The sequence below is a fragment of the Malania oleifera genome, chromosome 1 (assembly GCF_029873635.1).
Source record: "Malania oleifera isolate guangnan ecotype guangnan chromosome 1, ASM2987363v1, whole genome shotgun sequence".
NCBI classification, from domain to species: domain Eukaryota; kingdom Viridiplantae; phylum Streptophyta; class Magnoliopsida; order Santalales; family Ximeniaceae; genus Malania; species Malania oleifera.
Window position 1 is genome coordinate 5,967,257 of NC_080417.1, and position 72,089 is coordinate 6,039,345.

Consider the following 72,089-nt stretch of genomic DNA (forward strand, 5'->3'; position numbering starts at 1 on the left):
CAGTGCTTCCTGCAAGCTCGTCTAGAATTGAGAAGTAAACCTTGGGTCTATCTGACACAATGGACACCAGTACCCCGTGCATTCTAACTATCTCATGCACGTACATATCTGCTAGCCTACTCAAAGGGTAACTAACCTTCATCGGTAAAAAGTGAGCAGATTTCATCAACCTGTCCATGATCACCCAGATAGCATTTTGTCCGTGAAGTGCTGACAGCAATCTGGCCACAAAATCCATGGAAATATGCTCCCATTTTCATTCCGGAATAGCTAAGGGTTGTAATGGCCCTGCCAGCCTCTGATGTTCAACTTTCACCTACTGACACGTCAGACACTGCTCCATGAACTAAGTAATCTGCCTTTTCATACCACTCCACCAGAAGGTCTTGTGCAAATTCCGATACATCTTCGTACTACCCAGATGTACCATATACAACGAATGATGCGCTTCCTTTAGAATCATCCTTTTGATTTCATCATCGTTTGGAACACATAACTTGGTCCCAAATCTCAACACACCTCCCTCAGAGATGTTGAATTCCATAGCCAATCCCTGATGTACCTTCTCCACAACCTTTACTAACTCCACATCACTGGCCTACGCGGCTTTAATATGCTCAAATAAAGTCGGCTGGATCACCAAGCTAGAAATGAAAGCCTGATGATCACTAAACACTAACTCTATACCCAAGCTCTCCAGATCCCATCTAATGTGATGCTGAGTTACCACTGCAGATACAGCCGCATGTTCCAACTTCCAACTCAACGCATCGACTATCACATTAGCTTTCCCTAGGTGATAACTGATGGTGCAATTGTAGTCCTTAATCAGCTCAAGCCATCGTCTCTGCCTCGTGTTCAGCTCCTTCTATGTGAAAAAGTGCCTGAGGCTTTTGTGATCATTGAAAATCTCACATTGCACACCATACAAGTAGTTTCGTCAGATCTTTATTGCATATACAACGGCAGTTAACTCCAAATCATGCGTAGGGTAATTTTTCTTATATTCTTTCAGTTGCCAAGAAGCATACGCTACTATTTTACCCTACTACATAAGCACACATCCCAAACCTTTCAGAGACGCGTCGTTATAGATCACAAAACTACCATCCCCAGACGGAATGGTCAAAACTGGAGCACTAACCAATCGGTGCTTCAACTCTTGAAAACACTGCTTGTAATCACTGGTCCATTCAAACTTCACCCCCTTTCTGGTCAATCGAGTTAGAGGCCCAGACAACTTAGAGAATCCTTCTACGAACCGACGATAATAACCCGTCAGTCCCAGAAAACTTCAAACCTCCTGCACACTCGTCAACCTCACCCAGTCGACCACAGCTTCGATCTTGCTAGGATCAACTAAGATACCCCCACTCGATACCATATGGCCTAAGAATGCAACCTAATTCAACCAAAACTCATACTTCTTCAGCTTAGTATATAGCTTTTTCTCCCACATAATTTGTAATACTAACCTCGGATGGTTTTCATACTCTTCCAAACTCCTCGAGTATACCAAAATATCATCAATAAACACCACTACAGACTAGTCCATGTACTTATGGAAAACCCTATTCATCATATCCATGAACACTGCTAGAGCATTCGTCAACCCAAAAGGCATAACTAAGAACTCGTAGTGGTCATATCTAGTTCGAAAAGTAGTCTTCGCAACATCTTCAGATCGAACCCTCACCTGAAGATATCTTGACCGTAGATCGATCTTTGAAAAAGACCTGTGTTCCCTACAACTGATCAAAGAGATCATCTATACGAGGTAAAGGGTATCGATTCTTCACAGTCACCTTATTAATCTCACGGTAATCAATGCACATAGGCATCGACCCGTCCTTCTTCTTCACAAACAATACTAGAGCTCTCCAGGGCAAAACACTAGGTCGAATGAATCCCCTGTCCAGTAATTCCTACAACTACTCCTTCAACTTCTGAAGTTCCACTGGAGCCATTTGGTACGGAGCTTTAGATATCGGTGCCTTTCCAGGCAACAAATCTATCGCGAACTCCACCTCACGATCCAGAGGTAAATCGGGTAAATCTTCTGGAAACACATCCGGGAACTCGCTCACTACCAAAATATCCTTAAGCCTTAACTTGTCCTGCGACGGTTCCCTCACACAAGCTAGGTACCCCTGACATCCGTCCAATAGTAACCTCCTTGCCTATAGTACCAACAGAACCTGTGGCATCGAACGCACACACAATCCCCCAAATTCACACTATTGCTCCCTAGAAGCTTTGAACACTACCACCTTCTTACGACAATTGATCACAGCATAACTGGAGAATAACCAATCCATCCCCAATATGATACCAAATCCCGACATATCGTAAACCACAAGATTCGCTGGTAGCAACTTCCCCTGAATTACCACTGGGCAGTCTCTCAACATCCACCTACAGAATGATACATTCCTAGACGGTGTAGTTACACACAATCCTTCCTCCATGACTTGGGTCCCCACCCCACACAGTTTCACAAAATTAATAGATATAAAGGAGTGGGTCGCACCCGAATCAAATAAAATCACAACTTTATTTAAAAGCAACATCATAGTACCTGTCACCACATTCCCCGCATGCTTAGCATCCGCTGGAGTAAGCGAGTATACCCTTGTTGGAGCTGTGTTTGCCTGATATGTTCCCCGAGATACCTGATTACTTCCATGATTCTAACTCAAAGAAGGAGTACCCCTCTTTGGTGCGTGACAATCTCGAGTCATGTGACCTGACTAGACACAGTTGTAGCAGTTACCCCCAAATGGCAGGCATGCACCATCATGCCACTTATGGCACCTGATACAACGATCATGTGACTGGCTCATTGATTACACGTCAAAAATGCGTAATTGAGCATCTTAACCCGGGCTTTATGGTTTATATTTTTAATTAAATGTCTAAAATTATCCAATATTTTAATAAAGTGCCAAAATCATCATTCTTGAACTTTATTACACTATTTATGAAGTTTTGGTAATTTTTTGTCGCAGGAAAATTCCCGGGAACCAAAACCGACACCTTTTTGTATTTTGTACATAACTTTTCCTTCCGAGCTCCGATTGAGACGATTCAAATTTTTCAGAAAGAAAAAAGGATTATCTACAACTTTTGTGTTTTGAGTTTTGTGAGATACGGGCTCCATAAGAGTCAGATTTGTGATGAACAGAGAATGAAAAAAATGAAAAAAAATATAGCAATTCGGGTCAACTCCAATTGGGTCAAGTTGCCGGATCGGGTCTCCTATCCGGGTCTAGGGCTTTCCCCCCTATCCTTAAATTCCCTTCTCTTCCTCCCCCTGCGCAGGCAGCCCATGAGGGCTCTCCCTCTTCCTTCTCTTCTTCCTTTCTCTTCTTTCTTTTATTTCCTTCATGTTTTTGTTCTTCTTCTTTTTCAATCTTTCCTTCTCTCTGCATCTAAATTATTCCTTTCCTTCACCTTATCTTCCTCTACTTTTATTCTTTCTCTAACCTCTCTGTTTTTCAGCCTCTCTCTCACTCAGCTTCCTCTTCCCTCTGCAACTCCCCGCAGCAGCCGAGTCCCTCCACTGCAGCTGCTCTGGACAGCCACCGCAGCATCAGCCTAAACTAGTCAACACCAGCAACCCTCTGCTTCAACCATGCACACACCAGCATCGGCTCTGTTCCAGGACTCCAGCCCAACACCACATCTTCCTGCAGACATAGCAGCAGCCTCCATGAGCACAGCAGCTCCAGCAGAGGACCGCAACCTCCTACACAATCACAACGACCCAAGCACATTAACCCACTGCCATACCTGCTGCCAGCAACCCATCTCTCTCTCTCTCTCTCTTCTCTCTTATTTTCTTTTCTTTCTTTTATTTTCAAAATTGCAACTGAATATTTCTTTTCTTTTTATTTAGTTATTTATTAGAGTATTTGAAAAACTTGTTTGAATGAGTGTTAAATAATTTTAATTTGTTTTAGTGAAGTTTAATTTTTATTTGTTTATGTTTCTCTTAATTAATGTTACCATTAGATTTGAAGAATTTAATTTAGTTTCTTTTATTTAATTATCGTTCGGTTTAGTTAGGGTCGGTTTTGTTTAAGTTCGTGTTTTACCGTATTCCATTATTGTTTGAATGTTCTTTTTTTTTTAAGTTTATGGTTGTATTTAAATTGTGATTGAGGTTCAAGTTCGTGTTAAAGGTTCAATTTTTATTGTATGCATTTGTGTCCGATTGAGTTTCCATTATGTGTTTTAATTCCATGATTAATGTTACCATTTTTAATGAGCACGTGTTTCGATGTTTCCTTAGGTAGATTAGAGTTTCTATTCCTACGTACTCTTTAAATTGAAGCATGCTAGTTTTAGGACTTTAATTTAAGTTTTTGTTTAACTCTCCAAAATCTTGAAAACCCGAATCTGAACTGAATTCAGTGCAATTTAATTTCGATTGGACGAACGTAAATTTTGAGATTAAATGCATTCCCTGAGGAGACGATCTAGCCCTTGGGCTTAATATTACACGACATAACTCCTATACTTGGGATAGCTTCCGAACTGCTCATTTTTCAAGTGAGTCACTCATCTGAGAACCCTGATGCTCGGTATTCTGGTGATAACCCGAGTCCCTATTCCTCTTCTTTCATGATCCTTGATGAGATCTAGATTGAGAACTAGAAGGTACTAGCCTCTTCTTCAGCTCCTAATCCACCTCATCCTCTCGAATGCCGATTTCGATCACAGTGGCCTTATCCACCAAAACTGAGAATTCACAGATTTGAAGCATCCCCACTAATCTGCGGATGTCCTTCCTTAGGCCCTTCTCAAACCTTCGAATCTTCTCGTACTCGTTCGAGATCAAACACGGCGCAAACTAGGATAACTCTATATACCGAGCAGCATACCCTTACATCATCATACTTCCCTAAGTCGGAGTAGAAAACCCATCCGCCTTAACATACGTGTGGAAGCTAGGAAGTATCTGTCAAAGAACACCTCCTTGAAATGACTCCACATCATCTCCATAGGACCGACTCTCTGCTTCTCCAACAGGCTCACCACAGTCCACCATTGCCCTGCCTCTCCAAACAGCTGGAAGGTAGCATAGAGGACTCTCTGCCTATCTGTGCAGTGTAGGACCTCCAAGATCCTCTCAATCTTCTCAACCCAGTCCTCTTCTATCATCAGATCAAGTCCTCCTGAAAACGTCAAAGGATGCATGCATATGAACCTCTCAATTGTGCATCCTGCAGCAGTAAGAGAGCATTTGTGTCTCCTGACACTCCGTCCAATCTCCCGCATAACCTACCTCATCAACCCCTGAGGCATAGAAGGAGACTCATCACTCGTCGTATCCTCGGAGCCACTTCCCAGGTTGTTATCCTTGGGCTCCATTTTGGAAAACACAATAGGAATCTATTAATACCCCTATAACACATACATTTAAGACCATTATCTATCACTAATCATGTTAACTACCACCTCACGGGTCCAGGTATGTCCCATCACATCGACACAAAAATCATCAATGATTTGCCATGATTTTACTGAAATCGTCATTCTAAGAAAAAACATGGAACACCGCCGACGAGTCCCTATCTAGCAACAAAACAACCCTCGACCTACTCTACCCATTTCCAACATCCTATACTCCGGTATGTACACACAACTACGCCTAACCAAGTCTACAAGACCTAAGAACCTGGTTACCTCTGATACCAAGCTGTCACGCCCCGAACCTAGAAATGGGACCCAGGGGTGATTTAGTAACCTAACCTGTCCTTGTATCATACAAAATCCATGACACAGCACCATGATTGAGGGTCTGACCCCATGGGATTCCCAAGCACCCTATACACATCCATATACAAACCATATACACAACGGAAAAAGGTCATTCTACTCATACATGTCTAGTACCATACCAGAATCTATACAAAAGAAACTAGGATCCATCATATAACATAAACCCAGGTGTTAGCCAAAACCACAAAAGAAAACCAAGTCCAATCCTAGTACTTACCCATGTACCTCCTGCAGTACACTGACCACTACGCTCCCACACCAAGACGCTAGTTCTAGTTACTTGAAGAACCTGTAAAATATGTACGTATTGCAGGGGTGAAACACCTCTCAGTAAGGAAGAATCAGGTTATATCGATGTGTGGCATATGAATGTTATCATGACATACTAATGTACATAGTTCAACAGTAAAAACAGTTTAAACCAGTTCCAGTATTTTCATAAAACAAGCAATACAATCTGGTGTCGTCACACCCTTCAGCTCGAAACCGGACTGTCTGGTGGTATTTCACATCCTTCGGTAAAAATCGGTGATCTGGTGATATCTCACACCCTTCGACAAACACCGGTAGTCTAATGATATTTCACACCCTTCGGCAAACGCCGGTGCCCCCAGTAACCTGGCATAGCATCAACCCACAACGTTGAACCGGTGCAGATCTAGTGTTTACACACCCTTCGGCAAAAGTCGGCCGATCTAGCAGTATTGCGCGCTCTTTGGCAAAAGCCGAATTTCAAAACGGAACCCCGTTACTATTTCACCAAAACATAACTCATGCATGCTCATATAAACAAACAATTCCACACCCATTTGGTAATAAAAAATCATGATTTTTCAAACATATATAGTTTAAACAAGTCAAGGTACGACTATCCCTATAATACAATATATATCACAATATATTTACGGTTTCCAAAAAAACCAAGGATGCAACCCGTCGCCCCCTTTTTCCCAAAACTGTAACATGAAAAATCCATAATTTTTACCCATTAGATTTCCCCAAATGAGTAATCAAAACACACACAGGACCGCGAACCACAGTTCTACTGAGTCAGATTTTAAAAATAACTAACATAAACTGAATCCCCTTACCTTTCCCCAAATGACAAATCTCAAACTCTACGGCCCCTAATCAGCGAACCGAGTTCCTAAAACCTATAAACCATAGTATAGAATATGCTCACAACCTTGTTCTCTACAGAACTATCAAAACATAATTGAAAACCAAGCCTTACCTCGATTTTGAGCCAAAACCCAAAAATGTTTGAAATGAAGATTTGATTTGTAGATCTTGTAGAGAATCCTTCCCTGATCCTCGTGGTAACATCGGGTCATTGATTCTCACAACGTACAACGAAGAAATCTAGAGAGAGAGAGAGTATGGTGAGTTTCTAGAGAGATAGAGAGAGAATTTTAGATTGCTTAGCTTGGAAGAAAAGGAAATGGATATTTATAGCCCTTTGACTTGGCCGCCCTCATCGACGAGATGGCATCTTCGTCGACGAGGCACTAAAGATAATTCATCGATGAGACGGTGGCCTCATCGATGAACCTGAGATTCCCGATTTTCTGAAACCTCTCGGCTTCTCCTCGTCGACGAGCCTCTGCATTTCATTGCTGAGTAACAAAAGGCCTTCGTCAAGGAACTCTAGCTTCTTTGACGAAGCTTGCTCAATTACCATATTACCCTTTTCTTCATTAATTTAACCATATATCACGGTCCGAGTTCTTACATTTGTCTCCCGCTCGGGGGACAAGGGCCTACCCTTCTTCAAGGCGCTAAGGAAGAAAGGAGGATTTGAATGGGGAAAGGAGCATAATAGAGCCTTTAAACAACTCAAATAGTATCTTGGCTCCCCTGTTACTAACAAAGGCAAAGGCAGGAGAAGACCTCTACCTGTACATAGCTTCGACTCTAAATGCGGTCAATTCAGTCCTTCTCCGAGAAGAAGGTAGGCAGTATAGACCCATATACTACACCGGCAAAGTGCTAAGCGGAGCTGATAAGAATTACAGTATAGCAGAAAAGGCGTCCTTTTCCATCATTTGTGCAGCACGAAAGTTGAGGCCCTACTTCCAAGCACACAAGGTAATTGTGTTAATAAACCTACCATTGAGGCAAATCCTTTAGCGGCTAGAGAGTTCAGGAAGGATGATGAAGCGGTCAATTGAGTTGGGTGAGTTCAACATACAGTACCTACCAAGGCCTGCCGTCGTGTACTAGTTGACTTCACAGCCAAACGTTCCCCCGAGGCAAATCGAAGGTATGGACGCAACACGTTGATAGGTTATCTAATGTAGCCGAAGGAGGAGTGGCGTTTATCCTCACGACACTGGATGGTACAGAGACCCTATATGCACTAAAGCTGGAGTTCTCAGCAACAAACAATAATGCTGAGCATGAAGCTCTGCTAGCAGGGCTACACCTGGCGAAGGCACTGGGAGTAGCACAAATTAAGGTATCGAGTGATTCCTAGTTAGTGGTGGAGCGGGTGCAAGAAGAATTTGAAGCTAAGGATCAAAAAATGAAAAATTATCTAGCTAAGACCCAAGAATACACTAAAGCATTCGCTCATTTCGATATAGAGCGAGTGCTAAGGGCCGAGAACCCGAAGGCTAATGTATTAGCAGGATTAGCCTCAACCACGGACCCATAATGGAAGGATGCTATTTAATTGGAGTGAGTGAGAAAACCCTCATATAAGGAGGGCAATGTTAACTTGTTGACATCTGAAGTCAACTAGGGGGAATGGAGAGCGCCTCTGATGTGATACATCTGCGACGGATCCTTACCAGAGGACAAGAAGGAATCTCTAAAGGTGAGGAGGAAGGCGGCAAGGTGCACACTCATAGACAAATAGTTGTATAGGCGGTCCTTAATGATGTCATACCTGCATTGCCTGAGTGATGAAGAAGGAGAATACGTACTAAGGGAGATCCACAAAAGGGTATGCGAAAATCATCTAGCCAGTAGAGATCTAACTCATAAGGCCTTACGGTAAGGATTCTACTGGCCCATGATGAGAAAGGACACGGTCGAGTTCGTCAAACAGTGTGACAGGTGCCAGTGGTGCGCAGGAATACCACACGTGCCATCCAATCTCCTCTCCCCTCTAACCAGTCTTTGCCCTTTCGCTCAGTGGGGACTAGATATCTTGGGCCCACTACCTTAAGTGATCGAGCAAAGAAAATTTCTGTTGGTGGCAATTGATTACTTCACAAAGTGAGTAGAGGTCGAAGCCTTAGCTCATATAACCAAGCGGAACATCACACGATTCGTGTGGATGTCAGTGGTTTGCCGATTCGGAATCCCATGGGCCATAGTCACAGACCATGGGAGAGAGTTCAATAATGAGCGCTTCAAGAAATTCTACTCCGACCTGTCCATTAAACTCTTGTTTGCATCAGTATCACATCCCCAAAGTAATGGTCAGGTGGAAAACATGAATCAAACGATATCGCACAGTTTAAGGACACGACTCGAGCCTGCACAAGGCAGGTGGGTTGAAGAGCTCCCCTCTAAAATTTAGGCGTACCACACTACCCAACGAGTAGCGACAAGGGAAACCCCATTTATGCTTACATTTGGAGTAGAATTTGTTATTCCTGCTGAAGTGGAGATCCCCTCTTAGCGAAGGCAATACTTTGATGAGCAAGACAACAATGAAGAGCTCAAGGTAGAGATAGACCTCCTAGAGGAGAGGCAAGAGCAAGCGCGTGTGAGAATCGCAGCATACCTGTAACGCCCTAACTTGGGTCTGCCAAGGAGCACTACGTCTCTCCTCCTCGACCTAGACCAGACAACTGGGGGTCGGGCCTTATCAGATTAATGACTGGCCCCACAGACCAACATATGTCTTTTTTAGTGTGTTTTTTCCTCACTCACACACTTCCTGAGAAAACTTCCAAGAAGGTCACCCATCCCAAGATTACTCCAAGCCAAGCACGCTTAACCATGGAGTTCTTATGGGAAGGCTCCCGAAAAGAAAGGTGCACCTTGTTGATATGGGTAGTAATATCAATCCATTTTACGTCTTTCTTCCACATGGTATCACATTCTCCCCCGCTTACAGAACGCAACGTCCTCACTACAAACCCACATTTCAGAACTCAGGCGATGTGAATCTCATCACACTTGCGGCTAGGTAATTGCTCTGATACCATTTTGTAACACCCCAACCTGGGTCTGCTAGGGAGCCCTATGTCTCTTCTCCTCCACCTAGACAAGAAAACTGGGGGGCGGGCCTTATCGGATTAATGACTAGCCCCACATACCAACACGTGTCCTTTTCAGTGTGTTTTTTCCTCACTCACACACTTCCTGAGAAAACTTTCCAAAAGGTCACCCATCCCAAGATTACTCTAAGCCAAGCACGCTTAACCATGGAGTACTTATGGGAAGGCTCCCGAAAAGAAAGGTGCACCTTATTGATATGGGTAGTAATATCAATTCATTTCAAGTCTTTCTTCCACAGGGTATCACAATACCAGCAAAATGTGGCAAAGTACTACAATAAGGGCGTAAGAGTGGGAACGTTCCACCCCGGAGATTTGGTCCTCAGGAAGGCGTGAACCAGCCCAGCAGAACCAGGGCTAAACAAGCTAAATCCGAACTGGGAGGGGCCATACCAAGTTATAGCGAAAATAAAGCTGGGAACATACAAATTAGAGGACGTAGAGGGAAAGGAGATAAAAAATACATGAAACTCTGATATGTTGAAAAAATATTACTCTTAAGTTTTTCATTTCACTAAATGTTGTACAACGAAATAGTAAGTCTCAAATACAAAAGTTATACCACCAATAAACTCAAAAGTGCATTACATCATATTGAATAAAACTACGAAGATGGACTATTCAGTAGATCATTTGGCTTTGCTTCCCTCTGTAACGTCCTCTTCCTCCGCCTCATCCTCCTCGTCCATCTCGTCTATGGACTCGAGACTCTCATGGTCGTACCCATGTGAACACACACCATCTAAAGGAAGGTCAGGGTGCATGGTCCTAACCTGCTCCCAACACCTCCTGAAACCTACACGATAAGTCTTGACGGTGTTCATGACGAACTGTGATGAATCCTTATACTCCCTCACTGTAGATCTGGCAGCATCAGCAGCAACAAGAACCTCCTTCCTTTGGATCCTTTGAATTTCTTCCTAAAGGGCCCGCTCGCAGAGCTCGGCCTCATAGAGATCATTCTCGGCAATAATGTACTTTTCTCAAACATCCTAGATCTACCGGTACATCTCGGTAACCTTTTCTTCTTGGGCCAAGGTCATAGTCGCCAGCTAAGAACAAACAAAAGGGAAGAACATGTTAAAAATTCTAAGGAGAAAGGGGGGAGACAGATAGGTACAGTAAAAAAGCATGAGTTTCAAAGATACCTGGTACGTGGTATGTCTGATCTTTGCGAAAAGGACGTCTGGAAGAGAACATTGAGCTTACACAAAATCATCCAAGTGAACCGCCCTACGTAGCGCAAAAGCGGAATGGGTCGGCTCATGAAAGGTAGCTTCATTAAACATGGCCGAGCCAGGAGAATGCGCTGTCATAACATTCTCCGCAGTAGAAGGTTCACTCTCGCCTATAGTGGCCGCTTCCCTCTGAGACGACTCCCCTTCGAGCTCCTTCCTCTTCTTCTTACTTTTACTTGTCCTTTGTTTCTTAGCTTCGCCCATGAGAGATTCATACTTTTTAAAATCCATATCTGCAAAGGGAGAAAAGGAGGTAAGAGTACAGAAAACCGCAGGGACATCCGAATATATACATCATGAGATCAAAGGTAAGATAAGATTTGGAGAAACGGGGCTGATCCTCCATTGCATAAAGACTCACTCCTTGAGCAGCTCCTCGTGAGGGACTATCCCCTGCCGACCAAGGGCTCATAGCTCTTTTAGGGCAACCTGCTTAGCGGGAGACAGCGTCGGAGGTATATGACGCACCCAACCTAAAAGAAAAAGAAGAAACAGGTAAGCAACATGTACCTACACATAGCTTCTACATAAGTAGTAGGTATATAAAGTGAAGAGAACGTAACCATCAAGAAGAGCAGACCAAACGCGAGGCCCAATATAATTCAACTCCCGAGATACAAAGAAGTACCGGGACTTCCAATTGTGAATGGAAGAGCTGCCCGAAGTAAAGAGTTTATAGTCGGACGAAGAGTTGAAGTAGTACAGTTCCTTCTCCACAGAGTGCGTCCTTATCTAGAAGTAACTCCGAAAGAGAGGCACCGTTGGCTGATGACCTTTTCTGAGCAAGAGGACAGCAAAACATACTAGAGAAAGATACGAGTTCGGAACAAGCTACAAGGGGGCAATACGGTAAAAACGTAACACCTCACAAATGAAAGGTGGAAAAGGAAGTCTAAGCCCTAAGTCCAAATAGTTGGTATACAAACAAAGTTCACTGGGGCCAGGATCAAGAGCCAACTTTGAGCTAGTAGGCAACCTAATACTAGTGTTTGCAGGAATAGCAAAGAAGTAGCGGACATTTTGTATATCTGAGGAGAACAGATCGCACAGAGCACTCCTCATCATGACGGGAGCCCTCGTTGGGGGCGCCGAAGACTCAATGAAAAAAATCAAAATACAAAGCAAACAAGACAAACAATTTATGCAAATATACAAATAGATCAAACAGGTGAACTTCCCAAAAAAACGCTAAAGATATTGTGCGAAAAAAGATCAAATGAGTAGATTTTGCATAAAAACGCAACAGACACTATGCAAAAAAAGATCAAAAAGGCAAACAGTGAAGAACAAGACAAACATACAATGCCACACAAAAGTGGAGAAAAGCAACCAAGGAAAAGGCAGAAGGAAAGCATACCTAGCAGATAGAAGGGACCCTTTGGGTGAGAGGAGGAGCAAATGAGAGAGCCCACGACCTTTATAGAGAAAGCCTACATGGATCCCCGAGAAAGTTAGCATCTCAAGAAGGTGGGAACGCATCAACAGGGTGTGCGTCTCGAGGGAAAAGATACCAAATTCCCGTACATACGCTGACATGGTGGTAAAATTCTTGACTTCCTGAGGTACGACCAATTTGACAAAAACTTATTAAACTTTTGTAGGGCGGCAGACATTGGGAAAAGACTTCAAAGTTGCTTCAAAGCGATCAGACTGGCAGCCCATTAGGCAAACAAGGCCCAGTTGATGAGCACAGCCTGTGAGGCTGCGCAACAGCCCAACAAATGAGCACGGCTCATTAATAAAATAAGGCCCAATTGATGAGCGCAGCTCATGAGGCTGCACAACAGCCCAACAAATGAGCACGAATCATTAGGCAAACAAGACTCAATTGATGAGCATATCTCGTGAGACCACGCAACAACCCAACAAATGAGCACAGCTCATTAGGAAAACAAGGCCCAATTGACGAGCATAACTCGTGAGGCCGCGCAACAGCCTAATAAACGAGCACGACTCATTAGGAAAACAAGGCCCAATTGATGAGCACAATTCGTGAGGCCGTGCAACAACCCAACAAATGAGCACAACTCATTAGGCAAACAAAGCCCATCAGCAAAAACCAGCTTGGGAAAAAATGCCTCAAAGAGTAGCTCAGGAAAAACTAGCTCGACAAAAATGCCTTGAAGAGTAGCTCAGAAAGAAGTGCCTCGAAGGGCAGCTCGGCACAACCAGTTCGGTAAAAAAAGCCTCGAAGAGTAGCTCAACACAACTAGCTTGGTAAAAAGTGCCTTGAAGAGCAGCTCAAAAAAAACCAGTCCGAAAAAAATGCCTCGAAGAGTAGCTTAGCAAAAAATGCCTCGAAGAGCAGCTCAGCAGAGCTAGCTCGGCAAAAAAGTGCCTCAAAAAGCAGCTTAGCATAGCTAGCTCGGCAAAAAAAGCCATTAAGAGCAGCTCGACAAAAACCAGCTTGGCAAAAAATGCCTTGAAGAGTAGCTCAGTAAAGCTAGCTCAGTTTAATGTGCCTCGAAGAGTAGCTCGGCAAAAACCAGCTCGGAAAAAATAGCTTGGCAAAAAGTGCCTTGAAGAGTAGCTTGGCACAGCCAACTCAGCAAATATTGCCTCGAAGAGCAGCTCGGCACAGCCAGTTCGGAAAGAAATGCCTCAAAGAGCAGCTCGACCAAAATAGTTTGGCAAAAAAAAAAGCCTCAAAAAGTAGCTTGACACAACCAGCTCGGCAACAGATGCTAGGGAGAGCAACCCGCCACAAAGAGCTCGGCAAAGAGTGCCCCGAAATGCTTCGAAAAATAGTGCGGTAGAAAATGCTCCAAAAGAACAGCTCAGAAGAAACTGTCATCAAGATCAACTCAACAACCTGGCCAGAGCAAAATGCCTCCAAGAAAGTTGCTTGGCAGAATTTGCTCAAAGTAAAGCCTTGAGAAGTTGCTCAGTAAGGGCCAGGGGGAGCAAAATTCCTCCATAAGGTTGTTCGGAAAAATCTGGTCAAAAGGATCTGCTTGGCACAAACAGGCAAATAGAGCTGGTCAGAAATGTCTGCTCGGCACAAGTTCTCAAGAATGGCGATTCGAAAACAATCAGCTTGGCATAAGCGGTGCGTCACTGTGGCTCGGATTAGCCAAACCTTGTTAGGACTGGCTCGACAAGCCGTCCAAGCCCCATCGACGGCTCAGATCAACCGACCTCCCTCGGATCGGCTTGAAAAAGTCGTACCACTTCTCCCTCGGCTCGGCAAGTCGTTTGAGTCCCACCATCGGCTCAGATCAGCCAAATCGGGTTGAAGTCAGCCGGCCGAGCAATAGATATTCCTTATAATAATAATAAAAATAATAATAATAATAATAATAATAATAATAATAATAATAATAATAATAATAATAATAATAATAATAATAATAATAAGGGGAGGACAACTGATATATATGAGAAGAAGACATGGCAACTTTCAAAATTTCTTCTGGAAATTTAAAACTAAGAGGGGGGGGGGGGGACAACTGATATGCCCCAAATATACTAGCCCTAAAACAATCCATCTACCATAATGGAGTATCAAGGAGCAGTCACGATCAAGACCATTATTGCCCAAGGGCAGCTGTTCTTGAGGAGTCAACTCCATGCACACCAGAGCGATCCACACCTGTGCCATTAACAACTATCATCAGTTCCTTAAAGGCCATAGCGATTCACACCCACGCCATAACTAGCTAATAAATGGCCATACCCCCTCGAGTCAACTCTAACCACTATAAGAAGAGACACGGGAAAGAGGTCAAGGTAAGTCATTCAGCACCTATTCTTACTGTTACATTTAGCCTCTCTAAAGCATTTTCCTTACTTAGGCATCAAAGTGATCCCCCGGAGTACACCCCGGGTCCTCCAAACCTTTTTCCTTTTCCCCTTTTCAGGTCAACGGAAGTTAGAGAGCGGTCCTGCTAGTCACCGCTGATCTTATCCCGCAACAGAAAGCAAAAATTAAAAGTATAAACTATAAATTAGGCATAAAAATTAAAATTTGCGTTTACATTATTTGAGTTTACTATTATTTGTTTCATTATATATATATATATATATATATAATTATTTAAGTTTAAAAAATGTGTCACTTCTAAGAAAAATATAGAAAACTTTATTCAAATCATTTTCTTGTGATTCTCGATCATATGCCCTCATATAATATTGCAATTGTGAACCTCGCATACGTGCGAGCTTTGTGTATCGGGCTACCATTTTTAATATGTAGTTCTATTACTTATCATGTGGATGCTATGGTTTTTTTCTTTTTTCTTCTTTTTTTAAGTGATGTTTGGCATTTCTATGAAAATAAAAAATAAAAAATAAAAAACATGTAATTTGTTTGGTTATATTTTTGAAGAATAAAATAAATTAAAAATGCATGCTCATTTTTATCCTTAAACCAAATAACGATTAATTATTATTTCATCTTTCACACTATTAAACTTTACTAAATCAAACATGAAAAATAAATTAACACCGCGGAGAAGAATGTATTTTCAATTTGTCCTTAAATCGATCTCCAACATCTCTTATGTTATTATTTCCTTCCACTTCAAAGGCTTTTTTGTTGATTTTTTATTTTAAATTTATCACCTGTCATTAGGAAATAAGGGGAGGTTAGGCGCAATGGTAAGATTGTCGCCATGTAACCTAGAGGACACAGGTTTGAGACATGAAAACAGCATCTTACAAAAATGTAAGGTAAGGTTGCCGCTTATTATGCACCCATTGTGGTTGTGGTCTGTCCCATTTTCGGATCCCGCATACGCAAGAGTTTTGTGCATCAGACTAATTTTATTTTTCTCTTGTTAATTCCTGAACAGTCTAAGCAATAATTTTACCAAAAATTTAAACTATTAAATTTTGAAATCATTCATGTATTCTCTTATTGAATTTTAAGATATGGGATAGTTCTCACAAATAAAATTTCCGCCAGCAATTTATATTACAAAATACACATCTAATTAATTTAAAAGATTGTTGTTTATTATTATTTTCTCCATAAAAGATAAAAAATGATTAAAGCTGGACCAATTAATTAAAAAATGTTTATGGCATAATGTATGTTATCTACTTAGATCCTTATCAAGTGTTGAAGAAGGCACCTTAATTATTACTTAACAGTTCCTCTACGTGGCATAATTATGAGCATTGATTACGGTGTAGCTGGCGTCCTTAATCAGCAATTAATTGATTACTCTTTCATTATCACTCATCACTGCTAGTTATTATTTTGATATTTTAATATTATAATATTTTAAATCCATAGGGAATTAATCCAATCAAATTTTGACTACTTGTTATTAGATGGAATAATTATTTTTCCTTCTTAAAAAAACCATTAATTTTTCCTTACTTAAAAAAAACAATCTATATCCCTTCAAATAAATTTTTTTAGGGTATATTGTCAAATATGTGATGTGTGGAGAGGAGAAGTGCAGCCACACTATCAACACAGCAGTCACCACCAATATTGCAATCAAAATATATGATTGGTCACCTAAATGAGTGCAATATAATGTCACTCTTGATGTTGTGACTAACTTTGACCACAGTAACAAGTGATTTTGCATTCTTTAATCACCGCCATCTCCCCATGAGTTGCTCTCTTCTAGATTTTGTGCATTTCTTCTTATTCATCACTCATAGTTCTTTTGTACTTCTGTAAAAATGTAAAAAATATTTATTCAACACATGCCATTCTAGTAAGATTGAAAGTCGAGATGTTATTTTTGATCTTGTACTTGTTGATCAGTATGGTAGATGACGAACGTGTGTTTTGGTTGCCATGTTGATGGCGATGCTACATTTGTTCTCCTTAAATCACATATTTGACATGAGAAGAATTTATTTACATGGCATGGATTAGCTTCCATGGGCTAGTCGCCTATGACTCTTTCAAAATTAGTTGGTTTACTGTCACTAATCCTATTTACAGAGATCCATTCACCATATTGGGCCTCTGTTTATTAGCGGTGAAAGTTGGGTGTTTTTTTTTTTTTTGTTTCTTCTTTAGAGAACTTTCTGATAAATCATCAAACCATTTGGCCATTGTGAGGGTCTTGAACCCCTTGCCTTGGTAGCTCTCATCTTTGGTCATGTCTTGAGTCCCCGAAGGAAGTGAAATAGTTTATCAAATTCAACATATTTTTTTTATTAGGCACTAAGGCCTAGAACTTTTGTATATTAACTCTCATCTTTGTATATTTATGCACAGTAACTCATTGAAACTAAACTTAAAATTTAAAACTTCAATTTTATTAACTTACATCATAGTATGGTCCGAGGGATGAAAACGATCGCATAGTGAGTTGCCATGAACAACCTTTTCTTGGATTGTTTTCTCAAAATGCCTATAAATTGTTGTCAAGTTGAAACTTGGAAAACATATTTGATAAACCTAAAAGAAATTAGGGCACAAGGTCTTCTATCTTTTTACAAATTTATGTAAAAAAATTTCTAAATAATTTTTCATTGTTAAAACTCTAAAAAGCAAACTTGAGTTAAGAAATGTATGACTTATAATCCAATATGTGAACTAATCCAAAAACAAACGTATGCCAACCATGACCTTGTCCATTTGATAATAATTCATAAATATATGGTAATAAGTTTGAAATGTGCGTTCAAGTGGTATCATTTATAAGAGATCATTATATTCATTATTACAACAAAATAATTAATCACATTACCTAAAGATGTACAACATGTCTAAACAAATTACTACATAGATTCGCTTGTATGTCATTGAATATGTCAAGATTTTGTGATACAAAGAATTCAGAGATTGGTCAACAAAATGTTAAAGATCATTGAATGGATCAAACATAATGCAAATAACAACAGAAAATGGAAGAGCAGTAATTCTTTTGAGCATAAAATTATTTTCAACTTCAAAGGTTTATCCCCATTTCTCTGGCAATAGAAGGCAACCATTGCTCCCCCCTAATTCTTTTCAGCTCTGCAACTCTTTCTTCTTCCTTCTTGGCTGCTGCTTTTGCGGCTGCATCTCTAGCCTCTAGTCTAGCCAATGATTTCTTGCATGCATCTCTCGCTGCAGCCACAATATCTATTCCGTCAACAGCAACAGATTCAAGTCGCTGTTTAAACTGCGAGTAATCATGAATGCTCTCAGGAAAAATATTAACTTGCAAGAGGTGGATAATATACGAAGCACCAGAATAGTATGTGACATGGACATGACATGATACCAACATGACAATATAGCATTTTTCAGAAAACTGAGGTTACATTTGGTTTGGAGAATGGGGATAGGATGGTAAGATTCCCGAAGGCAAATTGCTACATTGAGAAAATTGAGTAAATATGGCTATGATAGTTGTAAACATATTTCTACTCCTATTCATTTTAGCACACTTGTTCCCTAGAGAGTAAGAATGAAAGTGATAAATCAAGGAATATAACAACATTACCACTAGTCTACAATTTGTAACTAATTCAATTAGATCTGACATTGGAGATGCTGTAGAAAAACTTAGTAGATTTGCCATCTCTCCAAGGAGGAAGAAAACCTTTCATCTTATGGCTCCCAACTTCAAAGGAATGGCGAGGCTAATGAGTTAATCCCCTTCCTATTCCCTATTTCCCTTCTAATCCTCCCCCCCCCCCCCCCCACTTCAAAGGAATGGCGTGGCTAATGTGTTAATCCCCCGCCCCCCCCCCCCCCTCCCCCCTCCCAAAAAAAAAAAAGTGCAGCATTTAGGAGATGCTGTACAATTAGATCTGACATTGGAGATGCTGTAGAAAAACTTAGTAGATTTGCTCTCTCACCAAGGAGGAAGAAAACCTTTCATCTTATGGCTCCCAACTTCAAAGAAATGGCAAGGCTAATGAGTTAATCCCTTTCCTATTCCCTAACACCCTTCTCCCCCCCACCCCCCAACTTCAAAGGAATGGCATGTCGGTAAGTTTCTGCACACTACCATGTCAATAGAGTGTCACACAGGTGTCAAATATAACACCCGTGGAGTTCTAGAGCTTCGATGGTTCTTTTTATCCAACATACAACAAATCAAACATAAGTACTGGAGTATCAACAAAACAAAGGAGCTTACCTTCTTTGATTTCTCGTCAATCTTTTCCCCAGGAAGGAGTCTTGGTCTTTTCTTTGGTCCTTGAAGTTCATCTGATAATTACCAAAATCAATAGATAAATAACAGTTCATTTAGTGAACCTGTAAATAATGTTTAGCCCCCCATTTACAACATTGGGCTTTTGCAATTGTGCATGAGAAATGAACGGCATCATCAACATCAAATATTGTCCAATAATCAGGCTTTACAAATAAACCATCCCCACATTCCAGTGAAAGAAGCAAGTAAAGAAAATCAGAAAATTTGGGAAATCAAACCACTTCATGGACAGTAGAACTTGAATATATTTCATGAAAACTTTATCCGTATGAAATTTCTTACCCATGTGATCAAACACTATCCCAAGCGGAGAATGTTTAAATAATTTGATTCCACCTTCATTTACTGCAGGATCATCATCCGAACCATGAATGGGATGTCTCACTATCTCTATGGTTTTCTCTAAGATGTCATCCAAAAGCTTCTGTGCCTGTAGTTCAATAAGGACTGTAGTCACCTCACAAATTAACAAGGTAGTGAAGAATCCAAACATAAAAAGCTTTAAATGGTAGGGATGCAAGCAGAGAGGAAATTTAATCCAAACAGCAAGGTAGTTGGATTTTTAAGGAGTATCCTTTTACATTTTCTTTTAACCTGAATAAAACCTTACATATTAATATATCAAAAAAATTTATCATACATATAAACTATAAAGGGGGAATAACGAAAGTAAATATTCTTGAATGTGCACATTATCTGTTTTTTCAAATTGTGTTTCTGAATTTAGCAAAGAAAACATGATAGAAAGCAGTGTGGCCAATTATTTGTGGTCAATCATCAACTTGGTTTATATGGGTGGTATTTGACTACTTCCCCTTATTTCTTTTTTTTATGTTTTGTTTTTGTGAGGAAGGAATTTCACTTGAAAGCTCCTCCTCCACCATTAAAAGCCTCTCAAGTTTTTTTTCATTTGAATAGGCTAAATTCTCTTTCTCTCTATGTCCTTTTTGTTTTTGTTTTTGTTTTTTTTTTTTTTTCTGAAAACAAATTACATACATAATGTTTTTTTTAAGTGTTGCCATCAACTCTCAACTCAAATTTTCAATTGACCAAATCCTAATATCACCAATTTCCACATCACCATCCATCAATTAAAACCAGAGCCAAACAGACTAGTAGTCTACTGACTCAATGAGCCAACACTGATTGATTCATACAATTTATAGTGAACCAAAACTTTAAATGAAATTTCCAAGAGCCTTGAAAAGAAATTTGCAAAATCCAATATGCATCCAAAATTCAGTTTTCGCAAACTTATTGAAAAGGAAACTCCCTATGAAAACATTTAGACATAGGAGACTCTCGAGTAATCAATGAGCAGACACTGATTTATTCAAATAATCTGTAGTGTAGCAAACCGTAAAATGAATTTTCTAAGAGCCTTGAAAACAAATTTGTAAAATCCATTTTCTTCTCACTCTTGTTAAGAAACAGATTTCCCTACTAAACATTTGCCTGTTCAATGGTGCAACTCTAGATAGAGACTTGAGAAATCTGAGAATAGAAACAAATTGTGAAGGCCAATGCCAATCATTTTCTCTCCAACAATTCACGAACACCAACAGAATGTCCTAAAGGACAGCATTCGTCGTTTGGGTAAAAACTAGGTTTGTTCCAGCTGAAAAATAGATGAAAGGATATCTTCAAGGTCTGAACTCTAACCTCCTAAACACAGGGATAACATAATTTGAAATCCAAGATTGAAAGAAATTTAAATTCAAATAGGAATCTCAATGATTTATGTATTTGCTTCGAGACCTCAACTTTCACCTTCAGGGTTCTTGGTGAAATTACAGAATCGCACCATGGAATGGCAATAACCAGTTCCAACGGTTTCAACAGCACAAAATTAACCTTCTGTCTTAGCATCAATTCTCTATTTTTTGTTTCTTCGGTGGAAATTTATTTAAACCTTGGTAACTGAATCAATGCATAATATAAACAAATTAAAGGCTAATACGCAATACCAGCATACCACAGTGTTTGTCTACCCATCAATCACATGTTGATATAAACATAGATTAGGGAGGAGGAAAATGACCTTATTCTGATGAGGCTTGGGCTTTGGATGGTTCAGCTTGTTCTCTCGATCTTCTTTTGTAGAAGGGTTTGAGTGGTCAAGGCGTGAGTCGTTGGAAGGAGCGGTGAATCCATTTGCAAGAGAACAACCAAAAGTGGTAGCAGCAACGGAATCAATGGCTGCTTTCCAATCGGCGTCACCATCTTCCTCCCCACTGCTGCTACTGCTGCAACTACCGCTCCGACCTCGGCCGCCGCCGCCCATTTACGTCCGAGCAATCTCTGAGTCTACAAAAGACGAAAGCCCAAAAACACCACTCCAGTGGGGAGCGCAAACCAGGCCGGTGAGATTTCAGGTGAAATTTGTTGGGCCGGATCACAAGTGGATCAGGCCCTGACGGCCCAGTCTCGGTGTGTAATGGATCCAAACCCAGTAGCATTGAACTAAAATTTCAAGACTTGAAAACTAGGATGCGGGACAAAGAATTTCGTTTTTTTTTTTTTTTTTTTAAGTAAGACTAAAAAGAAAATTATTTTTTATTTTATTCTCTTTGTATCAAATATTATTAGAAGCATAAAATTTTTACTGTAATTAATTAGTAAGAAAAATTAAATGTACATTAATTTGTGAAAAACATTTTTTAGTAATTATTTGAAAAATAAAAATTTCAGCATATTTTTTTAAAAAAAAATTCAAAATTCATATTAAAAGTTACAAGATAAAGAGTTTATACAATATGGAAAATAGTTATTTATTTTTATTTTTAGATTTCAAAATAATTATAAAACAAAACATGACTTATTTTTAAATTTTTTTTTTTTTTAATTATGTAAGGTAGTTTTTTTTTTTTTTTTTAAATGTATGGAATGCTTCACTAAACCTATCAATACTTTTAAATATATGGCTTATATTCTTCATGACATTTTGCCTTAAATGCCAAGTAAGGAGACTATACTATAGGTCATAACAACAAAAATTGCCTTCGCCCACGTCTTGGTTTGTAGAACAGGTTTTAGGCTACTTGTGGCATTGCTTCCAAAAAGACTTCAAACAACCACTCAAATGATTGTGTTGTCTCATCATTCAAGAGTGCAATTCCAAAAATCACAATTTGTCTATGATGATTGAAACCAACAAAAATTGCAAGTGATTGGCTTAAATTGTTAGTTTGATATGTCATGTCAAATGTAATGACATCCACAAAATAATCGTAGTCCATAATCATATTTGCATCTGTCCAAAAAATATTTGTAATCATCTCATTACATCCACTTAAATCACATAAAAAAAAAAAAAAATGAAGGATTCTCCAAGCTTTGTTGTTGAAAATGTTGAAGCAAACTTCCAGCATCTCCATATTGTAAATCTCTTTGACATTTGGAACGAAGGTAATTCTTTTATTCTTTATGAGTAAATCCAAGCTTATTTGAGGCCTTGAGTCTAAACCCATAATAATATTTTAAATTAACTTCAAAAGCTTATGTTGGTGATATGCTTCATTGTGACAACATCATGTAGGCACACTCAAGAATATGAAGGTCGTGATTGTGCTCATGGATGAACTTAGAGACAAAATATTTCGTCTCTTGGTTGCATGAAATTACCATTTGTGCTTAGCAACCACACCTCATCTCTGCTCGAGAGATTTCTGTCCATATATCTCGCTTATTGGATTGTCTAAAACCTTCCTTGCAACACACAAATCTCCTTGAATTTATCTATAAGTCTTCTTATCATCAAGTATTCATCCATTAAATTAAGAACATACATTTAACAATGAACTTTGTTGTTACAGATAAATATTAACAATGTATAATGTGTAAAATTAGATATAATGAGTAAAATAAGGAGATGAAGAGGGTTTTTTCCTTATAGGATCCAATAGAGTTCACTAATCCAAACTCAAATTTTCATTTATTCAACTCTATTAAATCAAATCATTACATTAAAGAATTTGGCCAAGTCTATTAAATAATTTTATTAAATCATCTATTTTTAAGAAAATAACTAATTGGATGACAAAATGGTTAAATCCTATATTTGTATATGTACTCCCAAAAAGCTACCTGATCAATGTAATTTCAGGAAAATACAGAGAGGGACTGACAAATGACAAAAACTTCAATCAGTTTATTGGGACAATAAAACGAAACATAAAACCCACTCAATGATTCTATAGAAGTTGTCAGGGCTTCTTTTTCCCACGATCTTCAAAATAAGATTACAAACAAGGAAAACAGGAATAAGAAGACAAATTAAGGCATGGTGTATCATGTAGTTCTACCAATTTCCATTCTGCAGGAAGAGTTTAACCAGATTGCAGATGGCAAAGTAGATTGTGAAGTAGATGGCAGGTTGTAGATTGCAGATTTGATGTTCAACCAGATTTTAGATTGCTGAGTAAATTGTAAATTGCAAAAAAGATTGCAGACTAAACTACAGTAGTCCTGTAACAGAGCATACTGCAGTGGTCTTGTAACAAAGAAGATCACAATCCTATAAATCAACATATTACAGCCCTGTAATAGAGCATTTTGAGGCTTTCCAATAGCAGCTTGTAGAAGCTTGCTCGTAACCCAACAAATTGCAATATGTTTAGCAGCAACTTGAAGGCAATAAAATTATTGAGGGAGGAGGGGGAAGCGGAGGGAGGTAGGAGTGAGCATAATTTGGTTAAAATTGAATTAATCAAGTAAATTCGGTCGGTTCGGTTTGGTTTTCATTTTCATTGAATTTCGGTTTTCGGTTTGGTTAGTTCGGTTAACTGAATTAACCGAACAGTATAAATTAATAATAAATAATTATATATATTATATATTAAAATTATATATATTATTCATATTTTATATATATTAAAAATCTAAATTATATATATATACATATTAAAATATTAAATTGGTTAAAATTGGTTAATCGATTTAATCGAAATTCGATTTGGTCAGTTTTAAGTTCTGTTAAATATGAAATTTCAATCGGTTTGGTTAATGAGATTTTTTTAACCAAAATTTTTAGTTAATTTGGTTAATTAACTGAATTTACTGAACCAACTGAATGCTCACCTGTAAGGGAGGTGAAGGATATAGAGGGAGGAGGCTAAGAGAATTTTTGCTTGTTTGTAAGCTAGATTTGTAGTCAATATATTTGGGCATTCTACAACTAGCTCGGAAAGATGAAGACATGATTAGTGCTGAAAGATGGAAAGAAAATTTGTTGGACTCTATAACAAAATTAAGGGGGGTTTTGGAGTTAAAAATGTTACGTTTTAAATATTCAAATTACAACCAGTGATATGTGAAGTTTTTTAGGTATCAAGAAATTAAGGGTGTAGAGAAAGATCGTCCTATGCCCCCTACAAAGGAGAGGATCCCTACCCTAATTTTTAAATCCTCTCCATTTTTTTTTTTCTCAGTATCCCTTCAATCAAGGAATTATAGAAAATTAGAAACCACTTTACATGATCGTGCATCTTTTAATGTGACATTTACTTATAGAATTTTTATTTTTATTTTTTTTTGAAAGGGGAAAAGAAAATTTAAGATTTCCTTTTTTCCCCTCCCCCTTTAAATCTCCATCCTGAGTCTTCCTATTAAGACGTTATCAAGAAGATTGAACCTTCCACATGGTCGTGCATCAAGTGTGACGACCTGCTTAATTTCCACATTTTTTTTTATAATAAAATCAATATCACAAATCCCAACTCAGTAGATCATAGTCCACTTGGACCCGTGGGTACCAGGGATACATCAGAGTACATAACGGAAGCCTAAGCAACAGGAAACATATAATGACAATATTATAAATACAAAACATCCATCACATTACTATAAATACTAGAGTCACTATATCCACTGTATTTCAGTATATACATTCCAAAACAAAATTTAGGGACATTTCTCACAAAATCCAACTGTCCATACTAAAACTTACCCTTCAAAAATGGCAGACAATAGCTCTAAATCGGTGGGGCTTTTTCCGCTCTCCTATCAGGGGCTCCTGAAAATTTATAAAATTTTGGGGTGAGACACCTCTCAATAAGGAAAATAAACTAATACCAATGTGTGGCAACATGAGTATTCCGTGTTATACATATATCATATAGAACATATTCAATAACTGTTTTGTCAAATCTGGGAAAACATATATATCATCAAAACATGGCAGAACATACTGCATTTTCATAATCATATATCATCTCATATAATACTAATAATAACACAAAAATATTCCTGGTAGGTTAGTTGGCTATTGTCATGTATTACCCCCACATGATTAAGTTGTGTGGTCCGAAGGCGGGACCTAACAATGGTTGACTGACCACTGCCAAGTCAAAAATATAGTTTGTAAGTCTGATGGGTCTACCGGACCAGGTCTGTACACCGGGGGCGCTCACACACTTCTTAAAAACCACATCGACCATGCAATCTCACACCACTCTGTACAGCGATGTTAACACAAATATCATGATCACAAAGACCATGGACACATAGTAACGGTACCGTGCAAGTGTTAACTTAGACCAAGTCAACCAAGTTCTAATATCATATAACATATACTAAAATTGTGATACATGGATATCTCATATCATTAATTATCAAATCAATCATATCATTTTGCATATATATATATATATATATATATATATATATATATGTATTATGAAAATTATCGGCCCGTACACTGGTATTTCATATTTTACCATAGCTCGGCTCGTACGTCGACAAATCATAGCACAACTCGTACACTGGCAAATCACATCTATAGCTTGGCCAGTATGTCGACAAATTATATCATAGCACAACCCGTACGCTGGCAAATTACATCCATAGCACGATCCGTACGCCGACAAAATATATCCATAGCTCAGTCCGTATGCTAGCAAATCATACACATAGCACGCCCCGTACACTGGCAAAACATATAAAAATCTCGGCCCGTACGCCGGTTTTCCATTCTAAAAATTCGTATCATTAACACATTCCCAGAAAACAGTATTTCATAACAATTTTTACTTATGCCACACTAACAAGTTTTCCGCATATTTAACATACCATCATTTTAATAGTATTTTTCCCAAATATAAATTGTATATAAATATATTCATTTCCCTAAAATCAAATGCTATAATAATTTGCATATATTTTCATAAAAGAACTAACTCAATTTATCCCCTTACCTGACTCTTAAAAAGCTCTTAAGAAAATTTGTTCTACACCCGACTTAACCAGCTGAAAACAAAATTTTCCATAACTAAAGTTCATTATTTCTACGCGTACAACACTTTCCTCAACTATTAAAAATCCAAATATTGAGTAAAAAACCTTACCCTTGATTTGAGATGATTTCTACCTCAGCCTTACAGACGATTCGCTTCGGCAGACTTGCAGAGAACTTTTCCAGGAGTGTGGTGGTGGCTTGAGATCATCGATCCGACGAAGATCTGACCCGAAATCGAAGAGAGAAGGGGGAAGGGCCGAAGGGTAGGAGAGAGAGAAGCTCTGCGCAGAAAATTTCATCCAAAAATGAACTTTAGGCCTATTTAAACTATGGCCTTCGTCGACGAGCCATGTCACTCGTCGACGAGGTCAACACAAAATTCGTCGACGAATTCTCCCCTTTGTTGACGAAATTCAGAACTCCCAAAATCATCCCCTCGGTATATCCTCGTCAACGAGCCACATCACCTCGTCAACGAGTCCTGTAGAAAATTCGTCGACGAACTCCAACCCTCGTCAACGAGCTCCTGTTATACCCTCGTTGACAAGGACTTGAAAAATTCCTCAGAATTTATGCTTTTCAAAATGCAATGTCGTCGACTGCCTCATTTTGTTTTCGGTTTCCATTTCCCTTTCTTTTATTATTTAAATACCATTATTTTTCGGGTCGTTACATCAAGTGCTCACCATGTGTCGATAATTGTTTTTACTTTAGCCTAGAAAAAAAAAATTTAAAATAAAAAAGATAGAACCATATCACATGACAAATTTTTACACACTGAGTATACACAATTCAGTAAGGACACAATCCTCCCAATAGTTTATCCTCCATGATCTCTACTTAAGGGAAACCTCAACAATTTTCAATCATTTATTTTTTGCTTCAATCATCTTTCTAAAACTTGTTTCAATTTACAAGTTATTTTTTATAATTATAATGTTTACAAATTGTGGACTTTAAGCAATTTAATAGATTTTTTTTATTTTAAAATTAAAATAATTAAACTTTTTTTTTAATTTTAAAATTCATTGAAGGGCAAAAATTCTCAATTTGATATTTTTTATTTTTTAAGTTTTAGAATAACTTTTGAAAAATTATGGAGGATGGGCTAGGGTACCCTTTGGTTGATCAGCCCAATGGCCCCAAACTGACCCAAATAATAGGACTCGTAGAAAAGGTCCATTGCATTTTTCTTGGCCCATTGGGCCCGTGGGCCTGAAAATGGTTCATGACCGCCGCAGCGGAGAAAACTCGACTGAAGTCGGCGAACGCCGTCTCCGAGCCGGGAACGTTGAAGATAGGATATTATCTCTCTCTCTCTCTCTCTCTCCCGCCGCGTAGCAGAGCAAGAGCCTTTTTCAGTGAATCAGAATAACCGGCAGAGCAGATTGGGAGTAGCTGAAACCCTAGATTATCTAAATTATTATCTCCGTTCTTCGAGATAAGGGGGAAATGGGGAAGAAACAGCACAGCAAAGATCGGATGTTCATCACCAAAACGGAGTGGGCCACCGAATGGGGCGGTGCCAAATCCAAAGAAGTTCCCACCCCTTTCAAACGCCTCCCCTTCTACTGCTGCGCGTAAGCTCTCTCCTTGCCCCCTTTCTCATTTGCATAAGATTTTATCGCGTACCTCCTTATCTCTTACTAATTGAAGTTTTTCTATATCTGAATTTTGATGCAGTCTGACGTTCACGCCGTTCGAGGTCCCTGTGTGCACAAGCGATGGCAGCGTGTTTGACCTAATGTGGGTATTTTTGCTAATTCATAGTTATGTTCATACTCATATTTTTATTTATTTGTGTTTGTTGGTTTTCGCTTATCCCAAAAAAGGGTTCGATTTAACTAGGTTATTGGTAGTTGATAGCTATTCGGGGTTTAGGTTTGATTCGGAAATATGGGTGCAGGAACATAATACCGTACATCAGAAAGTTTGGGAAGCATCCTGTTACAGGAGTTCCGCTGAAACAGGAGGATCTTATTCCACTTAATTTCCACAAGAATTCAGAAGGTGTTTTCTCTGAAATGTTCTTCTCTTCTAACTTAATTTTATTCGGCTTGTTTGCCATTTTAGATATTTTGTTGCTGTTTATACACTCATTGGACGTAATGTATTGCTCCTGTGTAGAATCTTTAGGTTATGGATTTGTTGTGCTGAATTCAGATGCATTGTGTTTGGAATGTAGTCCAAATATAAGAAAAAACTTAAACACAAATCAAATACAAATACGAATACAAACATGATTTGCGATAAGGTTGAGACACAAATATCTTGCTCTCTTTAAGGAGATTTGAGCTCTTGGCGATTTTTTCAGCTTAGCCCACAAATCAGTATAGCAGAACTCCACTTGACTTGTCTCTTGGATACAACAACCTGATTTGAATTTTATGACTCTTCCCAATTCTGCACAAAATGAAGAGAATTTAAAACTCCACAAAAGAACACATTTCTTTTGTTTTAAAACTCTCTAGTTTCGAATGATAATGAGAATAATGTGAAGATGTTGGTATGTAGAAATTATGTTGTGTATGAACTATGCTATTTGCTATATTGAGCCAAGACTTTAGGACTCTATTTATATGCACACCAGGCTTTTCGTTACCCATGCACCTAATAAATAGGATATATCTAAAATAAATTAAGTACATATTCAAAATCAAGTTACACTAACGTAAATGTCTTATGAATTAATGTTATACAAGAATTAAAACTCATCTAAATGTATATACATTTCTCTATCCAAGGTACATGCCTTATCCCAAGATACATTTACTCCACATATAATTAATAATATTAAAATATAAAGATACACTAATAATTCCCCCCTCATTTTAATATTATGCATGAATGTGCATGTAGAGAGTTTAACAACCAAAAAGGGATAATTATACACAATGAAGGTGTGCTCTGCATTGAACCTTCACTCTTAGTGAATAATAATCTTTACTCCAGAGTCAATATTAGTCTCAGACTTGAACTATAACTGATTAAGGGAAATAAAGTATTAATGCTCACACATAATGATCTAGATGTTGGCATGAGCTTTAACCGCTGACACATTTTGGCCTTGCGCTAATCCCAGTTTCATGAGTATATTTGAGAATAAGCCTAATTCTCATAAAAAAACGGCCCCACTCTCATGCTCACATAGTTGAAATTTGTCAAGGGTGCTCATGTAACTCTTAACATCCCACTCATAAAAGATGCAGATGTTGGAAATATTATAGAAGGAAAAAAATTTACTAATAAAAATATAAGTACTTATCAGAAGCTGAGGCGTGTAAGGACCACTGTCCATAAAGCAGATTTCGCGTCTACAGAGAACATTTCTCGGTGTATATAATCACTGCACGCATGACTATCAGGATTACTCAGCTGACTTGGTTTTGTATGCACTCATAGACACAAGAGCTTTAGGAGATGTACTGTCATTTACTTACCCAAAAAAATATAAATCTCAAGAAAGTGTAGACAATAAAGTTATCTCAAAGAAGAAAAACTATATTTTAAAATGAAGCTGAATCACAATTTATATAGATAAAATTCAGTATAACTTCTAGCATCATAAATATGAAATGTTAAAATAGTAGTTAATATTCTAAAAACGTTAAAACTAATATATTAAATTTAACGTATGCTCAATTAAAATAAAAAGCGACGACTGTTATATAATATTTATTAAACTGATAATTTTTTTTTTTAAATTTGAAACATCCAACATAAATATCAACAACAGATTATCATTACGAGTCTTAAAACTCAACCTTCCCCATTACAGGATAAATGCACTTACACCATAAGGATAAGTTTAAGATAATAGTGCATTTCTTAAGACCATCATATGATTCGTTCTTCCCGTTGAATCCAATTACATGATCTCTAGTCTGTGGGTTGGGTATCCTCTTACGTGGTTCATGATTTTATGGGCTTCAATCCCATCCCTCTCGATATATTCCAGACCCTTTCTCTTGCTAAGACCTTAGTTAATGAATCTGCAAAATTTTTAGTAGATCTTATATAATTCCCATTAATGATGCCATTACTTAAATATGATCTCACAGTATTATGTTTCCTTTTTATGTGTCTAGATTTACGGTTATTCATTCTACCAATTACAACAATGCTATCACAATTAATTAAGATAGGTGGTATTGGCTTTTCCTAAAATAGAATTTTACATAACATATCTCTCAATCAACTTGCTTCCTCAGTAGCTGATGCTAAAGCAATTAGCTCAACTTCCATAGTTGAGTTAGCAATTATTGTTTGTTATTTAAATTTCCAACAAATAGCACCATCACTTAGTAAAAACATAATAGTGGTAGAGAGGGAATCACTTGACAAAGTATTCTAATCGACGGCACAAAAACCTTCAAGTACTGTTGGATACTTTGTAAATGACATGCCATAATTTTTGGTTCCAGCTAAATACTTCATTATACACTCAAAAGCATTCCAGTGTTTTTTAACTGGTTTGTTAGAAAATCTACTAGGTACTCCTACTGCATAGCCAATTTCAGGTCTAGTTAAATCAATTGCATATCTTAGGCTACTAATAATGCTACTATATACTTTTTGATTAATCACTTCATTTTCACTCTCAATTTGAAATAAGTCATTACTTGAATTAAAAGGAGTAGAGACATGCTTACATTTATTGTAGCCATATTTATTCAAAATTTTTTTAAAGTAATGCGACTGATCAAGAAATATACCCCCATGATCTTGTAATTTTCATGCCTAAAATAACATTAGCCTCACTTAAAACTTTCATTTCAAAAGCATAACTTTTATTTTTCAATAAATAAACACGCGTATATTTTGAAAAATCATCAGTAAAAGTGATAAAATATCTATTTCCTCCACGATTTAAAATTCCTTCAAATTCACACAAATCTATGTTTACTCATGATTCTTACTTATCTACTATTATTATGAGATAAATAAGCATGCCAAAAATTTAAGGAAGAAAAGCAAGTAAATAGAAGTTGAGGATGCTTTATTATCATTCTTAATACTTAATTTAAACATCCAATCACAAGCATAACCTTTGCCCACAAATATCTCATTCTTAGTAATTACATTTTGGTCAGATTCCATAGTTTGTTTAAACCCTGCTTTATTAAGAAGAAAACTTGACACCAAATTCTTTCTAATGGAAGGAGTATAATACACATCTTTTAATACTAATACCCTTTCAAATGTAAACTTCAATTCAACCTCCTCACTACCAAACAGTTGGGTGGTATGAGAATCACCAAGCATAATGGTTTTAGGTTCCTTAAAAGGAGTGTGCCCCTTGAACCAAGTTTTATCATAGCAGACATTTCTATTAGCACCTGAGTTTGCCCACCACCTTTCAATACTATGGACTATATTTATGTCTATAATCATAGCCACAAATGGTTCCTCAACTATATTGGCTTGAGGATTAGGCCTATCTTTTCGAAATTTGCAAATTCTAGCAATATGCCCATTTTGCTACAAACGAAGCAAACATTATTGCTTTGCTTGTTTTGATTATAAGGGGGTCCTTGGCTCCAATTTTTTTAGTAGGGTTGCCCCTATTATTTTTGTGAGGTCTACCATTATTTCTCATATTTGTCTTCTTAGGCTTTAATTGCGGGTTTTTAGGGAAATGACCAATAGGCAAAATAGTATGTTCAGAAGCAATTAAATTTACCTTTGTGGTAGTACTATTATTAGTATTACTGCTGCTTTCCTGCATAAGCACATGTTGCCCTCTTGCCTCTTCCTTTACACGTATTTGAGTTATCAAGGTCTCGAGAGACATATCCTTCTGATTGTAGTGCATGCTCTTTTGGATTTCTTTCGAAGATGGGGATAACTAGTCAATGATTCCAGTTACAATAAGATTGTCTCCAATTTTGATGCCTTTGGATGTAACTTCCGCTTTTGTCATCTAGAAATCTTGCGCTTGCTCTACAATCGATTTTCCATCCATCATTTGATAATGGAAAAATCGGCTAGCTGCATATTTATTTGCCCCTGCTTCCTCAGTATCATACTTATTTTGCAAAGCTTTCTAGATTTTCTTTGCAGGGGAATAAGTAGTATCATAATAATCATAAAAATGATCGGCAAGACAATTTAAAATATAAAACCGACATTTATACTCATTTTTTGTATTGTTCTAACTTTTCATGGTGGTCAACTAACTCATCTTCATTCATGTTATCGATATTGATTTTGTTGGGATGCTTCTTGGTAAGAACATAGGCAACCTTGAGGACACTGAGGTAGAAGTGCACCTTGCCTTTCCACTTGAAGTGGGCTCCTTTGAACTGAGAGGGCTTGTTGAGACCTTCAACATTTTAATTGGGTTTTTTGACTATAGGCTCCATATTTTTTGAATCTCTTTAATATTGTTAGGAATATAGTACAAATATAAGAAAAAACTTAAAACACAAATCAAATACAAACATGATTTGCAATGAGGTTGAGGCTCGGATATCTCGCTCTCTTTAAGGATATTCAAGCCGCTTGCAGTTTTTTCAGCTTAGCCCACAAACTGGTGCAGTTGAACCCCACTTGACTTGTCTCCTCTAGGATACAACAACCCGATTTGAATTGTATGATTCTCTCCAATTCTGCACAAAAAAGAAGGGAGTCCAAAGCTCCACAAAAGAGCACCTTTCTTTTGTTATTAAACTCTCTAGTCTTGAATGATGATGAGAATTATGTGAAGATGTTGGTATATAGAAATTATGTTGTATATGAACTCTGCTATATTGAGGCAAGACTATAGGGGTCTATTTATAGGCACACTAGACCTTTGGTTACCCATGCACCTAATAATTAGGATGTATCTAAGATAAATTAGGTACATATCCAAAATCAAGGTACACTCACATAAATGTTTTATGAATTAATGTGATACAAGAATTAAAGACTCATCTAAATGTAGATACATTTCTCTATCCAAGGTACATGCCTTATCCCAAGATACGTTCACTCCACATATAATTGATAATATTAAAATATTTAAGTACACTAATACATTGTAGAAGGCAAACAAGTTGATTCTGAAAATGAATACTATGAAGCCATATCACAAGCTTGAGAGCAAAAAAATGAGTGAAATATGACAATTCTTGATGAAGATACACCCAGAAGGCATAAATTTTTTTTCCTTGGTTATGGTTTTGTTGTGCTGAGTTGAGATGCATTGTAGTGAGCAAACAAGTTGATTCTGGAAATGAATACTATGAAACCATGTCACAAGCTTGAGAGCTAAAAACTGAGAAGTAGTGACTACAATTCTTAAATGATGATGCACCTAGAAGGCATAAATGTTTTCCTTGGAATTATCAACATAAATGTTTTGTCACAATGAATAATTGAAGCTAAACCTTGAAATTACTGAAGTTTCATTTGTTTGAATTTTCTGTGATCTTCATAAATGTTTTTCCTTGTATCATTTTGGTTATTCTCCCAGCTCCTAGTCCATGACAGGGTGCCTTGTTTTGTCCACCATTTTGCAAGTCATGTTTTGGAGGTTTGCCCTTCCAATTTTATTTGTCAGTTTAATTAATTATGAGACCATTTCCCATTTGCTATGTAGGAGAGTATCAATGCCCAGTGTTGAACAAAGTTTTTACTGAATTTACGCATATAGTTTCTGTGAGGACTACAGGAAATGTGTTCTGCTATGAGGTTTGTTTCTTTATTGATGATCAATACTAATACTAGTATTTTATAGTGTTCTCTGTATTTAATTTGTTTCAACTATCAAGTTCTAAAACCTATGTGTTGCTTTTATTGTGTAGGCTATCAAAGAATTAAACCTAAAAACAAAGAACTGGAAGGAGCTCCTCACTGATGAACCCTTCACAAGGGAAGACCTTATCACAATTCAGGTAATTAGCAATTTTGATTTAAGTACCCTGGTTTGGTCAAAAGGGAAGTGTGTTAGTAATGGATGGAGGATTACTATGAGGATGCCACTAATTTTCCTTTTCATGACTATTTATATGTAGAATCCCAATGCACTTGACGGTAAAGTTCTTCTGGATTTCGATCATGTTAAAAATAGTTTGAAGCTTGATGATGAAGGTTAGCTATAGTCTTTGCCAGCTTTCAGTTTATAGCAGTTGACTTTCTTAATCCCTTCTTTGAATATGACTTCTTTTCTCTCTCTGTGTTAGAACTCAAAAGAATGAGTTCAGATCCAACCTATAACATAAATGTTTCTGGAGACATCAAGCAGATGCTGGAGGAGCTTGGAACTGAGAAAGGTCGGCAAACTGCCTTGCATGGGGGAGGTGGAAACAAGGCTCAAAGTGAACGAGCAGCTGCACTTGCTGCCATTTTAGCTGCAAGATCACGTATCAAAGAAGATTCAAAATCAGATTTGAATGGAGAAGTTAATGCCAAGCAGGTTTACAGTATTGTAGATGCCGCATCTGCTTCCGTACACGGAAGAAGTGCTGCTGCAGCCAAATCTGCTTCAACTGATAAAACTGCTGCTCGGATAGCCTTGCATATGGCTGGTGAGAGGGCTCCTGTTAATGCGAAGCTGGTTAGTAGTTTCCAAACTAGAAATGTCTCTGATGCAAAAGAACACAAGGCATAAATGTTTAATACTCTCTTTTATATGAAAGCTCAAGACGCACAGATAATATAAACGTTTAATTGCCAATAATAAATAAAATATTTTGTATGAAAGCTCAAGACACACAGATAATCTAAATGGTTTATTGCCAATAATAAATAAAATATGCAATATCAGTAGAATGTTACTACCTCTTCGTGCATGTCCAATTCTTTACTACTATGTTACACTTATCCGATGTGAATTTCAGGGAGGGAAATCTTGGAATATGGATTTCATTTTATGATTTTAATTTTTCTTTATTGTGGACCAAAATGGAAAAAGAAGGATACGGTATGCCAATATTTGGAAACAGTCTTCCCTCTTAGTCAATGTTAGGTGTATCGATGACCCTTTGAGATATTCCTTTTTCATGGTGGAGATTGCGTGACAACTGAAAATATATTTTTGATTAATTTCCAAGAATGTGTGACATGTACATTCAAGTATTTGTATATGGTAAATGCTGAAGACTTATAAGGAAAAATATTCAGCTAGTGAGATCAATTCAACTTGACTATTCTTACCTGAACTTTCTGTAACTCATCACTGGTTTTTTTGGGCTATGCTGTGGAAATCCCTTTTTTTTCCATTTTATCTTATACAGTGCATATTTTTTACTAAAAATGGTTACCCTTAACAACTTTGGCACAGGCTATTTTGAGTCTTTTCCATATACCTTTATCTTGGGTTGCATGCTTGTATCACTCTTTGCTGTGCAGCAATTAAGTTTTTGTTGTTTTGACTTATGTTACCTCTTTGCTATTTTTTTTTTTTTTTTTTGATTTGCTATTTTTCTGGCATCAACAAGCATTTTTAATTATTTTCCCATTGAAAACCATATCTATACTTACCTCTTTGTCATTTTTTATTTTGGTTTTCTATTCTAAAGCACATTGTTACAGTGAAATAATGCTACCTTTTATGCTGCCTACTTTTGTTGTCGTCAACAAGTGCTTTTTAACTATTTTTGCCCATTGAAGATCATGTTTATACAAATCACTGCAAGTGAAAAGACAGGTGTTTGAACATCATTGACTTAGAAGTCATAGAAAGAGGAAGATGGACATGGAATAGATTTCACTGCCAATCTAATGTTTAGTTGCTAGAAAATGACATTATATAAATATATATTTTTGGGGGATGATGGTGGAGATGATGAGAATGAAGAGCATGTAGTGCAGGACCTTCATACTACTGCATTTGGTTATATATAGGTTATGGGGCTTTGATGTCAATGCAAGACTACATATAATTGGGATGTTTATTTATTCATTATTTTTGGTTTATAGGGGTTGGGATGTTTATTTACTAGTTGTAAGCTTTTGCAATGCATTGGACCAAAGCTTGGGGTGATGTGACATCATAATATGCTTTTTTTTTTTTTCAATAAAAAATTGAAAATGAATTAGGAACAAAAATGCGAGGACAAAAAATGACAGCCATAAAAAAATCAATCTGTATATGTAATAGTCATGAGCCAAGCCATTTTGCTTGCCTGTGACCGCTTGTCTTGTACGTTTGGGATGGGCTTCCATCATGTAAATACTAGCGTAAGGTTATTTTTCAGAGATAGTTTTTCCCTAGGTTAAAAAGGGGAGTATGACTCCTCGGTCATATTGATGTTTCCTAGTGTTAGAGTGAGAATAACGTAGGAAGCTTTTTAGAGGAGGGTGAGTGTTCATCAACTTGTAAAATTCACTAGCTATTGTCAACGTGTTTAGCTTACTTGTCTCCTCGCTAGACACACATTGTTAATGGAGGTATTGATAATGAATTGCGTTGCTTGAATGTTTATTGCTTATGTGCCATTGCTTTCATAAGTTGCTTATTGCTTCCACTTATATCTGCTTGAATGACAATGAAAGTGTTTTGTTGGTGAATTGTGGTAAACGCTAGGCTCGCTAGTTAAACAAGAGTGCTTTAGCTAGTGCCGCACAGTCATTCACAAAGGTTTGAAATATTCGGCCCGTGACACCTGGTTAGTTGCCATGTGAATTCAATTGCCTTCATTGTGGGATTGGTAAAACTTGGTAAATGACCATGTCGACTAATGCCCAAAGAATTAATGTGCTGGAAGCATAGACTGAGATGGCAGCCAACAATGTGGTCGTAGAGATGGCCCAATTGACAAAACGTGTTGATTAATTGGAGGGATTGCAAAAGCATCAACAAAGTTCGATGGTGGAAATGTCAGAGGACTTTCACCACACCGTGGAGATCTTGCAAGCTCAGATAGCTTATCTGACTGCAAAGATGACTGTGATGGTTCTTGCTATGGGAAACTCTAACACTCAAGGTTTAGCAACACTAAGGTACCAGAACCTATAGGGGTGCCCATGATGCCAAGGAGTTGGAGAATTTCTTGTTTGATATGGAGCCGTACTTTTGCGCTTTGAGGACAGACTCAGAATAGGTGAAAGTGGATATTGCGACTATGTACTTGGTTGGTGACGCCAAACTGTGGTGGCATACTAAGTACAATGAAATTGAGAATGGATGTTGTGTAGTGGATTGGTGGGCAGATTTGAAGAGAGAGCTCAAGGCCCAATTCCTTTCTTGAGAATGTTGAGTACAATGCAAGGAGGAAGCTGAGAGACCTCAAGCATACTGGGTCAATCAAGGAATAATGAAACAATTTTCTGTTTTGATGTTGGTTATCAGGGACATGTCAGAATTCAAGACTTGTCTACTGCACAATCTGCCGTGGAATGCTTGACTGACTGCACTGGTGATAATACCGCTTTGTTCAAAGAGAGTGGCGTATGTGGAAATAGTAGAAAGCCTTTCAAGAAGGGCAAACCCAAAAGTGGGGGAGCCGATTTTAAGACATCAACTTCAACATAAGCTTCATTGTCTTGAGGGTTCAACACCCAATGGAAAGGGTAAATTTTCATGCTACTTATGTTAAGGCCCTCACAGAGTTGCCGAGTGCCCTTACAAGGCATCACTCAATGCTTTACAAGCTTCCATCGTGGAGGGGGGCATTGCAAAGTGATGAGGAAGAGGAGGATACCCTGAGGATGGGTGCAATGCGGCTAGTGAACGCATTGGAAAAGTAGGTGAAAGCACCAAAAGTTACACAGGCGAAAGGATTGATGTTTGTGGACTTGAGGATCAATGGGAAGACTACCATGCTATGGTGGATACCGGAGCTACTCATAATTTTGTTTCATTAATAGAAGTAGGGAGACTCAACTTATCCTTGGAGAAGGATTCAGGATGCATGAAAGCGGTGAATTTTGTAGCCCAGCATACTCTGGGAGTAGCTAAGCAAGTGACTGTGAAACTTGGGCAGTGGGCAGGTTATGCGAATTTCACAGCGGTGCCATTGGATGACTTTCAATTCATTTTGGGAATGGAATTCCTGAGGTAGACTAAGACAGTGTCGATGCCTTTTGCGGGTTCCCTATGTCTGATGGGAGATCACCCTTGCATGGTGCAAGCCGTTGCAAAGAAAGGAGAGGATGAAAAGTTCCTTTCAACCATGCAACTTAAGAAGAGATTGAGAAGGGGTGAGCAGACATATCTAGCCACAGTGGTGGTAGAGGAAGAAGTAGGCTAAAAGCTGGTGCCTACGACCATCCAAGTTGTGTTGGATGAGTACAAGGAGGTGATGCTGGATAAGTTGCCTCATAACTTGCCTCTACGATTAGGTGTGGAGCATGAGATCGAGTTATTGCCTGGAGTGAAGCCAATTGCCAAGGGACTATATTGGATGGCGCCTTCAGAGCTTGCAGAGTTGAGAAAACAACTTGATGATTTGTGGAAGCGGCATATATTCCCCCTTCCAAAGCACCATTTGAAGCACCGATGTTGTTTTAGAGGAAACATGATAGGAGCATGCGGATGTGTGTAGACTACCGTGCGCTCAACAAGGTGACAGTGCGCAACAGGTTTCCTGCTCCATTGATTGCTGATTTGTTTGATCAGCTAAGTCATGCCAAGTATTTCACTAAACTCGACTTGAGGTTGGACTACTATGAGGTGAGAATTGCTGATGGGGATGAGCCGAAGACAAATTGTGTGACGCGGTATAAGGCATATGAATTCTTGGTGATGCCATTCGGGTTGACGAATGCGCTTGCGACATTCTGTACCTTGATGAATCAAGTATTTCGTGAGTACCTTGACAAGTTTGTTGCGGTGTACTTGGATGATATTGTCACCTATAGTTCCACTCTGGAGGAACATAAAGAGCATCTACGGAAGGTGTTTGACAAACTGAAGGAGAACAATTTATATGTGAAGAAAGAAAAGTGCTCTTTCGTTCAACGGAGCATCAAATTCCTTGGTCATGTGATTGAACAAGGTCATATCAGGATGGATATAGAGAAGGTGAGAGCTATTTGAGAATGGAAGATCCCAACGACAGTGAAGGAGCTGTGTTCCATTCTTGGTCTTGCCAATTATTACAGGAAGTTTGTAGAAGGGTACTTGAGGAGAACTGCTCCTTTGACATAATTACTAAAGAAGAGTCAGGGGTGGAATTGGATAGAGAAATGATGGGGAGCCTTTGATGACTTGAAGGACGTCATGATGAGAGATTCGGTACTTGCTCTTTCGGACGTCATGAAACCCTTCGAGGTACAAATAGATGCATTGAACTACACCCTTGGAGAAGTCTTTTTACATGAGGGATATCCTGTTGCGTACGAGAGCCATAAGCTTAGTGAAGCGGAACGGAGGCACATAGCTCAAGAGAAGGAGATGTTAGTGGTGATACCTCCGCGTGTGGCGACATTGCTTACTTGGGTCAAGGTTTGTGGTGAAAATGGATAACTCAAGTGTTAGTCACTTCTTCACACAACCGAAGTTGACACCCAAGCAGGGTTGGTGGCAAGAATTCTTGGCAGAATTTGATTTCTCATTTGAGCACAAGGCGGGGTGCTTGAATCGAGTTGCTGATGCATTGAGTAGGAAGGCCGAGCTAGCGGCTTTACAGATGGTAACACACTTGACAGGGAGTACCGTTACCACGACGATGCTGGAGTGCATAAAGGAGAATTTAGCCAAAAATCCAATTGCGCAGAACCTCATGAAGCTGAAAGAAGAGGGGAAAGCACCTCATTTTTGGATGTAAGATGGATTGTTGATGACCCATGGTAGCCAGCTCTTTTGTATCACGAGCTAGAGATATGAGGAAGACACTACTGAGAGAGTGTCATGATACCATGTGGGCCAGACATCGAGGATGGTAGCACACTTTGGCATTACTAAAGCAGAGGTATTATTGGCCGCACATGCGTGATGATATGGTTGATTATACCCGGACTTGTCTCACCTACCAACAAGACAAGCTGGAGTGGAAGAAGATTGCAAGGCTATTGGAGCCCCTACTAGTACCATCCAGATTGTGGGAAGTGTCTCACTGGATTTCATCACCAACTTGCCCAAAGTGGGAGATGCAGGGTCTATACTTTGTGGTTATAGACAAATTTTCGAAGTATGGTATGTTTATACTTGCATTGAAGTATTGTTCGGCAGAGGAGACAATACAACTATTCTTTAAGAATATTGTGAAGTATTGGGGTGTTCCCCAAGATATTGTTAATGATCGAGACTCAAGATTCACTGGCAACTTCTAGACAGAACTTTTCAGAATCCTCGGTTCACAGCTTGACATCTCTTCGAGCTATCATCCACAGATATACAGACAAACGGAGAGATTCAACGGGCTACTAGAAGAGTACTTGCGCCATTTCGTCAAAACCAATCGGAAGAATTGGGTGTAACTACTTGATGTGGCTAAGTTCTATTTCAATGCTCAAAAGAGCTCAACAACCAATAAAAGTCATTTTGAGCTTTTTATAGGCCAACAGTCGTTGTTACCTCACACAGTGGATGAGCTGTACAGAGGAAAGAGTCCTAGAGCATACATCTTCTCCAAGGAATGGAGATAAAATGTAGAGATTGCTCGAGCCTACCTGGAGAAAGCTTCTAAGCGGATGAAGAAGTGGGCAGATAAAGGGAGAAGATTGCAACACTTCAACGTAGGACTTGGTGCTTGTCAAGTTCAATCTTGAATAGGTCAGGTCAGTACGGGGACAAGATAGGGGACTACTTCGTAAATATGAAGGACTAGTCACCATCTTGGCGAAAGTCGGGAAGGCTTTTTACAGAATTGACCCTCTAGCTTGGATGAAAGTGCATCTTGCGTTTCACGTCAGTCGCTTCAAGCTGTTCAATGTTGACACCGAAGATCCAAGTAGAATTCAGTCAACCAGAGCATAATTGAAGACAGTGTAACCCGATAGACGAGAAATTGAAGACATCCTTTCAGATAGAGAGTTTACATCCTCAAGGAAGAAGCGGTAGAGTTCTTAGTGAAGTGGAAAGGCCTTGGCGACGAAGAAATCAGCTGGGTTTTTGCGGAAGATATGCAACCGTTCGTGGACAAAGTTGAAGTGTACCTAGTGTCAAAGTCTACAAGGACATTGACCGCATAAGTGGGGGAGCATCACGAGCCGAGCTTGTTCAGGACATTATGCTTGCCTGGGTTTTCATCATGTAAATACTAGTGTAAGGTTATTTTTCACAAATAGTTTTTCCCTAAGCTAAAAAGAGGAGTATGACTCCTTGGTCATATTGATGTTTCCTAGTGCCAGAGTGAGAATACCATAGAAAACTCTTTAAGGAGGGTGAGTGTTCATCAACTTGTAAAACTCGCTATCTATTGTCAATGTATTTAGCCTACTTGCTTCCCTTGCTAGACACAGATTGTTATCCGAGGTGTTGATAATGAATTTACGTTGCTTCAATGTTTGCTTCTTAAGTGTCATTGCTTTCATAAGTTGCTTATTGCTTCTGCTTATATCTGTTTAAATGACAATGAAAGTGTTTTGTTGGTGAATTGTGGTAAATGCTAGGTTGGCTAGTTAAATAAGAGTGCTTTAGCTAGTGCCACATGGTCCATTCACAAAGCTGTGAAATATTCAGCCCGTGACTTGGAACCAATGCTTGAGGTGATGCGACATCATAATTTATTTATTTATTTTTTTCAGTAAAAAGTTGCAAATGAATTAGAAAAAAAAATAATGAGCGGACAAAAATGACAGCTAGAACAAAACCATGCTGTATATGTAATAGTTTACAAGAACTTGTAAATGTAAAGGTTGCCCTAGTGATATAATATATATATATATATATATATATATATCCTTTGGAGGGCCCTTCTAGAGGTGGTGGTGGTTTTAGGTTACAATAAGTGGGCGTTTGGTTCGCGGCATAAAAATATTTCCATGGGGTGACATTCTTGGGAGCGGGGTGCCTGTGGGGAATATTTTTGTTTGGTTTGCGTTGTAAGATTCCTATGATTTACTGTAGTAGACATTTCAAGAAGATGGCCATTATACTCTTGTATAACGAAGAACAATTATCCTTATATTTTCAACAAAACACCTACTAAGAATATGTACTTAATTAAATTCAAGTCCAAAAATTTTCAACAATCATAAATTTAAAAAATTCAATCCTTAATAATCCAATTAAGTTAAACAATTGAGGGCAGTGTATGGTGTGTAAATATTAACCATTATATTATATTATTATAACACAATAATATTATTACTTTCATAGTTTCATTTATTAATAATTTATTATTTAAATATAATAATTGAGTATAATAAGACTATATTATAGGGGCATTGTTATCCAACCTTCCAAAATAGTGAAGGCAATTTGGTCCGAAAAGTAAGATTTTGATGGGAATGGGACATGAAAAATATCCCTGGGGGAGGGTGGAAATAGGGTGCCTGTGTTTTATCTTTCATTTCCAAGAATGTTAAGATGCCCACTACGTAGGATTCTAGTGCCCAAACAAATGTGGGAATGAGATGCTATGGGTGTCATATTTCCGAGAAAGTTGAAAGATGCATGAACGAAACGCCCTCAAAGAGTAATTTCTTTTCATTGATGCACATTTTCTGTATTTTAACTACAATTGGAAAATATGTGAAAATATCACGAACTAGAACATGCTCTGGTATGTTTTAACATGAACTATGCTTTCTTGTTAAATTTTCTCAGGTTAAGAGCCGTTTTACCACTGGTGCTGCTTCCCGATCCTTCACTTCTACCTCTTTTGATCCTGTTACTAAAAATGAATATGAATACGTCAAGGTTGAGAAAAATCCCAAGAAGAAAGGCTATGTTCAGCTCCACACAACACATGGTGATTTGAACATTGAGCTGCATTGTGATATAACTCCAAGGGCATGTGAGAATTTCATCACTCTTTGTGAACGTGGCTATTATAATGGAATAGCTTTTCATAGAAACATACGGTATTGTGATGGCTCCTAATACAAAATCTATTGGATTTGTTTCTTCACAGGGTTATTAATCTTTAATGTTGGGCAGTATTGTCATGAATTTTGTGCAGGAATTTTATGATTCAAGGTGGTGATCCCACTGGCACTGGCAGAGGGGGTGAGTCTATATGGGGAAAGCCTTTCAAGGATGAACTGAATTCTAAGTTGCTTCATTCTGGAAGGGGTGTTGTCAGTATGGCAAACAGTGGTCCACACACAAATGGTTCCCAATTTTTCATTCTCTACAAGTCTGCAAACCATTTAAACTTTAAGCATACCATTTTCGGTATGGTTGTTGGTGGTTTGACTGCACTCTCAGCAATGGAAAAGGTTCCTGTCGACGACAATGATCGACCACTGGTGAGAGTCAGTTCTTTTTTTTTTGGCCTCCTCATTTGGATTATTTTTTATTCTTAATGTTGAACAACTAAATGGTAATTTATCTTTACTTGTTAATAAATATCTCTTGCTCATGAATGTCAGTTTTTTCCCCAATATAGATTAGTTTTTATTCTTAATATAATATTATACATCTAAATGGTGATTTCTCTTTGTTTACTAGTAAATATGCCTTGTGCTTTGCACGTGATTGCAAGTGAATTATCTTGATAAAATTTATTTAAACTATTTAATTTTTCAGAGCAATGTTTTAGAAGGCTCAATCATGGCTCGCCTCAAGGCAAGGCAGGCCTAAAACGCTTCGAGGCTCAATCCAAAATGCCCAATCCCAAATAGGCTAATGCATGACATGCTAAGGCTTACACATTAGTACAAAAGGCACACCTTTTGCACCTTTTTAGTTGAGGCTTACGCATTTTTGGGTGTGCGAATCTCAAGTTAGATTTGGCTGGAAAATTATAACTCCATGTATATATAAAAGGAATGTCATAATATGAGTTGATTTCAAAAACTCTTGAACCTCAACCTTTCCAAAATAATTGAAAGTTGTATCTTAGATCTTGAAAATAATTTGAACTTTATAATTTTACAGATATCTATTGTCATGACATATGTAATGAATTAAAGTTAGCAATTTTTAAATGTCCAATAGAGTTTGCAAATTATACTTGATTTTTTTAAGCATTATATTTGTGATTTTATTAATTTTTATTTATTTGTAAATTGTAAAGTATATGTAATTTATACATATTTTAATTTAAAAATAAAATTCTCAAAAGGCTTATGCACCAATGCCTTATGGCTTACGCCTCACCTCTTAAGGGTTAGAAAATCTTGCCTTATGCCTTTGCTTTTTAAAATATTGTTTCAAAGTAAGAATTAAAAGTCATATTCTCAGAGTTGGTTATGGCAGTGTGCACTTTTTTTAGTTTTTAGGCTGGTCTGGTTGGGGAGGAATGCTTACATTCACGATTGCTCTTTTGCCTATTCATTTGATTTGAGACATGATACTTTTTCTGGCATTGTTGTGGGCATTTTCATCTTATTGTTTTGGTGGTTCCTGCTTCTTCCATATTCAACATAATTGGTTGGCTTTGTGAGCTCGATATTTGGTATGTAGTGCTGGTTTTGTCTTCCCATGTGTGGTTTGCTAATAACACTATTGTTTTGCTTGATGATGATGTTGAGTATTTTTGTGACTATTCTTTCTATTTTACAAATTTTTGGGTGGGTCTCTGGTTGTAGAATTAATTTCAGGAAGAGTGGAGTTGGGGCTGTTAATCTTAGTTCTGATAGGGTTTTGAAATTGACTTCCTTCTCTGGGTTTGTTGTCTTGGATTGGCCTTTGACTTACTCAGGAGCCCCTTTGGGAGGGAACCTCATTCTTTAGCCTTCTGGGATCTTGTTGTCACTAATGTAGTAAGCGGCTGGATGGGTGGAAAGGTGCGTTATTTTTTTAGGTGCTCGTATCACCCTTATACAGGCTATTATCTGCCATTCTTATGTATTTTTTGTCCTTGTTTAGGGTTTATGGAGGAGCTGTTCAATAGCTTGACAGGATTATGAGGAATTTTCTTTGGTCAGGGGTAGAGGAGAGGAGAGATCACTTGGTTAGATGGGTGGTTGATTGTAGGTCTGAGGAGGAGGGTGTACTGCTCTTGGTAATTTTGTGTCGAAAAACTCTGCTCTTTTGGTGTAAATGTTTGTTGTGGTTTTGTTGGAGGTAAAATCCCTTTGGCACAGTGTTATAAAAAGTAACTTGGGTGAGTGGGCGTGATGCTAATTGGGTTCTCAGATGTTCGCAAGAGACTCCTTGGAAGTTCATTTCACAGGTTTACCCCTTCTTTTTTTATTTCAGAAAGTTTGAATTGGGAAGAGGAAAACACATTTGCTTCGGGAGGTTGTTCAGGCGGGGACTCTTGTATCTAGGAATTTGTATTTTGTTTGCAGTAACTAAAATATGATTCTTATAATACAAAAATACTAATTTTTAAAATTAAAATCTTAGAAATATCAACCATGTTTTTACCTTAGAAGAATAAAATTTTAAATTTCATTGCATAATTAAATTATTTTATTTTAACCAATCTTATAATATAATTATATGCGATGGAATTATTTTTTTATTCCTAAACAAGTAATACAATTATCAAGTCTTAGTCTATATAAATTTAAGACAAATCGATAATGCTTTGAGGCAATTATACTTATTCTGATTTGATATTTATAATATATTTACTAACTGATTTTTTAAAATTATAATTTAAAATGAAAAAATTTTACGTAATGTAATGAAGAAAAGTCCTTGTCAACATCAAAAAGTTAAGTTGGTATTGAGCTATTTGAATAAATATGATAAGATATTGGTAATAGGTGTGTAGAAACAGATTTGTAAAGACGTGTGCACGAGATATGTGTAAGGAATTTTGAAAAGGATGGGGGTATTATTGTCTAACACAATATTCTTTTATCAAAGCATATTGTAACTTGGTAATTTTTAATTTAATTTGGTGCATGTCTGCTGTATGTGAAAATTTCAATATACGAGAGCTAAAGTTTAACTCTTTTTGCAGAAGGAAGTTTAAGTTTATTTTTGTGAATTTAAGTGTTTATAAGAACACGTTAACATTTTGTTTCAGTGGGTCTATAAGTCATGCTTTTAATTCATAGATATTAAAATAATGTTAAAATTACATATAACAGTGGTTGAAGGGGACTCGTGAGCAAGATTCCCTAATGTAGATACATAAGTCCTATATTTTGTAGTAGTTTATGTAATCTAGATTTATTAACTGAAATTTTTTTCTTTTAGAATCTGTATTTTTGTTTTGTTTACTTTATGATCAATTTTATTTCTTATAATTTTAAATAATAGGGTGCTCCTGGGTATATGATTTTGCGCCTGATATTTTTCTTTCAAAAGTTTTCTTTATTTCTTCTTTAAATTATACTAGATAGTTTACAATAGTTTTAGGAGCAATTTACCAATCCTACATTTTCTCAAGATATATGTCTTTATTTATTGTTGTAAAGTTAGAGATGGAGGAGAGGAGAGGAGAAGAGAAGAGAAGAAGAGAAAAGAGTGGAAAGAACAGAGTGGCAGTTTTCTGGAGTCTACGTACAGCTCCAGGTCTGCCCTCTTATATAATAATAATAATTTTAAGGACAAAAATACCCCCATTAACATAACCTAATTATTGAAATAACATATTCTCTTATGAAATTCCCCTTCAAGCTGGAGGTGTGTGTAAATATCACCCAACCCCAGCTTGTAACAAACATTAGACAAGGCGTGCTTAAATAAAGGCTTTGTAAAAACATCATCTAATTGATCGTCAGATTCCACAAAGGGCGTCCTCACGACCTTCTTTAACACAACATCCCTCACAAAATGACAATCAACTTCTATGTTCTTTGTCATCTCATGAAACACTAGATTGCTAGCAATATAAATGGCAGCTTGATTAGCACAAAATATATCTATTGGTTTTGTTTCCAAGAATCCCATCTCGGACATAAGAGACTTTATCGACATAAGCTCACTCATAGTATGAGCTATAGCTCGATATTCCACTTCAGCACTAGATCTTGCTCCAATAGTTTGTTTCTTGCTTCGCCACGTAACAAGATTACCTCTGACAAATGGACAATATCTAGTAGTAGACCTTCAATCATCAATAGATCAGCTCAATCTGCATCAGAGTATACCACAATCTAACAATTTCTATTACATATATACATCAAACCTTTGCTAGGAGAGCCTTTGAGATACTGCAAAATCCTACAAACAGCATCCCGGTATGGTTGTTTGGGTTTTTCATTAATTAACTCGCCACCCCCACTGCAGAAGGTATGTTAGGTCTAGTGATAGTCAAGTAGATCAACTTGCCAACCAACTTCCTATATTGAAGTCTGGTCCAACATCCCTAGACAACTTCACATTGTGATCCATAGGAGTATCAACTGGTTTAGCTCCCAACAAACCAATCTCACTTAGCAAGTCCAAAATATATTTTCGATGAGATAGATTCAACCCTTTCCCGTACAATCTGAATACCAAGAAAGTAATATAGAATACCCAAGTCCTTGATTTGAAATTTTGCTTGAAGCCACTGCTTAACATCTGCAATACTACTATGGTTGCTGCCAATGATGATGATATCATCAACATAAACTACTAGAAGTGCCGCATGTGTCTCTGTTTTGCTGGATAAAAAATTGAATGATTAGAATAGAGCACTAGGTAGGGCCTAATGTAGTAACTGCAACACTAAATTTGTCAAACCAGGCTCGAGGAGACTGTTTAAGACCATAAATGGCCTTATGCAACTTGCATACTTTACCATCCTCCTCCTACATATCTCCGCACCAGAAGACATTCTTCACATCCAACTGATATAAGGGCCCATTAAAATTAACTGCCAATGAGATCAATAAACGAATGGAATTTAATCGAGCAAGTGGAGAGAGGGTCTCAAAATAATCAATTCCATATGTTTGCGTGTACCCCTTGGCAACCAACCGAGCCTTAGGCCATCTGATAGAGCCGTTAAGAAGATATTTGATGTTGTAGGCCCAATGACACCTAACCAACTCTTTACCAGGAGGAAGTTCCACCAAGTCCCATGTCCCTTAGTGGTCAAGGCATCCATTTCTGCATCCATTGCATGTTTCCACCTAGGGTTAGAAAGTGCTTCAACATGTGAGGAAGGTATAGAAACTAAAGAAATAGACAAGGCAAAAGAATACATAGGACTAGGAAGGTGAAGAACTGAAACATAATGAGCAATAGGATAAGCAACTAAGGATTGCTGAGCATATGTTCGAGTACTTTTCTGGTGAGCAATGGGCAAATCTAAGTCACATTGGGATGGATCTCCAGAACCAAATTCGAAATAGTGATAGGCAGAGGAGCTGCTTGCATGGTGGTAGTGATGCCTATGCTTGCTTTCTGTCATTTATAGACCTTCAATTTTTTCTTCGAATCAGTAACAAATGGATTTGGAAGAGGGGCAAAAGATTTCTTGAGAGGGATTAGGATAGGACTAGGAGGATCAACACGAGAGGGGGAGCCACAAATTGTTGATGGGATCAAAATAGATTCATCCAAGGAGGACCCAAAACTAGAAAAATAGGGTGTCCCCTAAAACAAGGTGACATCAGCACTAACATATTTGCTATGAGTGTGGGGATCATAACTTCTATATCTTTTATGAGTTCTTGAGCATCCAACAAAGACACATTTAACAATACAGGGAGTGAACTTGTCCTAGCCTGTGGAATATGAACAAAACATGTGCACCCAAAACACGAGTAACAACAAAGAACATGGATGTTTCAGATTACTCGATGGAGAAGGGAATTTGTCCCTCCCTAGAACACTTGAGGGGCATCCTATTAAGCAGAAAACAGGCTATAAGAAGAGCATTTGTTCAAAAGGTTTTAGGGATATGCATATGAAGGAGTAGAGACCATGCTATGTCAAGTAAATGTCTTTTTTTTTTGTTCAACTACTCCATTTTGCTGAGGGGTATGCATACATGATGGTTGATGAATAATCCCTTTGGCCAAGCAAAAAGACTGAAGCTCATATTGAACAAATTCAAGTGCATTATCAAATTGAAAATTTTCAATACCTATACCAAACTGAGTTTTTCTTTCCTAGCAAAATTGAGTAAATACATTCAAAAATTCAAACCTATCTTTTAACAAATAGATCCCGGTCATATGTGAAAAATCATTCACAAAGGACACAAAATATTGATGATAGTCAAATTCTCGACTCTACATGAACCCCAAATATTTGAATGAATAAAAGAAAACAATGATTTACCATGTTTACTATGAGACTTAGCTCCAAACGGAAAAAGATGTTCTAATATGCTTTTCTAACTAGCATGTAGAACACTCAAAACGAGAAACGAACTTGAACATAGGAAGAACTTGTCGTAGTTTTTGAAGGGAAGGATGACCCAAACAAGCATGCCGCTGATCAAGAGAAACACCATGAGTAGAAATTTAGGAAGCCAATGACAAGAATTGGACCCACCATGACCACCATCGAAATAGTCTAGGCCATCCTTCTCAAGCCCTCCACCGATCCTCTTCTTTGTTCGGAGATCCTGAATAACACAATGAACAGCAAAGAAGGTCACAAAATAGTTACGAAACTTAGTTACTTGACTAAAGATTGTAGGTTCAAGGGAAATTTAGGTACATATAAATGAAAGAGGAACAGAAAGAATTGAAAGGATATTGCTAGAACCAGAAACCGGTGTAACTAAACCATCAACAAGATATTGCTGGACAAATTAGGACTACCTGTCATGTGAGAGGAGGCACCAAAATCTATAAACCAAGGTGAGGAGGATGAAGAGGCAAGAAGCCCAGTTATACTTGTATGAGCCACAGTAGCAATAGATGTAAAAACTGAGTTTGGAGTTGTTGAACATGCAAAAAGATTGTTAAACTCCTCTTAGGATATGGTGGATGATGTACTCAACTCCCCAGTGGAGTGGCTAGGTGCATTTGAAGTGTCAATAGTAGAATTGCCTTTCGCTAGGGACTTATTGGCCCAAGCTGGCTTTTCAAGGAGATCCCGATAGGGATTAATGGTATGACTTTCCTTGCTACAATGTGTTCAAATGCGAGAATTGCCATGACGAACTCCTCATCATATTAGACAACTGCTGCCATGACCACAATCCAAACCTCATCTCTGGTCTTTGTCCTCCAAAACTTTCCCTACTACAATTAAAGGTAGTCTCCATGGCTGATTTATTGCGGGAAGGAACTTGAGTTGTCAGGCAGCACACACTAACACAAACACCACTTTCAAGACTTAAAAAAAAACCAGAACTTACAACACTTCAAACTCTCTCAATTCCAGAAAATACAGAACTTCAATAGGCAGCTTTGACACTGAGCTCAAAAAATATCCTAGGAGGAATTACTTAATTACCAAGAACAGGGCAGACCACAGCAAAGTACTGCAGGCCAGCAGCTCCAGGCATTACAGCCGGCAGCAACAGGAAATGAAGGCAGAGAAGAACAGGAAATAAACATTTGAACGCCAATCAATGCCAACCAGCAATCAGTACAAGAAACAATCAATCGCGAATACATGTCATCAAAACAGCATCAGCAGCAAACCACAAACAGACTGACAGAGGAACAGCAGCAGCAGCAGCAGCAGCATACAAGAAACAGTGTAACTGAGTTCTCACTAGCAAATCACCATGAAAACACACAGCTTCTTGCCCAGGATGCTTCACAACCTAACCTAGAGGGCAGATGTCCATCAGCGACTCTCAAACCAACTAGAAAATCAGATTTGAGGTCTATAAGGAAAAAAAAACAAAAAACAGTAGCAAAACCAATTTAGATAAATCATATTTGAAGGAGATCAGTGCTCTAATACCACGTTGTAAAGTTAGAGATGGAGGAGAGAAGAGAAGAGAAGAAGAGAGGAGAAAATTGAGCGGCAGTTTTCTGGAGTCTACGTACAGCTCCAAGTCTGTCCTCTTGTACATTAATAATAATAATAATTTAAGTATTAAGGACAAAAATGCTCCCATCAACACAACCTAATTATTAAAATAACACATTCTCTTCTAACATTTAGAAATTGTGATCAGGCACAACAATTTTCGGAGTAGGATAGCTAGCTCTATTATAAAGAAATCAAAAGAGATTTTAGGTGAATAGAAGATTGTTGGCTTGTAAAGCGAGGCGGTGGTGGAATCAAAAGATGTCCAAAAATTCGTGAAGACAAAAAGAATTTGGTTTAAAACATGACAACAATGTAGAAACGTGGAAAACTTTGAAAATTGTAAAGAGGCAAGAGAAGATGCAAAAAAATCCATTACTGAAGCTAGACATAGAGCATAAAATAATTTGTATACTAGATTTGATGAAAAGCAAGTGGGAAAGAGACATACTTAAAATTGCTAGAGGTAAAGAAAGAGCAAGGACTTAGGGAGTGTCATTCTTTGGCGATGTTTTCCTCTAAATCCTCCTTCTCACACCTTCTAAAAACCCCTTTTTCCATTGCTTTTCCTTGCAGCCTTATCATTTGATAGACTAATGTTCCTTGGAAAATCTGGACCTTCCTTGGAATAGGATTAATATGCATGATATGCTTCTGATTAGAAGGCCCTATATGTCTCAGTCTTGACATGTGTATTATGTGCCGTGAGACCAATGAAACAAATGCTCAACTTTTTCTGTATTGTAAGGTGGCATCACACTTTTGGAATGCCCTTTTCTCTTGCACAGATGAATCTTGGGTGACAGACACCCTAGGATGTGGGAAGCCTCTTGCTAATGAAATATTGGGGGCTTTAACTCAATAGAAAGGGAAGCACCTTATGGAGCGGAGCAGTTTTTGCTACCTTTTGGACCCTTTGGATCAAGATGAACACGAGAATATTTAAGAGCCGCAAATCTTGCCCTAATTTATTATGGGGTAGACCGGTGTTTTTGGCTTCCATGTGGCCCACTCCTTTGGGGTTTATTGTTTTAAGATATTCAAAGTGATTGGATGACAACCCTCATTTTGGTTGTAGCTTCTTGGTATATTGAGGACATCTTGTCCTCTTACATTGAACATTTTCTTGATTCTTAATACAATTTTCTCTTATTAAAAAAAAAAAATGGAAAGAGCAAGGACTTAGGTAATATAAAATGTATAAAAAATGAGGATGATAGTATCTTGGTTAAAGAAGAAGATGCAAAATAAATATGGAGAAATTACTTTAATAAGCAATTTAATAAAAACCAAGTAGAAGACTTAAACTTAGAATTGAAAAAAAAAGAGAATGGCTAAAAAAAATTGAAATTTATTTGCAAAGTTAGAGGTAGTGAAGTTAAGTTTGCATTAAAAAAATGAGAATTGGAAAACTACATAACTGGATGACATTGCAATTGAAGTTTGGAATTGCCTAGGTGATAATGAAATTATTTGGTTAGCTAATTTAAAATGCCTAACAAATGGAGGAAAAGCACTTTAATGCTTGTACCCAAAAATAAAAGTAGATATTCAAAATTGTAATAACTATCAAGGAATTTAAATTATGAGTCATTCATTGTGGGAAATGGAAATTGAGCTGAAACTAATGTTAGGAATGACGGGTTTAGAAGATCAGTTTGATTTATCAAAGGCTATATATCTTTCAAGAAGATTCAATGCAAAAGTTTGAGGAAAAGTAGAGGGACTTGTACATGGTTTTTAATCACTTAGAGAAAAGATAGGATACCTAAGGAAATTCTATGGTGGGTTCTAGGAAAAAAGGGAGTATGCATTAAGGAAATGTAGTAATGAGTAGCGTTACGACTGTAGGTGGAGGTCTAGGAAATTTTCAGTAAGTAAGGGTATGTTTGACAAAATTAAGCATTAAGTGCTGAATACTGAATTAGCCTTTGAATTTTATGAATCAAGCTATAGCTTGATGAACCCCTAAAGATTTAAAAATATAACTTGTTTGGTGATCGTTTAAATGTAATTTTTTTAGAAAAAATAAATATTTTAAAAAATACGAGACCACAGATAAAATTTCTCAAATTCAACAGAAAAATTGCTTGCATTCTTCAAATTAAATAATTTTCAACAAAAATAAACAAATCTGAACACAACAATTCAAATTAAAGAAAAAAAATCATTAAAAAAAAAGAAAACAAATTTGGGATTTGAAAGGAAAGGTAGGCTGGAAATTATATTCAAGAAAAAAATAAAGATGAACGCAAATTGATGGGATCGATGTGCAGCTCCATCAATTTCTTCATCAAGCAACAGCAGCAGGCCATGGAAATCTGCTGGAAATATTCTAGAGCAGCAGCAGCAAGAAAGCAACTTCCCTTTTTTTACTTCAAGAAAAAAATAAAGATGAACGTGAATTGATGGGATTGATTTGCAGCTCCTTCAATTTCTTCATCAAGTAACTGCAGCAGGCCATGGAGATCTGCTGGAAATATTCTAGAGCAGCAGCAGCAGCAAGCAAGCAACTTCCCTTTTATTGCTCTTCACTTATATCTTCATCAATTGATTCAATTTCATCATAGACCCAGCCCCAATTTTGATGCCCTAACTTGAGGCCTAAAGTTTCTTAACTCAAAAACTTAGACCCAGCATGGTCATAATTTATGCTTAAAATGAACTATTTTGCGAGCCATGGAATCTGCTACTCAATTACACACTCTGGTTGAAAAAAAAACCAAATGTGTATAGGGACTCTGAAAAAGTATGGAAATAGTGGAAATAATGTTTAGAAGGAAAATTAATTTATTTTGCCTTCAAGAGACAAAATGGGTAGGAGAGAGCCTGGGAAATTGAAAAATCAAGATTTAAACTTTGGTACGTTGGCAAAGAGAAACATAAAAATAGGGTGAGTATTATTGTAGATAGAGACCTACAAAGATAATGTAGTATATGTTAAAAGAATAGGGGATATGATCATTACAATCAAGTTAGTTTTAGGCTTAGAGATGGTGAAAGTCATTAGTGCATATGCTCCCCAAATAGGCTTAGTAGAAAATCTGGAAAGACAATTTTGGGAAGATATGGATAGTATTTTATGAGGGACTCCGACGTCTGAAAAGACATTCATAGGAGCTGATTTGAATGGTCACATTGGGAAGGATAATATAGGGTATGAGAGGATACATGGAGGCCATGGATATAGAGATAAAAATGAGTCTGGTGATACAATCTTAGATTTTGTCATGTCTTATGATTTGGTTATATTGAATACTTACTTTATAAACAGAAAAGAAAACTTAATTACTTTCAAGAGTAGGTACAATAAAAGTCAAATAGATTTCTTTTTAACTAAGAATGGGGACCGTCTATCTTGTAAGGATTGTAAAGTTATCCTAGGTGAAAGTTTGGCTACACAATGTAGAGTCTAGTGTTAGATATACATATTAAAGAATAGAAGAGGAGTAACATAAATCAACACAAGAGGACTAGGTGCAACTTGAAGGGAGATAATATAGTAAAATTCAAAGATAAAATGAATAAAGAGTGTGATTGGACAATAGGGGATGAGGTTGATATAAATACTGTTTGGAATAAAATGGCGAATTCTATTGTAAGGATAGCAAAAGAGGTTTTAGGTGAGTCTAAAGGAAGATACCTGGGTACTAAAGAAAGTTGGTGGTGGGGTCAAAAGGTCCAAAAAGCCATTATGATAAAAAGAATGGCAAAATTGTAGAAATATAGAAAATCTTGAAAAATATAAAGAAGTGAGAAAAAATGCAAAAAAACTATCAATGAAGCTAAACATAGAGCTTATGATACTTTATATACTAAGCTAGATACAAAAGGAGAAAAAGACATTTATAGACTTGCTAGAGCTAGAGAAGGAAAATTCAAAATTTAGGTTTTATAAAATGTATAAAAGACGAGAATGATAGAATGATAATGTCTTTATTATAGAAGAAGACATAAAAGAAAGGTGGCGGAGATGCTTTGATAAGTTGTTCAATGAAAATTTTAATGAAATATTGAATTTGGAAGTGACAAATGAAGGGATTAAAAGGGATAGGGGTAGGCCTAAAATTACTTGGAATGAGGTAGTGAGGAAGGATTTAATAGCCCTTAGTCTAATAGAGGAAAATACTTTGGATCGGGTGAATTGTCGGAAAAGGATTCTTGTAGTCAACCCCAACTAGTGAGACTTAAGGCTTGCTGCTGTTGTTGTTTGAGATTTTAACTATGAAAAATTAATTAACACTGTAATCAAAAATTCATTTTCAATTGGTATATGAAACAAATTGAAGCCTGGCATGCACTTTTTCATGTTCAAGAATCAGACTATTCCAGAATCCAGACATAATTGGCGCTTCCCTTAAATTAGAATGGGAATAAAGCCTTCATGTATGAGGTACAACCTTTTGTTTTTAGAAAAATAAATTTATTGACGTATGGGAGAGAGAATTACATAGAAAGGAGGGTAAGATATCCTTCTAGTACAAAAGTAAGCAAAGAAACAAATAAAACAATTATAACAAAGTCCCCTTCAATCCTTCTTAAGATCTAACAACATCATTCCTTGAAAGCTACCCTTTTAAAACACTCATTTCAGATTTGAGTAATCAGTATAGTCAAAAGCACTCACCTAGGTGTGTAGGTGATGCGAAGCACTCAAAGATTGACACACCTGTGCCTAGACAGGGCAATGTTGTTCAGCTAGCACTGCCTGGGTACTTGTGTGGGTTCAGAGCAAAGTTTGTTCCACCCCTTTGTATTTATTTATTTATTTTTGGGAAAATAGCTTCTTTTGTCTTCCTCCTCTTTTTTTTTTTTTTTTTCCTCTCCCCAGAAAAAGCTGTCTGCATGTTGCCATTCTCTATTCTCTGTTTTAGAAGAAGATGAGTAAAATAATTGAGTTTTCATGGCGGAAGAGTGGTCACAAAAGTCTAAATAGAGCATCTAGTGGTAGGAAGGCCAGTGAGTCTTAGGATTTATTTGCCTACTGCCTAGTGCCTAGGAGCTTTAATCTATTGATATTTAGAGCATCCTTGAATTTTTTTTTTTTTTTTTCCCTATTTGTTCTACTTTGGAGCATATTAGAATTTATTGATTGTGGTATTTTTGGTGAGTCATCATATGGAACTTAGGTTTTAGAGTACTTTTCTATGGTGGGGGGCTTACATTTTTAGCGATTGTTTTACTTCTTGATGATTTTTATTGGTTTCTACATTAGTTGAACTTATTGTGTAAGCCATATACTAGTTTTTTAAACCGGCAGCTCACTTATTCAGGTGAGTGCCTAGTGTGTACCAGGTGAGAGATTTCTTGGTGCCTTATGGGCATCTTGAGCTTTTGACACTGCGAGTAACCGGGGCTCATATATGTTTGCCAGAATGTTTTCTCATCATTCAGTTATATGGAGATGTAGTAATTTTACTGTTGTTTGTATAAGGGTCACTTGCTTTGTTAATTATCATAAAGGATCTATAAAATTCTTGTCCTGTGTTCTTTCTGAACAACTTCTTCAGATTCTATTTTCAGAGTTCTACGATCAAGTTACCGCTATTCTGTAATTCATTGTTATGTCTGCTCCCCCCCCAACGCTCCTCCTCGATGCGCTTATTTTTATTTTCCTTGATTGTGCAGGAAGAGATCAAGATTACCAGTGTTACAGTATTTGTCAATCCTTATGCAGAATCAGATGAAGAAGATGAAGAAAAGGCCAAAAATGAGAAAAAATCTGAGGACAAAGATAATGTTAGTTTTCAGCTATCTGATATCAGAATGATGGCAATGGCATTTGTATTTTCTATTCAAAATAACTACATTTGTTCCTTTTGTTTGTCTTCAGGATAAGGTTGGGTCATGGTATAGCAATCCAGGTACAGGAACAAAAGAGTCTGTAGCTGTGGGTGGTGGTGTTGGAAAGTACTTGAAAGCAAGGAATGTTCAAGCTGAATCAGTTGCAGATGATACTAATCTGCAGGCAATTTCTGTGCCTAAGAAAAGGAAGTTGGGTGTTTCAACAGCAGAGTTTAAGGACTTTTCTACCTGGTGACATTACTCCAACATGTTGTGCCATAAAAATGTAAAATTTATGCGAAGGCAGTCTAAGCCAGCATTAATTCTCTCATTGGAGAGAGAGAGAGAGAGAGTTGGAACTGGATCATCACGGTCTTAATTTCCAGACTAGATTATATAATGAGATGTATTGCATCAGAAATGGCTTTAGAAATTGCTGTTGTAAAACCCTTGACCTTGTAGTTTCTACAGCCATTTTTCTATCTTCATTTTTTTTTTAAAGCTGTATAGTGAGATTGTATTGAATCTGAAATGGTTTTAGTAATTTAGTACCCAATTTTGTTCATTGAAGGTTAATGAAAAATTGTGTGCGTGACATAGTAATAGTAATTTGGAATTTTGTGTTTTTTATGTTCTACTGTGTCGAGATGAAATTCTTCCCTAAATTAAGTCTTGTTGGTCTTGGTTGAGTGATCATACTTATGTATATTATTTTTTTCCGATTAATTAAATTTTTATGTTGACATTATATCATCTTACCCTTACCCTGCTCCTTTTGCTTTATATTACTATTTACCAGATTTGGGAGTTCATGACCGCAGCAACTTCCTTCTACAGTGTACGTTCACTCATACATAGTACTCCTTTGTATAATACATTCGAGGACGCAGATACTGGGCTCGTTCCTGATCTCATATTGGCCAAAAGGTACACCACCTACTTCCCCTCTCTATTCTCTAACTCGATAGGACCGCAAGTAACTCTTGAGCTCTGGTCTGCTTGCCAATGCACTTGTGCTTAGATAATGTTTTTGCTGCTTTCTCACTGAAAATATACGCTTACATTGGTGGAATGGTACATGCTTTTATATATATGGCTCATCTCATCTTATTTATGTCGTAATTTAACACAAAAATTTAATCCCATTTAGTGGGACTTAAAAAGGCTTGATTAGTTAGTGTTAATTGTTCTAGGTGGAAGGATCTAGGTTGGCAAACAGAGGTCTGGTAAAATTATTCGTGCAGTAGTGCACTAACAAAACTCTCTGGGTTCGAGTAGTGGTGAGGGGAGCTCAGGTTTTGGGGGTTGAGCCGAACATGAAGGTTTGAGTATATGAGACATGGTGTGTGTAATCATGTTGTTGGGGGTGTAGTGGGGCACTACTCATTGGATCTTGGAACTTGTGAATGTAGACTTGTCACTTGTCAGTTCGCTTGCTTACCAGCCTTTTACGCCCGGCGAGGATAAAGGGCTTAAAGACCGAAAGCAACTGCAAATTAACCTAGGGCCTTGAGGACTAATTCTTTCCTTTCTCCGGCACCCAGGAGATGCATCGAGGTTTGTATTTTTTTCTCTCTTTTACTTTTAACAGTTCTTTTAGCACTGTAATTTATTGATAAAAGTACAGTCCAAGAAATGAAAGAAGATTTCTAATGTGGAGTCCCACTCACATGGTTTTAAATAAAGGCTGCCACCATTACGATTTTTTGAGTTACCGATATCGTTGCGCATATCGTGAAATCTCGGTGGGAAGAAAAATCACGGCTGTAGCGGCCGTTACGTAAAGGCCGCTACGACCGTTACAAAACCACTACAGGATTATTATGCCAAAAAAATTATTTTATTTTTTACATCTCTCTCTCTCTCTTTGATGAATCATTCTCAATATACCATGCGGCGAGAGTGGTAAAAGATTATAATGAGGATGACAATGACATAAAATTTACTATTTCTTTAAATACTCACAAAAGATACATTAATTAACAATTTGAAAATCTTGTTAGGAAAATATTTTATTTTGATAATATTAGTAATTTGATATTTATGTTCTATATTTTTTAACTTCAACCTTCTTCTTTTTAAGTTATTTTATATTTGTATTATTCCTATGTCTTATGTGTCCAATAGATTAATTGAGTGTATAAAATATTTTGTTTTATTAATTAATTTAGCACACAAGATCACATATAAGAGTAATGCGAAAAATAAATACGCGCACACACGCAATTTTTCTATCAATGGCGGTTTAAAACAAATGTAAACTTGTTGTCCTTATCAAATAACTTAGTCGAACTAAAGGGTTCAAAATATACTAAAATTCTTTCTAAGAAGGGTTAAAAACTTAGAACATGTAAGTACACTTATATGCACAAGGTTGTGTGTGCTTGAAAAAAATTCACAGCCATTACACTTGCATCCCGTTATGTAACATTCGCTACTGTCACTTCTCGTTACACCTGCTACCGTTGCGTTGCGCTGCTCGCTACTGTGATTTAAAACCATGGTCCCAGTGCATAAAGTGTTAAATTTTAAAGTCATTTCCAGCAGTGTGGTGGGATATCAACCAAAGTGGGCATTCAAAGTCCAACATGGGCTGCACTATTCATATGATGGTTACACTATTCATATAGTGATTACACTATTCATATGATGATTGCACTATTCATATGACGGCTATCTACCATGATACAAATTCAAAGGTTGGTGAGCTACCCAACCTACTTGTTGAAAAAGGAGGCTTACAAACCTCCTCCTATAAATAGGGAAGTAGTGGAGAAGGAAGAGCTCATCCCAAGCATCTCCAACTCCAACTTCAAAGAGAGAGAATCGAGTACTCTCCTGCAAAGTGTCCTTGTAGTATGTATTTCTAGTTTCTCCTATTTTTGAGAGTTTTATATACTCCTAATTTAAGAAAGAGTTATCATGGTTCTCCTCTTATAATTAGAGAGAAGTTGTATCATCCTTTTACATAATTGATTTCTTCTACTCTTACTCGTGATTTTTCCTTCGATTTGTTTAGGGGGTTTTTCACGTAAATCTTGTTGTCAATTCTTATTTTAGTTGTGCGATATTGTTCTTACCCATTCAATTTCCTAACAGTGGTATCAAAGCCTTGGGTTACGACCTTTGGGTTGGGGGTTACTATTCACGATTACTATTCATGCATGTCACTAGATACTTTTACAGTATTGTGAACGTATATGAGTTTTGTTCAAGTATACAGTTCCATTCATTTACGATACTATTAATGTAGATGGTGTTATTCACGGTGAAAAAGTGGGAGCTAGTTTAGTGGAGGAACATATCTTATCTACTACAATGATAGCAAAATTTGAAAATGAGAAGTTCAATGAAGGTATTTTCTCCTTTTGGAAATTGAAGATGAAGGCGATCTTGAGGAAGGACAATTGCTTAGGGGCAATTATAGTCAGGCCAATAGGGATAACTGACGAAAAATGGATCGAGATGAATGACAATGTTGTGGCCAATCTTCATTTAGCATTGACAGATTCAGTGTTATCAAGCATTACGGAGAAGAAGTCAGCAAAAGAAATTTAGGATGTGCTGACAAAACTCTATGAGGTTAAGTCACTTCACAATAAGATCTTCTTAAAGAGGCGACTCTACACTCTTTGAATGAGAGAATCCATATCAGTGACGGATCATATCAACAACCTTAGTATGTTTTCTTTCCTAACTTACAACATTAGGTCATAAGATTGAGCCAACCGAATGAGCGGAGCTTCTACTCCAAAGTCTACTTGATTCATATGATCAACTCATCATCAACTTAACAAATAATATTCATTTAGATAATCTAGTCTTTGATGATGTTGTAGAGGTTGTTCTGGAAGAGGAATTCTGACGTAAAAACAAGGAAGACAGATCATCAAATTCTTAACAAGTTGAGGCACGACAAGAGGAAGATCAACAGAACGTGGCTCTAGTGGGAGTCACAATCATGGTGGATCAAAGTTAAGGAGTAAGAAGAATTTTAAATGCTACAATTGTGGCAAAAGGGGGCATATCTCGAAGGATTGTTGGTACAAGAAGAAGAATGCAAGGAAAGCTCCTAAGGAGAAAACTTCTCAAGGATGCACTGCGAGTACCTCTAGTGATGGTGAAATCTTGTATAGCGAAACGGAAACTGTTCTAAAGGTGGTAAGAAACTCATTGATGTTTGGATCATAGATTCAGTAGCAACCTGACACATGACCTCTCGTCGATACTAGTTCCATTCATATGAACCTGTTTTAGGCGGATCTGTGTTCATGGGTAATGATCATGCCTTAGAGACCGCTGGTATCGATACTATCAAATTAAATATGTATGACGGTACAATCCGCATTATTCAAGGAGTTCGGCATGTGAAAGGCTTGAAAAAAAATTCATTGTCTCTTCCACAGTTTGATGACCTCGGCTGCAAGACCCTTATTGAAAATGAGATCCTGAAGGTTGTCAAAGGCGCGCTTGTAGTGATGAAGGCAGAAAATATCATGGAAAATCTATACATGCTGTTGGGAAATACAGTACAATAGGGAGATGCATCAGTTGCATCAACCTAGGAAGAATCAACAATAATGTGGCATCGCAAACTTGGCCACATGTTTGAACGTGGTTTGAAGATTCTTTCAAAATGTAATCTCCTTCTCAAACTCAAATCAAAATGTCTACCTTCCTATGAGCACTGTATTACAAGTAAGCAACATAGATTAAAATTTGAAAGATCTATTGCCAAAAGCAAACACATTCTAGACTTAATTCATTCTAATGTGTGGGAATCACCAATTCCATTCCAAGGAGGAGCACATTATGTTGTATCATTTATTGATGACTACTCTAGGAGATTATGGGTGTATCCAATCAATAAGAAGTCAGATGTGTTTCTAGTGTTCAAAGAAATCAAAGCGCAGGTGGAACTTGAATCTGGAAAAAGGATCAAGTGTTTAAAGACGGATAATATACAGATGACAATTTTATTTCATTTTGCAAGTAAGAAGGTATTCAAAGGTTATTCATTGTTGCATATACGCCTCAACAAAATGGCGTAGCAGAGTGGATGAATAGAACCCTATTGGAGAGGAACAAAGCCATGTTGAAGACTGCAGATCTAGCCAAGTCATTCTGGGCTGAAGCAGTCAAAATCGCTTGTTATGTGATAAATCGATCACCGTCAACAACAATTGGTTTGAAGACATTGATGGAGATGTGGACCAATAAGCCAGCCCGGTATTCTTCTCTTCACATATTTGGATGTCCTGCATATATGATGTATAATACGTAGGAAAGAACTAAACTAGACCCAAATTCTAGGAAATGTATATTCCTGGGTTATGCTAATGGAGTCAAGGGGTATCGCCTGTGGGATCCCACTGCCCGCAAGGTTGTAGTTAGTAGGGATGTGATATTTGCAGAAAATGAACTACAAAATGAAAAAAACAACAACACATCGGAAAAGACTACTACTGTTTAGATAGAAGAAAATAAAGATTCTTTTGAAGCTGCACCAGAGCATGAGGAACAAGAACCAAATGAGGCCAATGATACAGAAATTCGATGTCCAGTACGTGATACAAAGAAATCATCACGACACTTAGATTATGTCATTGCAAGCAATACTGCATGTTGTCTTCTAACAGAAGATGGAGAGCCATCAACTTTCCATGAGGCTATTAGTAGCTTTGATGTTTCTTTGTGGATGACAGCAATGCAGGAAGAAATTGAAGCCTTATACAGAAATAAGACATGAGATCTTGTTCCATTACCACACGGATGTAAAGCCATTGGAAATAAATGGGTCTATAAGATCAAATGAGATGACAACGATCAGGTGGAGCGATATCGTGCAAGATTGGTGGTGAAAGGATATGCTCAGAAAGAAGGCATTGAATTTAACGAGATATTTTCTCTAATTGTTAGACTTACTACTATCAGAATTGTATTGGCTATGTGTGTTGTGTTTGATTTATATCTAGAGCAGTTAGATGTGAAAACTTCTTTTCTTCATGGAAGACTTGAAGAAGAGATTTTCATGCTCCAATTAAAAGGTTTTGAAGAAAAAGGAAAAGAAAACTTGGTTTGTAGGTTAACCAAATATCTGTATGGCTTAAAGCAGGTGCCAAGATGTTGGTACAAGAGACTTGATTCCTTCATAATTAGTCTCGGATACAACAAACTCAATTCAGACCATTGTACGTACAACAAGAGATTTGGTAATAATGATTTCATTATTTTACTATTGTACGTGAATGATATGTTGGTTGTAAGCCCCAACAAAGAAAGAGTCTAAGAATTGAAAACATAATTGGTTAGGGAGTTTGATATAAAGGATTTGGGGACTAGCAAACAAGATTTTAGGGATGTAAACTAACCGAAACAGAAAAGACAAGAAGATTCGACTTTCTCAAAAGAATTATTTGAAGAAAATATTGCGACGCTTCAACATGCAAGATTGTAAGCTAATTTCTACCCCATTTCCTGTCAATTATAAGTTATCCTCAAGTATATGTGTAGAGACTTGGAAAATAGAAATGATAAGAAAAATAGAAGAAAAAAGGAAAATGGTTTGGTGCGGAGAAAACCAGCGACGATTTTCTAAAGTGCTAAGAAAATCGTCGACAGTTATATAGTTACCGCAACTGGGAAAAAGGGTAAACAATGAAACTAGTTTGGTTAAAGACAAAATCGCCGACGATTTTCTGGGAGCCTAAGAAAATCGTCGATGGTTTTTTCCAGAGACAGAATACTATAAATGACTACAAGTCATTTTTCTTTGTAAAAAATTCAAAACTCACACTCTCTCTCCTGTAGCTGCAAAAACCCTCTCTCTCTCTCTCTCCCCCCTCATTTTCTCACTCTAAAATCACCCCATCGACGACCAGACTTCGTATTTAAGGCCTAGCAACGATCCTCGTCAATTTGATCGGAGCAGAATTATGTTTAGAGGATCTCAAGCACCACTTCAAAGTTGAGGTAAGGGTGTTAAATGTTGGTATTTGATTTATTAAATGAAGAATATGAGTTTAGAGATAATTAATGAGTATAATTATGGGGTTAAAGTTGATTGAACTGGAAAAATGTAAATTTCAGGGTTTTGGTGTGAACGTTGTAGGCATGGGTTTAGGGTCCCTGTGGGCGTTTCCTTAGGGAATGAGGTAAGAGTAATAAAAAATTAATTGTTTGATGTTTCATTGATTAAATAGAGTATGCGGGTCCAAGAAAATGTGAATGTGATATTATTTTGGGGAAATACATGATTTCAGGATTTTTTTTGAGTCCAAACGCCACAGGCGCGAGTATAGAATTTTAGCAGACCTCTCAATAATCAAGTAAGGGGAATAAGTTAATCTAGTTAATTTTCGGGAATTTTATCAATTAAAGTATAACATATGTTTATGGGATTTGAATTTTACATCTATTATATGCTGGTGAAAATTCAAAAATTTGGGCTACAGGAGAGTTTTACAAATGATATATATTATTTTTATATAGCAGAAAAATACAAATTTTCTCGTACAGATTATAGTATAAGATTTTCATTTAAAATTGTGTGGCATGAGAAATATCTGATATAGTACACAGATTTAATACAGAGTTTTATACAGCTGTTATCGAACCATGATATTAGAGCTTTACAGAACCATGATTTACAATTATTACAGAACCATGATTATATACAACTTTTACAGAACCATGGTTTACAGTTATTACAGAACCATGATTATATACAACTTTTACAGAACCATGATATATAGTTTTTACAAAACCATGATATACAGTTATTATAGAGCTATGATTTACAGTTATCACAAAATCATGGTATTACGTTTTATACAAAATCATGGTAAAACAGTAATATACAGAAATAATATTATATAGTATCGGAACCCTGATGGACCAGAGCATATCACAAAGCACGGTACCGTAGCTATATAGTATAGATAGTGCAACCACACATCTCTAATAGAGTGTGGATTATTTCGTTGATTGTGCCTAGAGGAGAGACAAAGGCTCCCTGGCAGTAAGGTCCAGGTTGAGGAGGCCAATCGTACTACACAGGTTTACAGTTTGACTTAGCCTGGTAGGTTAGTCAAAGTTAAGTCTCGCCCACGGGCTGCAAAACCCTAGTATGTGGGGTTGATTCATGCATACAGTTATCTATCTAGGGAAGCTTTCACAGTTATGTAGATAAATGTATATAGTTTTACAAAGAACAAGAACTATCTATTACAATTAAAAGTATGTTCAAATAGAAAGCTTATTTTAAAAGGCACGGGTGTGAGTTATGATATGTTTTACATTGAAATGTTATCAAAGTTATAGTTGAATTAATAATTATGTTATTCAAGTAAAACTCATTTGGCACACACTGGTTGTAATTTATTCTATCTTACTGAGAGGTGTCTCACCCTAGAATTCCAAACATTTCAGTTGATCCAGATAGACGTGCGGAGCGAGGTCCAAGATAGAGGGGACTTTAGTACTGCCCTTGCTACTGGGTAAGTTTTTGAGTTGGGAGTTGTATTTTTGGGTATGCCTTAGGACATTGGGTTTGTTTTGGGAGATGTATATGTATATTTTATGAAATGCTAAAACTTTGGTATTGGAAATAAGGTTAAAGTGTTTTTATTTTTTCCGCTGCATAGATGGTATGTTTTATAACAGGTATCCTCAGTACCACTTTGGGTTCGAGATGTTATAGTGAATAGTATTATGGGTATAAGAGTAATTATATTTATTAAGTATAATAAGAAAGAGAAAAAAATGGTAATAATTTTGGGGTCGTTACAAGTTTGGTATCAAAGCCTAGTTTGCTAGGTTCTGTAGACTTTAGTGTACAACAGAAAATAATACCAGAGTATAGGAATCAATTTTGATGAGGATAGGTAGAGGATGGATTGGGATTTTGGTAAAGTCAATATGAGAGATTAGGATGAGAATTTTGGGTTTTGTCTTGCAGTTTGGAGGCAGAATCTTCGGGGTGGTTTCTGTGTTTTTCTTGGGGTGACGATTTTAAGAAAGTCATGGTAAACTATCGTCGGTTTTGTTTTCAAATGGTAATATTGAGCCTTAAATTAGTGGATTGGTGATATAAGAAGATATGTTTTGATTCTTAGTTAGATTAATGTAAGAATTATATTATGAAGTTAGGATTCTTAGATCATTCTCGTGTTACTGCAGGATGGACCCTGGAAATAGTAATGCACACGTCGGTGGTAGTAGTGATGCACTGCCTTCCAGATAGGTGGCAGTAACTCTGACCAGGTGCTGCGCAGTGTAGCACAGCAAGTGATGGTAGAAATAGCATGGAACAGCAGAAAACAGGGCTGCCCACTAGTTGATTAGAGCTGTATAATCTAGCAATTCATTGATATGAATCCTCTAGCGTTCTCGGGGGGAGCCGATCTTGCAGTTGCCGAAAACTAGATGCAGGAAATTGAGAAAAAACTGATGGTGCTGCACTGCACTGATGATCAGAGGGTCCTCTATGCCACATATAAGTTGACGGGTGAGGTTGAGAGGTGGTGTACAACTGTAAATTTGTTAGAGGAACAGAGACCCATACCAGTCGCCATGACATGGATCCGGTTCAAGGAGGTTTTCTTCGACTGATATTTCCCTGCCACTATTAGAGAAGTTAAGGTAGAGGAATTCTTGAACTTGACGTAGGGGCATCTGACGTTCCAACAATACGCAACGAAATTTATTGAATTGTCGCGTTTTACCCCATATATTGTCCCAGACGAGGCTAAGAAGGCGAGGAAGTTCGAGAGGGGTTGAGGCAAGAAATCTATGAACATGTGGCAGTTCTGAAGGAGTAGGACTTCTAAGAATTAGTCGACAGAGCCGTTGTAGCAGAGGCGAGCAAGTAGAGGGGTATTGGGATATAGAACCAGAGAAAGGGGCCAACACCTCCTGGGTTTCAGGCAAGTATTAGCTGGGGCCCATGGAAGGGAGATCGGTACGGCAGAGGTCAGAGGCAAGTGACGAGAAACCGTGGATATCAGGGCGAGCAGACTAGTCCTATTTGCCTTAGATGTGGCAGGAGGCATATGGGAGAATATCGTGTGGGAGAAAATAACTGGTATTGGTGTGGGAGATTGGGACACATCGCAGGGCATATTATAGGCCGTTGATCAATGCACCAGCTCCGAGACCATTTCGGGGAAATAACCAGGCACCCTGAGGAGACTAGTAGAGGAACACAGCCCCGACGAGGGTCTATGCGATGACACTAGAAGATGTTGAGGTTGCAGGCGATGTGGTGATAGGTACCATTAATATGCTTTCAATTAAAGCCATTGCTTTATTTGACTCAGGGGCGATATATTCTTTCGTGTCTAAAGGGTACGCCAAACTATCTAGGGTAGAAACTCAGTTGTTAGACACCGACTTGTTAGTAGCTACACCGACAGGGTGAGTAGTGAGGCGTCGAAGGGTGCTTAGAGGCTATCTAGTAGATATTCAGGAGAGAGTATTACCAGTTAATCTTGTGGTATTAGATATGTAGGGGTTTGATATGATTTTGGGTATGAACTAACTAGCAGCTAACTATGCCAGTATTGATTGTCATAAAAAAGAGGTGATATTTAGGCCTCCTAGAGAGTAGGAATTCAGATTCGTAGGGTCTTGTGTGCCCTCCTTACCACAATTGGTGTCAGCTATTCAAGCAAGAAGACTACTCTGGGACGGTTGCCAAGGGTACATAGTTTGTATAAAGGAAATGTCAGAGGGAGAATTGAAACTTGTTGATATTCCAGTAGTCAGGGAATTTTGAGATGTTTTTCCAGAGGAGTTACCTGGTTTACCACTGAATCGTGAAATTTAGTTTTCCATTGATTTATTTCTAGGGACGACACTGATTTCTAAAGTACCCTACAGAATGGCTCCAACCAAATTGAAAGAACTGAAAGACTAGTTGCAAGAATTATTAGACAAAGGGTTTATCGGGCCTAGTGTGTCACCTTGGGGGGCGCCAGTTTTATTTGTAAAGAAGAAAGACGGGATGATAAGGATGTGTATCGACTGCAGAGAAATAAATAAAGTGACAGTTAAGAACAAGTATCCTCTTCCCCTTATTGATGACTTATTTGATCAGCTCCAGGGAACCCGGGTCTACTCTAAGATTAATCTTCGGTCAGGATATCATCAGGTACAAATTAAAGCAGAAGATGTTCTGAAGACAGCTTTTCGAACCAGGTATGACCATTACGAGTTTTTGGTTATTCCTTACGGATTGACCAATGCACCGGCAGCGTTTATGGATCTAATGAACATGGTATTCCACCAGTTTTGGACTAGTTTGTTGTTTTCATTGACAATATTCTGGTTTACTCAAAGAGTTTTGAGGAGCATGAAGATCATCTGAGGATGGTGCTATAGGTGTTGAGAGAAAAGAAGCTATACGCTAAGTTTAAGAAATGTGAATTCCGGCTAAGGGAAGTTACGTTCCTTGGACATGTGATCTCCGGGGATGGTATTTCGGTAGATCTGAGTAAGAAAGAAGCTGTGGTGAATTGGACGAGATCGAGGAATGTTCAGGAGATCCGAAGTTTCTTGGGTCTGACGGGATACTACCAACGGTTTGTAGAGGGTTTTTATAGATTATCAGGTCCTCTGACTTGGCTCACGAGGAAAAGTATGAAGTTCGAGTGGACCGACGAATGTGAGCAGAGCTTTCAGAAGTTGAAGAAGCGAGTTGTCATTGCACTAGTTTCGTAACGTCCCGACCTACCACGTGGGCACAAGGTGCTACTTTAGTGACGTATGTGTACCTGATACCATAGTAATTATAACATTGTAACGAAAATAAATAAAATAATCTCCAGAATCCATTACCAGAGTTCTATGATACTAACATATATCAGCTATGATACTAACATATATCAGAGTTTCCCAATGCTCACAATACAAACCATAGGACAATACTAAAATTAACTCAGTCCATACATCTATATTACATACTCAGGGGCTTCAAACCCAACTTAAATACAGTAGAGTTCTTACTGACACTCACAAAAATCTAACTGGCTATCAACCCATCCCGGAGTTCGTTAACCTCGACCTCGAGATGGTCTTGAAAAGATAATTTGTATATTAGAGTGAGACACTTCTGAGTAAGACAGATTAAATTAATATCAGTGTGTGGTCAGCATGTATTTAGTGTTTACAGAAAACATTCATCCTTCATTTAACCGAAAATAACTATTTTACATTATACTCACTTTATATAGTTAAAAATATTCATCTCGTTTCCATGGTATAAACAACTCAGTAAATAAATAGTATCATTTACATAAATCTATAGATATGCATAAAATACATTCCCTAGGACTAAACACCATTTACTTCCCTCATGGCACAAGTTGTGCGGCCTGAAGGCTAGACTAAGTCTTGGGGTGATCAACCCAAACAAAGTCAAATCATACATCTACATCTAACTCCGACTATGCAGGCATCTGCAACTTGCTTGCGAGATTCCAAATGCCCTACCACATCCTCAAAGTCCAGACTTCCAGGGAAGGTACACCCTTTTACTGAGGCTAATCGGCCGAGACCACCCTACACTTTCATCTTGAACAGTGTGGGCGCACATGGCCAAATACTGAATCTTTAGCAACGGTACCGTGCTTGTAACATAACTGGTCCTTAGGATTCCTAAAGCATATCATGCAATTTAAGTAATAAAAATTGTATTTCCACTCATTTCATATAAAATCTATCATGTTATAAAACTCGATCCCTGACTTTCATATACCTCTCGGCTCACGACTACTATATCAAATCCCAACCGTCATATAAAACTCGGCTCATAGCCTCTATATCAAATCTTGGCCCTCACGGTTGTCATATAAAACTCCTTGTGTTTTCACAAACAGTTCCAGTATTTCACAAGTAGTTCCAGTATTTCACAAACATTTCCAGTATTTTACAAACATTTCTAGTATTTCACAAATAGTTCCATAAACTCAGTTATACAATAACCCCGAAATATTATCCATCTACCACACGATTTTAGTATACAGTATATCCCATTTATAACGTTAAACCAAACTTTCTACCGTTCATTTTTAGTCAAAATACCATATCATATGTCCTAAGTTTGAAAAGTCCATTTTGAACAGTTGGTTTTTGAAATAACAGTTAAAAACCATAAATATACATATATAGCATTTTAATCGGCTTAATTTTAGTAAAATTCTAACTTAACTTAATCCCTTTACCTGGCTTACTGGAAAGCCTTCTGGAAACCTAAATGCACACCCTACGACGTTCAAAGTTCAAAATCCTTAAATGCATTTCCCCTAAATTAATCATCCCAACCCACAAAATACTTATCATTAAGTATTCCCTAGGCCCCCTATACTCCAAATCAACAATAAAATTCCAAAATACATACATACCCTGGTTTTGGAGTGGTGCCTGGAAAGACCCCGTTCAAAAATCTACTCCACTAGACTTGTAGAGAATTTTTCCTAGATCCTCGTGGTAACTTCCGATCGTCGAATTTGGCGACGAACGGCAAAGAATCGTAGAGAGAAAGTGGGGGCGCCGGTTTAGAGAGAGAGATAAAGAGAAATTAAGTTTCTTAACCATTAAGCAACTAAAATATCTATTTTGTAGGCTGTTGACTTGGCCAACTTCGTTGACGAACTATAGAAGGATGTTTGTCGACGAAAGATTGGGTTCGTCGACGAACGCAAAGCCTAAAATTTCTCTCAGCATTTCCTCATCAACGACGCCTAAACTTCGTCGATGAAATGTAGAGGGATTTTGTCGATGAAAACAGGGAGTTCGTCGATGAATCCTACTACTTGCCCTTTAAAAATTTCCTTTCATCTTCTCTAATTTATTTCCTTTATTTTTTCAGGTTCTGGTTTCTACAATCTCCCCCCTATTATAAGAATTTTATCCTTGAAATTTGTTAAATGTTACTGTTAACCTCTTGAACTCACAAACCATCTCTACCGAAGAGTCGGTAGCCACCCACATAGTGGCCTCGTCCCAAGTTTATTAGATACCCTCACTTATGGAGGGGGAATACTATGGTTACATATATTTTCTCAGGAAATTACAATGTCATACCAAACTCTCCCAAAGACCATTCATATACGGAATCATAAACAACTAACAACTACACACACCTACTTACCTGACCTGCAAATAAACTAACACTTACCTGAGCAACTGTACTGGTCTAACTACCACTGATCCTCATTGAAAAGCTGTGGGTATTTTTGACATATCTCTATCTCTAACTCTTAGGAAGCCTCCTCAATTGCATGATTTCGCCACAACACCTTGACTAATGATATATCCTCTGTACGCAGTTTTTGTATTTTCTGATCTAGAATCTGAACTGGTACCTCCTCGTATACCAGAACATCCTTGATCTCCAAAGGCTCATAACTTATCCCGTGCGAAGGATCTGATACGTACTTCCTCAGTACTAATACATGGAAAACATTATGAACCCTAAATAACGCTGGGGGTAATGCCACTCGATAGGCAATTGGACCAATCCTTTCCAGGGTCTCAAATGGCCCAATATACCAAAGGCTCAACTTGCCTTTTTTTCCAAAGTTCATCAGCCCCTTCATCGGAGCAATTCTCAAGAATATCATATCACCGATCTCAAATTCTAGCTCCCGTCGGCATAGCTCTTCTGCCGACTCTGTGCTGCTTTAATTCCCCCTGATAAGCTCAACCTTTGCAGAGGTTTGCTGAACTAACTTTGGCCACAAAATTTGCCGCTCGCCTACCTCATCCTTGTATAATGGAGATCGGCACCGCCGACCATACAAAGTTTCTTATGGTGCCATATCGATACTGATCAGATAACTGTTATTATATGCAAACTCTATGGGAGGTAGA

At 37.7% G+C, this 72,089-nt stretch overlaps 2 protein-coding genes across 2 annotated transcripts; one reads left to right on the forward strand and one right to left on the reverse strand.

Moving 5' to 3' along the window:
• Positions 1-17,942: 17,942 nt before the first annotated feature.
• LOC131165084 (uncharacterized) lies at positions 17,943-21,837 on the reverse strand. Its single transcript, XM_058122753.1, has 4 exons — positions 21,425-21,837; positions 19,666-19,813; positions 19,306-19,376; positions 17,943-18,339 (listed from the first exon to the last, which is right to left on the reverse strand). The coding sequence occupies exons 1-4, from the start codon at positions 21,665-21,667 to the stop codon at positions 18,124-18,126; spliced, it is 678 nt and encodes a 225-aa protein (XP_057978736.1). The 5' UTR covers positions 21,668-21,837; the 3' UTR covers positions 17,943-18,123.
• A 5,966-nt stretch (positions 21,838-27,803) lies between these two features.
• On the forward strand, positions 27,804-57,780 carry LOC131162689 (peptidyl-prolyl cis-trans isomerase CYP65). Its single transcript, XM_058119299.1, has 11 exons — positions 27,804-28,197; positions 28,301-28,363; positions 28,524-28,627; positions 34,203-34,294; positions 34,408-34,497; positions 34,618-34,693; positions 34,786-35,159; positions 43,260-43,516; positions 43,615-43,903; positions 57,060-57,170; positions 57,265-57,780. The coding sequence occupies exons 1-11, from the start codon at positions 28,070-28,072 to the stop codon at positions 57,469-57,471; spliced, it is 1,791 nt and encodes a 596-aa protein (XP_057975282.1). The 5' UTR covers positions 27,804-28,069; the 3' UTR covers positions 57,472-57,780.
• The last annotated feature ends 14,309 nt before the right edge of the window (positions 57,781-72,089 follow it).

What these genes read in the sequence shown, in the direction of transcription:
- LOC131162689 (XM_058119299.1), top strand. Translation starts at nt 28,070, where the DNA reads ATGGGGAAGAAACAGCACAGCAAAGATCGGATGTTCATCACCAAAACG. An exon ending in GAAATGTGTTCTGCTATGAG is followed by an intron (nt 34,295 to 34,407) that starts GTTTGTTTCTTT and finishes TTTATTGTGTAG; the next exon opens with GCTATCAAAGAATTAAACCT. An exon ending in GCTTTTCATAGAAACATACG is followed by an intron (nt 43,517 to 43,614) that starts GTATTGTGATGG and finishes AATTTTGTGCAG; the next exon opens with GAATTTTATGATTCAAGGTG.
- LOC131165084 (XM_058122753.1), bottom strand. Translation starts at nt 21,667, where the DNA reads ATGGGCGGCGGCGGCCGAGGTCGGAGCGGTAGTTGCAGCAGTAGCAGC. An exon ending in GATAGTGTTTGATCACATGG is followed by an intron (nt 19,377 to 19,665) that starts GTAAGAAATTTC and finishes GGTAATTATCAG; the next exon opens with ATGAACTTCAAGGACCAAAG. An exon ending in TTGACGAGAAATCAAAGAAG is followed by an intron (nt 18,340 to 19,305) that starts GTAAGCTCCTTT and finishes GATTACTCGCAG; the next exon opens with TTTAAACAGCGACTTGAATC.